At 36.8% G+C, this 70,624-nt stretch overlaps 7 protein-coding genes, 1 long non-coding RNA gene and 2 pseudogenes across 8 annotated transcripts; 6 read left to right on the top strand and 4 right to left on the bottom strand.

Annotated features, from left to right (window-relative positions):
• Positions 1-2,699: 2,699 nt before the first annotated feature.
• Positions 2,700-9,293, bottom strand: LOC120002958 (UV radiation resistance-associated gene protein). The gene is made up of 6 exons (XM_038851830.1): positions 8,804-9,293; positions 7,290-7,496; positions 5,638-5,818; positions 4,548-4,696; positions 3,869-4,096; positions 2,700-3,025 (listed from the first exon to the last, which is right to left on the bottom strand). The coding sequence occupies exons 1-6, from the start codon at positions 8,981-8,983 to the stop codon at positions 2,909-2,911; spliced, it is 1,062 nt and encodes a 353-aa protein (XP_038707758.1). The 5' UTR covers positions 8,984-9,293; the 3' UTR covers positions 2,700-2,908.
• A 2,754-nt stretch (positions 9,294-12,047) lies between these two features.
• LOC119996101 lies at positions 12,048-13,314 on the top strand. The gene is made up of 2 exons (XM_038842622.1): positions 12,048-12,132; positions 12,494-13,314. Exons 1-2 carry the CDS (start codon positions 12,048-12,050, stop codon positions 13,099-13,101), a joined length of 693 nt encoding a protein of 230 aa, XP_038698550.1. The 3' UTR covers positions 13,102-13,314.
• A 115-nt stretch (positions 13,315-13,429) lies between these two features.
• Positions 13,430-18,344, bottom strand: LOC119996108 (annotated as a pseudogene).
• Positions 18,345-21,844: 3,500 nt separating this feature from the next.
• On the top strand, positions 21,845-24,642 carry LOC120012713 (probable aldo-keto reductase 2). The gene is made up of 5 exons (XM_038864191.1): positions 21,845-22,189; positions 22,299-22,499; positions 22,966-23,138; positions 23,263-23,365; positions 24,064-24,642. The coding sequence occupies exons 1-5, from the start codon at positions 21,971-21,973 to the stop codon at positions 24,400-24,402; spliced, it is 1,035 nt and encodes a 344-aa protein (XP_038720119.1). The 5' UTR covers positions 21,845-21,970; the 3' UTR covers positions 24,403-24,642.
• Positions 24,643-27,156: 2,514 nt separating this feature from the next.
• LOC120012857 lies at positions 27,157-30,150 on the bottom strand. The gene is made up of 2 exons (XR_005471301.1): positions 30,002-30,150; positions 27,157-27,212 (listed from the first exon to the last, which is right to left on the bottom strand). It is a non-coding gene; the product is annotated as an uncharacterized LOC120012857 (long non-coding RNA).
• A 4,891-nt stretch (positions 30,151-35,041) lies between these two features.
• LOC120012782 (probable aldo-keto reductase 2) lies at positions 35,042-37,578 on the top strand. The gene is made up of 5 exons (XM_038864323.1): positions 35,042-35,361; positions 35,477-35,668; positions 35,934-36,106; positions 36,231-36,333; positions 37,134-37,578. The coding sequence occupies exons 1-5, from the start codon at positions 35,143-35,145 to the stop codon at positions 37,470-37,472; spliced, it is 1,026 nt and encodes a 341-aa protein (XP_038720251.1). The 5' UTR covers positions 35,042-35,142; the 3' UTR covers positions 37,473-37,578.
• Positions 37,579-40,234: 2,656 nt separating this feature from the next.
• LOC119997685 lies at positions 40,235-42,828 on the bottom strand (annotated as a pseudogene).
• A 1,241-nt stretch (positions 42,829-44,069) lies between these two features.
• Positions 44,070-46,363, top strand: LOC119996123. Its single transcript, XM_038842654.1, has 7 exons — positions 44,070-44,193; positions 44,241-44,589; positions 44,750-44,847; positions 44,995-45,446; positions 45,554-45,627; positions 45,825-45,892; positions 45,990-46,363. The coding sequence occupies exons 1-7, from the start codon at positions 44,070-44,072 to the stop codon at positions 46,361-46,363; spliced, it is 1,539 nt and encodes a 512-aa protein (XP_038698582.1).
• Positions 46,364-50,829: 4,466 nt separating this feature from the next.
• Positions 50,830-53,500, top strand: LOC119997675 (probable aldo-keto reductase 2). Its single transcript, XM_038844841.1, has 5 exons — positions 50,830-51,338; positions 51,439-51,639; positions 52,080-52,252; positions 52,381-52,483; positions 52,982-53,500. Exons 1-5 carry the CDS (start codon positions 51,123-51,125, stop codon positions 53,318-53,320), a joined length of 1,032 nt encoding a protein of 343 aa, XP_038700769.1. The 5' UTR covers positions 50,830-51,122; the 3' UTR covers positions 53,321-53,500.
• Positions 53,501-60,095: 6,595 nt separating this feature from the next.
• LOC119997667 (probable aldo-keto reductase 4) lies at positions 60,096-63,015 on the top strand. Its single transcript, XM_038844830.1, has 5 exons — positions 60,096-60,430; positions 60,545-60,745; positions 61,251-61,423; positions 61,543-61,645; positions 62,479-63,015. Exons 1-5 carry the CDS (start codon positions 60,215-60,217, stop codon positions 62,815-62,817), a joined length of 1,032 nt encoding a protein of 343 aa, XP_038700758.1. The 5' UTR covers positions 60,096-60,214; the 3' UTR covers positions 62,818-63,015.
• The last annotated feature ends 7,609 nt before the right edge of the window (positions 63,016-70,624 follow it).

Below are 70,624 nucleotides of genomic sequence, written 5' to 3' on the forward strand. Positions count from 1 at the left end.
TGGACTGGACAGCTATGAGGTATGAGGTCTCCATCAGTGTGACTGCAACCGTTAGAAGACAATCAGGTCAAGGACTTACATTCAAATTATTCTCCAAACTCATAAACAACAATATCAATTCTTCAAAACCATTTCTGAAGTTTATCAGCAAACGTTATGCTTCTAAGATAACTCAAAATTTCCAATTGGCTCATGGAGATGGATTGCATTACACAATCAGCAGATCAGCCGAATCCCGAAATAACTGCAGTCATGAGCTTTTCTATAAAGAATAATGCTTGAAACCCCCAAAAAGTGACCCCCAAAAGACCCCCATTTAATGTGGAGTGTTGGATGTGAAGTGGATCATACATATGTGTTTTTAATCAATGGTTATTTTAATGCCACATAGATTTGGGGGACTTTTGGGGATGATAGTTTGAGGGTCTTTAGCATTGTCCTTCTATAAAATGGCAGTATATATATCTCTGTCAAGAAGCAATGAAATCCCATTATTAAACCTGAAACTTGGTAGAAGCTTGTTGGAGAAACCATTTCTGTATCTTTAGTGAAACATACTAGGAAAGGTCTTATTGCCATCAAAGCAACCACCATCTAAAACAAGAAAACAAATATCAAAATGAAGGATTTCATAATCCCGTAACACTGACTAATATACCCAAATAACATTTGTGGAAAAGAGATGAAATCTATTGATCAAACGAGTGTAGACGAACAAACTCCCTTGAACAATGATCTGCCATCTTTCTATACAAATTGCATAACATAATACTCAACTGGAAAATTAGAACCTAAAACCAACAAGCATAACATGTTGAAAGATCAAATAAAACTATATATGCACAAATTATATATACGAAAGTAGCAGACATTTTGCAACAAAGAAGTGCACAATCACTCCATTGTCTTTCGCATTCATCTGAATTTTTTGATGGCCCTGCTTTGTTCTCTCTATCTCCCGCATCCGAGCCAGTACAAGATTCAAAGTTTCACTTGGATATTCTTCTTCACTCATTCTTTCCAAAATACCAAGGGCTTGTCTACCATATACCCTCTCGATGCATTTAATGTTCAAAATAGAAATGAAATCCTTCAAGCCCTTCTTTTCCTTCTCTTGATAAACCAACCATTGCTCAATTTGGGTAATCACTGATCTCACACTCTCTGATTTCGAATCCAACTCATGTCTTTTGTCTTCCCACTCAAACTTTTTCTTCTCTGACTTGCTTGGTAGTCGACCCTTGAAATTCAGATTGTTTGGTCTGCATAAAAACCGATTGTTTACCTCGTTCAACTCGGGCTCTTTTTCACTAGCAACAACTCTGTTCTCAGGTGGAGGCACAAGAGTATAGCTTGGACCCCAACGTTTCTTCCCACGTTTACTGTCACAGTATTCAATACAAATCAAGCATAAGCTCTGCATGCATACCTATTTGACTCGTAAGCAGATCAAACAACTGGGTCTTGTCAATTTCTTTTTTACTGTAATGATAAAGACACCTCAGGAAATTTAGGAATTCATCAGAGCTGCTCAGCTTGGACATGACCTTCCTAAACCACACAATTCCACTCTTGAACCAATCTCTGGCCTCCTTTTGTTTGCGGCCGGTCTCAATCTCATCATCATCATCACCAATATCAGATAATGATCCTTTAAACTCAACCCTATCATTAGATAATAATTCTTCTTCTTCGCGATGGGTCTCACTCTCATCATCATCATCAGTATCACTATCATCAGATAATAATCCTTTGAACCCAACCCTATCACTATTCTCCTTCTCTTGTCGATGGGCCTCAGTTTGATTCTCTTCTTGTTGATGGGTCTCATCGTAGGACACTAATTTTCTGAACCCATCCAACAAATCTTGATGATCACGAAACAGAGCAACAACCTCTGGAAATATGTCTCCCACACTTTTGCCTTTTGTTTTGCTTCGCATCAGAACATCAAGGAACTGGGCATACACATGTTCCTCGTCTTGAAACCGGGTTCGTACCTTGTTTACAAAATCCACTGATTCCTGAATGTCGTCACGGTTTGTTCTTCTTCTTTTGGGCGCCAATAGGATATTGAAGGACTCTATCATCTCATCATTGCCGTGAAACAGATCATTAATCTTTTCCACCATTGTTTGGATGTCAAACTTTGTATGTTTGATTTCAGGCATGATCTGTTGATACAATCGTAAATTGTCAATGTTCTTCTCAAATGTTTTTTGTACTTGTTGGACGAAATTTTTGCAGGGAACATGGAGATGTTCTTCAGTTCTCTGGCATTTTGTGGATTATGCCATCACTTGCTCTGCGCTTCTGCTACTACTCGTTTCATGGTCTCTGTAGTTTAGCCAAAATCAACAACAAAATCGACAACGGAGAGTTACTTGTTCTCTTTAATAAGGGTTGGATGGATTCAGATGATCTCCAAATAAAGGATTGACAAGGAAGAACGTGTTTGGACGATTGAGCTGAATAAATACTCCTATAAAACTTATGATGCCACTCCTATAAAAATTATGATCCAAAATTCCAAACTACTTCCATGTTGTTTAATAGTAATTCTGAATTTACACTACTAATTTTAGTATCAATGAACACGAACAAGGAAACCTAATAAAAATATAGAAGCCATTAGCAACATTGGAAGGATAACAAGCCCTATTCTGCCGTAGCACCATAGAAGATGGATTTTATTTAACAAAAAATGAAAAAAAAAATCTATTCATTCTTAAAGGGGATAGCTCAAATTCAAACAATATGCTATAGGAAGAAAATACATTCACGTATCCAAGAGTTGGATTAGTGACAAAAATTTAAGGTAAGATGCTTTTAAAAATTTGCACCCCTGTAAGAATACAAGTAAAAACATATGCTAACTTGTTGAATTACAGCTAAGATTGAAATCAGATCAGATATCTATATATTCTGCAGACTGGATTTTCAGCATAAGCTCCTTCAAGTTACCCAGTACGTTACTTGGTCCTAAACTCTCTTCACCGATGAAATTCAAAAGCTGCTCTAAATCCTGCATACAGACAAATAGCAAGCTCAATTCAGATGCATCATAATATTTTATTTACTCAAAAAGAACTTCCACAAATCACAGAAATGCCACAAATCTTACAGGATATATTAAAATCGATTATGGAAAACGAAAAAACTGATCAACACTAGATGCCAAACGCTGAAAAGGTTATAAAGTAGTTGATAGACAGGGAGACCTTTTCAACGGTTCAAAAGTTCTTGCTCAGGCGGGCACAATCAACTGTTTCCAAGTAAAATTCAGGCTCCTAGAAACTCGTTAATTAGCAACTTGACAGGCCCAGTATTCAAAGTACGGTTTGTTTGAATTTCACATGAATTCTAATTTAGAAACATTCCCAGTATAGCTAATAAATATAAAGACATTTGCTTGGGTGAAAACGGCAAATTGTTAGTTTGTTAGTAGTGTTTGGCCTCCTAGGATCAAGGCTTAGATCAGTCAAGTTCATAGTTATACGAAACACAGTTAACTTATTATAAGTTAAAAATTACCCTTTTATTCCAGAATAGTTAACAAAAACTTGATCTTCCAGTAACAGTTACTCCTGGATCCTTCACACCTATTTTTAAACCCCAAAACAAGCACCCAAAACTAAATTACACAGATGTTCAACACAAAAGGTTCAATTCATTAGCAGCTACAAGAGTCTGGCTTGTTTTGCAATAACAAAGCCAATTACTAATATCACAGTATTCAAAAGAGACTGGTATTTGAACAGAATTGCAAAGATAAACATCTGTAAAACACAGTGCGAATTAACAATTCGCATTTGGAATTTAATAGCACCCATCAACCCCGAAAAGATATATTATAAAGAAATCAAACCTTGTTTAGCAAGAATACAGCATAAGCTGCTCTCGTTGTGTCTTGGCCTTCTAAAAAAAGAGGAAATTCTACGGCCTTTGCATCTGCAGAAACATCTGTATCTGGTGGCAGATCACATGATGTAGCCTCTATTGAAGGCGCATTGACATTGATGTATGAATGGGAGCCACCAAAGCGCACAGGGTATCGCAGAGGAACTCCTAAGTACGAAGCTATAAGTGATACTGCCTGCAAAGTTAAAATCAGAATGTTATATTCGACAAATAAGAAACTAATTAAATTTGAACAAGCAGGTAAATGGCAATAGTTTTGTGCCAAAATAAAAAGGTAAATGGCAATAGAATACCATGACAGAATGAGAAACACTTCTTCTCTTGCCATAAATAAACAAAAAAAAAAAAACACCATACCCCCACACCCACCAAGTCCCGATCAATCCTTAAGACACAGATTCTATAATAATGGACAAAAAAGTGGCAGTGCAGTATTGCACATTATAATCAAGAAGACACTTTCTCAAATAACCTAATTTCCCTGATAAAATATTTAAGAGTACATCCTTCAAACAAGTAGATATCGAAATGCATCCATGAAAAGTTGAGAACAGTATGTAATCCTCCATAACTATGACAGAACAGAAAGCTACCAATAACTATATGTGCAAAGAGAAGTGACACACATGTGCAACATATCCCAGGGCAGTCGCAGACATCCGAACCTCCTTCTTATCAGTGAAAAAAGTCATCTTAGTGAAAGGAACCATGGTCAAACGCAGACCTAAAATTGTCAAGGATCCTTGATTGACAGGTTTAGATACAATAGAATTTCCTGTAGAAGCCAAAACAAAGGACAAAAAAATGGTACAAGTAAGAAAACAATCTCTGGCTAAAGTATTCAGAGTGAACAACAAAGAAGTATATTACACAAACACAGAAACTGATATGCTATTAAGAAGTTGCTAGGAATCTCTTAATAACCATTTGGCTGAATGTCCCCGAAAGCAAAGTTTCTTCAGAAGTAAGAACCAACCATATTAGCTAGAAAATACCCTATAAGATGTCATGGATCTACATTGCGTAGATATTTGAACTTAGACTTTCATGACCTCTTTAGCTCCCGCATCAAGGTCCCCATCCGGCAAAACACTCATGAAAGTACAACTCCTTTTCATTCTTGGTCATGCATTCTTCCCCTGACCTTTCTTAGTCACCAGCAAATGTCTACAAGCAAGGGACACTCTGCATTGCTCCTACGGCCCGGCCATAATTTCACTCTACTCCCATTCCTTGCTTTACATCGACTTCTTTCGGTCAAGGATTCCCTTTCACAAACACCATTAAAACCGGATATAAAGTATAAACATTCCTAGCAACAAACAGCTTCTTCTACATATCATTTTGTTCTATTGCAGACCTCCAAAAACACCTTGTGAGTTGTGAGCATGCCAGATATCGAACTCGAACCAACCCAGCCTACCTTATTTGTGGCAACAGATTTTCAGCCAGAAAAAATTAGAATGCAACACAATCATTTGCCTTACTTCTTTTAAAATAATTTAGCACAAAAAAATTAAAAAAAATCTGAAACAAAAATATGGTAGAACTACTAAATGACATCTGATAATTAATGGCATGGTTACAAGTAATATGAACAAAATGTCAATGAAAGCGTATAGGAAGTGCAAATTTTCAAAATTGCTTAAATTATGGAACCATTGCTCATTTGGGTCATTGTTCAGTTTCTTTTACTGATAACACGCTAGAATATACCTGTTCTACTAGTACTTGGGAATGATTCAAGTTCTTGCTCTTGTGCAGGTCCAACGAAGTTCTTCACAGGATAAAGTAAAGAAACTTGGGATATCATGTATTGTTGCCTCACTCTTAGCATCGTCTGTAAGTTCACGAGATGGGAATAACCCCTTTCCCCATCAATGGACCTGCGTGATTCCTAATAAAAGAATAGTCAAAACATTAATGCAACACCTTCCGAAATCCAGTAAACAAAAAGCACTTTTAAGTTCTATCTATTAAAAGAGATTGAGGCATTGAAGAGGTACATCTCCTGCCGGGAAACAAATTCAAAATTGTAAACATTTAAAATCAATTTTAAAAAAACAGAGGCCCACTGTGGGTTAAGGATTTCTTTAAGGTTCAACTTCTATAAGGTTTATTTTCGTGTTTAAAGGATACAAATGCTAGGTGGTTTGAGATATTTATAGGTCTAGTATCTAAGCATACTAGGCACGAAATCCTCGTAAAAGTTGTTCCTTCATTCACTAAACAATAGGCAAATTTATACATACAGAGTCTACAGACTTTCTAGCACTACCAATCTTTCAGAAAAATGCACTCCTAATAAAAAATGAGAGAGTGAAGACTTAAGATTTGACTAGGATTTTTTCTGAAAAGGAGTCTGACACTCTGACTCAAACATTTGCATAGATAATTGGCTTACTACTGCGAAGTTCAGGTTTCCCAGGCATTGTAACAACTTCCTAGGTCAATTAGCCATGCAAAATTAACCACTGCACTTTGCTTCCGGACTTTTGTTCATTGTAAGAATCTGTCTATAGGCTTCACCATCTTGGTTGTCTCTAAGAAAGTTTCTTTTGCATTCAAAAAGAAAAGCAAAATTTTTTTGCTGGCAAAAAAAACAGAAAAGAAAAGCAAAATAACTACAATTTATTTTGTGAGAACAATATACATATATATACATATACATATATATACATATATATATATACATATATATGTATATGTATATATATATATGAGCCATGGACTACTTAATTCCAGCAACGAAAATAAATGTAAGCATAACTACTTCAATTTTCTAAGGACTATAATACAAACAAACTACAGAACTTTAATGAATATAAAATTAAGACTAAATACTAAATAAAAAGTATCTAGTGAAAGTGAACTTGACCTAGGTCAACTCCAGCACCACAATAGAAAATGTCTTTGATCTCATTTTCCTGGAGCTCTTTGTTTGATTCAAATATAGCTTTTAAGATGTACTTAGAAGAAATTATAATTTAAAGGTTAAATAGGAGGAAGCAAACTATTAGGGATCCTAGGGTAGGTTTCTTCCTTACTTTGTTATACCTATGTGGGATCTAATGTTCAAAGTTCTGACTGTGAAAAATGGCAGATCAATGGATTAACTATGAAAAAGTAAGCGCTCATAGGAATTGGACCATTTACCACAATCAAAACAGGTGCATTTGCATCACAGATGCAGAACATACTGTATCCAAAAAAATACAAACACCTCACAGTTCAACCAAGAAATCAGGATGTTCATATGGATCATCAAGTTCTAAATCATACAATGTAGAGTGCCTGCTGCTCCCCTAGAGCAATCCGGGGGCAATTATATAAATAATAAAGTTATCTTTTCCATTCATCAAGCATACCTGTAAGCACTTGTTAGCTGCAGAAAGAGCTGTCCCAGCAACCAATAATGATCTAACTTCCATACTAAGCCTTTCCTCACTACTTTTAGCATCATCTGCCGCAATCTTGGTATGCATCAACATTTTTTTCACAACTGACTTTTTAGTATCTACTCTTTCATTCATCTCGTCAATAGTATTTATTCTACTCAATGACTCAGCTTTGGCCTGCCCACCATGATAAAGCCCCGCTAATCCGCGGGCAAATAGATTAAGAATTTAAGATCCAATAAATCAAGAAAATAATATCTAAAATATTATGTAAAGAAACTCCAGATTCATATTAAAATCAATATGGGTACAGGAGAGCACTAATGTAATATAACTGGAAAGAAAACCACGACACAGACATGCCTTTCCTCATTAATTTGCACAATAATGTCAACCCTAAACCAAATGAAAGCGTCATGAGTTCATATCCAAACATTTTTTTAGGAAATATTCAAAACCAAACTTAAGCCAACCCCTCTCCAACAGAACCAAGGGTTGCGTACATATCCCAAATAGGTGAACAAAAGAGTGAATTCATTTTTCCTATCCAGATGACAACAGACGAAGCATATACCTAGAGTGCTAAAATCAATCAAGATGAAATTTCTCAGTTCAGCAGACAAAAACAAAGACAAGAATTTTGAGGTTTTCCACGAAATCAGTTATTCAAAACCCCAAAACATGAACAGCCTAGCTCAATTTGTGAAGCTTTAAGCAACTGAGCCTAACAAATGCAATGTTAGCAACCTGACAATACCAAAACAATATATTATCTTCTCCTTTGTTCTTTTTGCTATTTTTGGGGGAACAAAGATATTCTAATATGATACAAGAACTGAAAATCTGATAATGCTGTTTGATGGTTACTTTCACAGAACAAAATCACAGTTTACTCAGACTGCCAGCAAAATGAATATGTAAATTTGAAAGAAACTACAGTATGCCTTTCACACTTATGGACATAATATATTAGATTTAAAGATAATAAACATTTAGAAGGACCAAAGTAATCAATTTATGATCCCGGCACCCTTCCAAAATAAGAAACTGAGACTTCATACTTGTCTGTGACACTCTTTGTAAAAGCGTAAAAGCATGCATCATCAATTATACAACTATCAGATTTAGTTGAGTTGCCCTTTCTCTTTCTCTTCCTTTTTTTTTTTTTTTTTCCCGAGCCAGGATTTGTATCAAAGCAACTCATTTAGCATTAAATTCATTAAATTTGATTTCATCTCATAGGCATCCAAGGCAACAACATAGATAAATACTCTAATACCCAATGATGAATCAATAAATTCATCATGAATTCTAGATGTAATGTAACTGTCATTGGATTAAAGAAAATCAAGAATCATGTATATATTTGTTAGTCCAAGGAGCGAGGCTCCCATCCCTGCGACACCTAGGAACAGTAAAATCTACATAGCCATAATATCTCAGCAAAAGAAACATGTCAATTACTTCAACCAATACAAACCTACCTGAATGAGTGTCTCAACCTTTTCCTCAAGACACCGCTTCTTCTCCTTGGCTTCTCTGACCGCAGAAGAGAGGCTCCACAGTCTTGCAACTTCTTGTTCGTAATCTTCCCATTCGATCACCTTCACATTCTCAGAATCCCTCTTCTTCAGCTCTGCAGACAAAGTGCGGTCTCGATCCATCAACAATCGAGGAGGATAGAGCAAGTCGTGAATTCAAGAAGAGGTCATGGCTCGACCTCATCGTCCTGATGCCAACAATTAGGGTTCCGTGTCACTAAGCCATTACTTCTCCTCGAGTTTGAGTATGGTACTATGAACTGGATTCTCCCCTCTTTCTCTCGGGAAAAAGGAATCTCCTCTCTATGCGGGGTTGGATTTTCTCGGGAAAGCTTGCGGGGATTCCTCTGTCTGTTGATGATGGTTTCGGTAGGCAAACGCGAAAACGAGAACAAGAAGCGGAGACTGGTGCCAACGATGGTCTTGGAAAAAAAAAAAGGAGACTGGTGAAACTCTTGTAGGGGTATTTAGATTATTTGACTTCGTTTTAGATTAAAATATAATATTTATGTGTGACAAAATATAACATTTCCTCACTTAACTATACACATTGTTTCACTTTCATCCGTAAAAATCATCCTTAAACTATTAAAAAATATCTGTTTGTCCCCCAAGTAATTCTGACACCGGAAAGAACATATGTGACAATTCACGTGACATATACTTTACACGTTAACAATTAGGGCTTGACATCGGGCTTGAAGCCTGATGATCCCAAGCCCGATATTGATCAGCGGGCTTCAGGCCGGGCTTGATTGGGAAAATGCAGCCCATAAAACTTGAAACTTAAGGTCGGGCTTAAACTATTAAAAGGTATCCATTTGTCCCTCAAGTGATTTTGACATCGGAAAAAACATATGTAACAATTCACGTGACATATATTTTACACGTTAGCAATTAGGGCTCGACATCGGGTAGGACCAACCAGACCCTTTCAAGCCCAAGCCCAGGCCCGGCCTGGCCTTGGCCTAAGCCCGATATTGATCATCGAGCTTCAGGCTGAGCTTGATTGGGAAAATACAGCCCATAAAAATCGGGCTTTAGGTCCGGGCCCGGGCCTCAATCCTTGACTATTTATTATTTTTTTTGCATATACTCTTTCACTTTTTTTAATTGTTTTAGATATATTGTTAATGCATTACAGATGCCATGAACTATATGTAGATACATAGAGATGTCAAATGGCACATTCAAGAGTCAAACCCAAAATTGTATTTGATGTTTAAGGGTACTGCTAAATTTCAGAGTTGCACGCATAAGTTAGACCATTTCCAATTTACAGGGAGAAAAGATATATGTGAGTGATATGTAGATATGTGTGTGATATGTACATATGCATGCACAACATATATATTCACACCTACAGATACATGCAGAATATATATATATATATATATATATATATATATATAAGAATTCTCTTATGCGGATACCCGCAAGTTATATTAACTTACGCACCTCAATCTCACCATTGATTTGAAATATGTGAGACCCAAAACATTGGGCCCCACTTACCATTATATATCTATATATAAATTCTCTTATGCGAACATCTGCAACTTAATAATTTACGCACTCCATTTTTAAGTGTTTTCAAAGTATAATGGTAAGTGGGGCTCAATGTTTTGGGTCTCACATATTTCAAATCAATGGTGAGATTGAGGTGCGTAAGTTAATATAACTTGCGGGTATCCGCATAAGAGAATTCTTATATATATATATATATATATATATATATATATATATATATATATATACACAAACACACACATATATACATACACATGTAGAACATTAACCGACCTTCGGGCCGGTCCAAAGTTGGCCAGAGGTGTCGGGCTTTGGGCTAAGCTCGACTCCAGAAATGGAGCCCATGCCCGCTCGAGACATAGGGTCGGGCTACCTAGGCCCGATGTAATTTTGGGTCGGGCTTTTGGTCCGTAGGCCAAATGGTGACCTCTATTAACAATACACGTAGACTAATTTAACACACTAACATTCCATGCAGGCATCTAACTCTCCATAAGTTCATTCAAAAAAACAAAAAAAAAACAAAAACCATAGATCATTTACGCCCCCGCAAAACTCCTTTCTCCCTCACACCCTCTGCATTGATCTAAGCTATCTTCATTGCTCCCTTTGCTAAACGATTTAGCAAGTAAATACGATCAACCAGTGGTGGACCCAGGAATTGAAATCACTGGGGGCACAAAAATGATTCGGGTTGGGTTGGGTCAAATGACAAATGACAAATGACAAGATAAAGTTAGGGTTCAAGGCTCCGTTTGGTAGAGCGGAAAGTTTGATTTTCAATGTTAGCGGAAATGTTGCAGAAAAAAAACTGAGTTTAAAGCTGTAAAATATATTGTGAAGTGTTTGGTGAATTAAAAGCTGATACTAATGGAAAACTGTTACTAAAAGTGGACTAGGGGCTCATTTATTTTTGATTGAGGACATTAGGGTGGATTTGTCATATACCTAGTGTACTTAGTATTAAAAAAAAATGACCCCCAATGCTACAAAGGTGAGTCCGCCACTTCGATCAACTGTTAATAAATGGTTTCTCGATTCAAGCTCACCAGATCCTCTTCTAGGTACCGTAATTTCTTTTTTTTTGATAAAACCATAGCCTTCATTGAAAATCAAGGAACAGGGATACTGTCATGAATAACAACAGACAAGATGAAATCGGGACATTCCCCTATCCACCGCATAGGGCAATCAAAGTTGATAGAATTCCTAGCAAGCTTATGTGCCACCCTATTACATAAACGACGAGTATAACGCAAAGAAACACTCCCTATACATGAAATAAGGGATCGTATATCATCCAAAATGTGCCCAAAAGGAGCTCATTCATACGCTTCAGACCTAATAGCATTCACTAGGACCTGAGAATCCGATTCAATAATCAAGTTCGACACACCCATGTGGATGGCTAATTGGGTACCCTTCATTAAAGCATAAGCCTCTGCGACCGGGGGACCAAAAGCACCAGCCATACATTCCGATAAAGCTGCACATACTTCTAGGTACCGCAATTTCAACTTCGGTAACCAGTTCTTAATTTTGACAATTTTGATTTCAACTTTGATTTTGATTTGACCTGCGATTTCTATTTCCAAGCATTTATTGTGGGTTGCTGTTTCGATTTTGATGCATCTACTACTTCGATTTCAAAGTAATCATGTCTAAAAAGTTCTCTCTTTCTCTTGCTCTTTCAAAGGAGTTTTTAGTGAAGATACCTAGACTAGGGCCGAGACTCTATGAATGTAATAGAAGAGCATGGCAGAGTGATAGGCAAAGAATCATTTGAGGTTTTTTCATTCAAGAAATGTTAAGGTGCACCCACTTTCCTTTTTCATTTTTTTTTGTATGTTTGATAGGTGTTTATTAAATGAGTTTATTTAAAATTATTTCGATATGTCAACTAGATATCAAATATGTCTTTTTCGATGTCTCTCTCATTTAAAGGACAGAACAAATGCATTTGAATAGTTTAAGGATGATTTGAAGAAAAGAAAAAATATAAGGACGAAAGTGAAATTAAGAGTATAATTAAAGCACCAAATGTTATATTTTGCTATTTATATTATCCATATATATATATTACAGAACCATTACTTTGACCAGTTGAAGGGTTTTACGGGGTTTCTTCCATTGCAACAACATCAACCGATTCTCCCAGACCCAAGCCGCCACCAGAGCCGTCGAATTCTAACATGTCCTCTCCGGTTCCTAAGTCCGAAACGCTAGAATCCCCAACACCATCGGATTCATCGGTTGACAATAAATCCGAACAAGATTCTCTTGAGTCGAAGAATCTAGAACAAAGTGAGAAGGATCGAGAAGGAGAGGATGGGAAGGGAGAAGGAGGAGGAGAAGAAGAAGAGGAAGGAGAATGTGGATTTTGTTTGTTCATGAAGGCAGGGGGATGTAGAGAGAGCTTCATAGCGTGGGAGAATTGCATTGAAGCGGCGGAGAAGAACAAAGAGGACATTGTGGACAAGTGTTTCGAGGTTACTGGGGCTTTGAAGAAGTGTATGGAGGCTCACGCTGATTACTATGAGCCCATTTTGATGGCAGAGAAGGCAGTGGAGGAGGAGGCCAAGAAGGAATTGGAGAATGAGAAGAAAGCAGAGGGAAATGTGGCAGCGAATGAGAAGAAAGCAGAAGGAAATGTGACTGAGAATGAGAAGACGGAGGAACCCTCGAATTCGCAAGATTCAACTGATAAATGAGATGGTCAGGTTTTTTTTGTTGTTGTTGGAAAATCAAATAATTATTTGCTTAGCCTTTATAGAAATTTATTGATACTGATTAGAGGATCTTAATTAATTAAGAGTTCACCATATTTCGGTTATTTTTTGATGGAATGATGTTATAGCTGACATTGAGAAAAGGTGGAAGCTTTTCTATGACAATGAAGAAATAAAGCCCTTGTATTCTTACCATTGTTCCCTTCTGTTTAAGAACGATCTTGTGTGTCTTTACCTTCTGCATTTGATCAACTTGTTAATCGTGGATCAGCCAGTAGCTTCTGCATTGTTCCCTTTTGCTTAAGAATGAACTTGTGTGCCTGTAGCTGATATTGAGTAATCAGAAGTTGGGATGCTGATCCCAATTGCATATAATGAGATGTAGTGAATGATTGCAATTAGTCTACAAGGTGTATCATTTAAATTAAAATTATAATTTATCCTCACTCATTGGGCTTTTATAAGAAATTGGTTTGTTTGCAATCTTGTTTCAATTTTGATGAAGTCTTGTCCCTATCCCCTATGGTTGATAGAACAAGAGGAACTAAGTGTTGACTCTGCTTAATGTTATTTGGATATTTAGCTATTATATAGTTTTCATATGCTGCTGCTATTATAATTGAACGATATAGTTAACCATGGTTGTTAGTATATTTGTGCAACTAACTAGTAATTCTTTTTTTGTTGGATTTGTTTGTCGAAGCCGCTATTTGTTAATATAGCCCATTAATATCTTCTTGCTACTTGTCATGTTCTCCCAAATGTATTTTTATTCTATGGGTTATTAAGGCGAATTGGTGTAGTACTGCAGATGCTTGATTCTTATGGCACATCTTTTTCAGGATAAGCCTGGGAATTTCCTCTGCAACCTATTCTTCGGGTTTTAAACTTTTAGCAGTTCATGTTGCCTTCATTGATATACATGGGAAAGGTTTGCTTGTTTCCATGGATGTTGGGTTCATATTTTGACAATTGTTGAACTTTTAGGTTGTTAGTGATTCATCTTATAACCGATTTTCATTTCCGTACTGGTAGACTAGTCACTCTTTTCAATATATTTTATGGATCAGATCTGTGGAGTTTGCAATTAGTTTAAACTTCATATCTAGTTGCAGAATTTCAATATTCAATACCTCAAATACGGGAAGAATTAAATTTCTAGTTTTCTACTCTAACTCCCTGCCTTGGATCAGGTTGTTGAAGTGTGACAATCATTCTTAAGTAATCAGAGTTTGAAATGATGTTCCCAGTATACCTGCTGGGAAGGCTTTATGGATTTAATGTTTTGCCTTGTCAATTTGTTGGTTGAGTATATGAGTGAAATTATCCAATATTATGCCCACAATCAAAATGCCAAATTGTCAGTCCTGACTTCATTATTTTGAAACTTTTATTATGCCTTTTATTGCTTCTTGCTTCCCTTGTATTGGAGAGGCTTCAATCCCATCAATTTGGCTTTTCTATTTTCAGAACTACTAAGATATAGTATATCAAATTAGGTTTATGCGACATCTCAAAGTGGCTGGTGCGTTTATAATAAAAGCTATTCTTATTATTGTGATAGTGGATTCGGATCTCTTTAATGTACAGTTGCACCAAACAATCAACATATAATATCATATAGGAAACTTTTGAGTGAGAATGAAGAATCACTTACAGTCCATTTCTTATTTGTTCTTTACTTTGTGTAGGTGCTTTTAAGTGCTTTTCATTGATTGCTTTATTATGCATGCGTGCTACATTTGCACAATGAACACTGTTCATATAGTTTCTTGAAAATATCCACTGTTCTGCACCTGATGGGATAGGATTTGGTTTGAGTGACAAGCAACAGGCAGGATTTGGCTTTGATTGCAAAGTTCTTATTTCCGTTAATCAAGTCCTTTGCTATATGATGTTGGTCTTGCTCTGTGCCGCCCTTGGTTAACTAAAAAAGTCTATTGCCTAAGCTGTTTACTCGGTACATCGGAGAGCTGTGCTTCTTCTTATGGTTCTCTATCAAGCTGCTGAAAAGTATTTGTTTCATATCATTGCATTTTCCACTAGTCCATCATCAATGAAAGTTCTCTTATTTTTTTCTTACTGAAATTTATATATGCATATGACAATCATCCATGAAAGTTATCTTCCTTTTCTCAAACTGTAATCTATATTTGGCTATATACATACATCAATAGTGAAAAGCTGGATATTAGTAGTCACATTCTCTATTTTCTACTCACTCATTGGATTTCATTGCCAGTTTTTTTTTTTTCTTTTTTCTTTTTTTTTCCCCTTTTTGAAGTTTGTGCTACTGCGGAAGGTTTAGTGTTTCACAATATGAACTACTGGGAAATTTTTGCTTCGTTCTTGGAGCTAAATTAGAGGAGAAACTGACTAAAAAGGTGGCTCATCTACTGTGTCAATTTGCCAATGGACCAAACTATGAGATAAATTGTAAGTGGCAGATGCACTTCGTTACCTCTAAGTGGCTTCTTGAGTGTGTTAGGCAGAATGAAGTTGTCGCTCTGGATTTGTATTGTCCAAAAGAAGTTCCTGCTGAAATCAAGAATCAGGGTTCTTACACTTAACCAGATTTCAGTCCAAGCAGTTTGAATAACATCTGGGGAGAGCCTGTCTCACTTTGTATGTCAATTGATGATAAGTTGCGAGTAAATCATTTAAGATGGTATGAACGTGTTCAATGTAGAGATAGCGGTGTAGCGGTGTAGTGGTGAAGAGAATCAAAAGAATTTGTATAAGAGAGTGTAGGAAGTGGAGAGGAAGACCCAAAAAGACTTGACTTGTAGTAGCAAGAAATGATATATATTTAATAGGAGTTATATCTAGATAAAAAATGAAAACGAATACACGTAGTGGATTTCCACTAATTTTCTCATAGATTTATGTAAACTTTTGGGATAAAAGCTCGGATGATGATGATGATGATGATGAATAATCACCCCTAGTATCAAGGGTATTGGAGTTAACCACTTCAAGGGAGTGACAAAACAATCGAGTGCTCAATGGAAAAGAACAAGGATTTTAGAAGAAGATAGCAAGAAGGATATGTTTTTGGGTGAAGAACATGCAAGTGCTTCTATGGCGAACCTTCTACTAATCTTGTTCCTGGTGTAGCTGCAGCTCCGGAGGACTTGCTGGAACTGGCAACTATGATTCACAACCAGAAGTCACCTGCGAGAGAAGTGGGTTCCTCATGTCTGTTCAATCCTTGGCGAAGATAATAGAGATTCTCACCATCAGTGGGCTATCCAAGAACTGGTTAAACAGGCCTGGGGAAAAAATGTTTTCGGCAATTCTTCTGAAGATCCAAAAGATAGATGGTTTTTAGTGAGGTAGAGACTAGAGAGAGAGAGCCTCAGGTTGTTGGTTATGAACAAGATTCTTACGACAGGTTTGGCTGCTGACAGAGTTCTAACTCATAGTAGCATGCATTGAAGTTTTATGATGAGTTGTTCAAATGAAAATTGAGCTTTTAGACCATATCACCATAAGCAGACATCTGGCTGATTGAGGTTCCAGGCATGCCTAATGCTGCTTTTGGCATATACAAGGGCCATTTCTGGCCTTAGTGTGAAGAGGAAAAAAGGAAAGATTAGCCTGGTACTGAGATAGCAACTGCAAACCTTTGAACTTGGTTTGCTTGTAGAACTTTGTATAGTGAATTAATGTCTTTTATTCAAAAAGAGTGTGAAGTGCTCAGATGAAGTCAGTTCAACACTTTAACGTAGTTGGAGAACATTTTCTCAGGGGATTCTCTCTTTCTTTTTTATTCTTGGCTGCGGACTTTGTAACATTGGCACCACATGGATTCAACGGAAGCGGTTTGTCTCATGTCCCTAACAACAAATCTACCCAGTGACGGATACTCAGAGAAGGTCTCAACAACCATGGGCTTGGTAGGAATCATCTTCACCATACCAGCATCACCGTTTTTCAAGAACTTGGGCTCCTTCTCGAGCTCTTTGCCAGACCTTCGGTCAATCTTGATCACATGTTCTGCAAACTTTTAACTGCAATGTGGGGGATTTAGAACGGGGGCATACCCATTTCGATCTGGCCAGTGTGGTTCATGATAATGACGATCGACCTGAGATTTGAAGCTGGCAAGCCTCCTTGGCCGGATCATCCATCCTTGGAGTTGGATGCAACAAAACCACGTTTGAGATCCTTGTGAGGTGAGGTGAGGTGAGGTGTTGTGAGGTAAAAAGTTGTGGTGTTGTGAGGTGAGTTCTGTTGACAAAAAGTGTTTGTCATGTCACAAAAAAAACTATCCTGAGGTGAGTTGATGTGCAGTTTAACGTTTGAATGAACACATCTATGGTGAGGTGAGGTGAGATAATAAATTATGAAATTTGTGTAATTTTAATTATAAATTGTAATAAATGATTTTGTGAACCTAGTTTAGTTAATTACTATTTATTATATAATGATTTATTTCCTAAAAAATACATCATTAATTTATTTTATAACACTAAAATATATTATACAATAATACATCCTAATAATTTAATTAATTGTTTTGTACTTTATAACTAAATAAAGTTTATAAATAAATTTTTATTTAATAAAAAACCAATTCAAAAATTAAGATTCAACTATTATTTAATTAAATATTGTTAAACTGAAAAAAAAAAAAAGGCATGCGTCCTTGTAATAATATGATGCCACGATTACAATAAAAACAAGAATAAAATTTCAAAACTATTGTAAGGATGCCATGTATACAACTATGGGATTAAAAAAAATAAAAGAAAATAAAATCTTCTGTCGTTTACGAAAAGTAGCGTGTAGTAACAGCAATTAGCTGTCATCGTACTGCGGCAAGAGGAAAAGTATCTCTCAGATGCTTCTTGTGTCATCGATAAATGGTGACCGGAGTGCCAAACGGGCCCATTGAACCCGGACATTACCACCACTTGGCCCAAAGGTATCAACGATACCAGGCTTCATAACACCAGTTTCCACACGTTCTACTGGAACAATTCCAATGTCACCAATCTTATAAGTGGGAGAAGTAGAGGCTTGTCTAGGGGTCTCTTGGGCTCCTGAATCATGTGCAGGGCCTCAAGGAGGGTTGGGCCTTTGTACTAGTCAAGATTGTCAGTGTTGGTAAGGTTTTCTTGATAATTAAGTGGGTTGTGATTGTGATTATGACTGGGACTCAGTTGGTTTTACCGTCCTTTATCGGTCAACCATCAACCAACTCACATAGTCGAATCCATAATACCACCCGACCCATGTAGAGATGGGTTGGTTGATGGTTTTTAAAGTACAAACTATTCAATAAATTACAAGCTTATGAACAGACGGCTTCAATGAGACATGAAGAAGTATCTGAAAGCGATTCCAGGCAAAGCAAAAGGACTGGAAGCAAGGGACTTCTTCAAAGGATGGTAAAAAAGCTGGTCAGAACAGAGTAAGGAGAGGTAACGGTGCTAAAGGTTCTGAACAATCTCAAAAGCAAGGGAAATTCCCTACTTGTGATTTGCAACATGATAAATCACTTGAAAAAAGATTGCATATTTAAAGGTAAACATATTTAAAGTCGATCAGAACATGCATTTAAGGGGACACTTGATTATAGATTATTATATGTAAAGGGTGAAGGGAAGACACTGACAAGGTTTGCTGACAATGATTGGGTTGAGAGTGTAGATGACAGTTAGAGCACCTCTGGTTATGTTTTCACTCTTGGCTCAAGTGCTTTCTCATGGTGTTCCAAGAAGCAAGATGTTGTTGCTTAGTCAATAATTGAAGGAGAGTATGTTTCGTGCATCATAACATGCCTTTGTGTTTGCTACTTTTACAAATGTGTGCAATGTTGTGTGTGTTGGATCCAAATTTATACAGGTTTTGAGGGAAGGTGATTTTTTCTAGAATCATAGGAGGAGAATGATTATGAGTTTTGTTGTACATATACTTTTTTGGTGGTATGTTCGTTGGCGTCACAACATTATAAATAGTTTAAATATTCAAACAAATATAATTTTAGCTTGTTGTGTTATTCAAAATTTTCTGATGGGTGTTAATCCGGACTAGAACATTATCAATGAACTTGATAATCAATTAATCCAAGAACATGAAATTCGTGTGCAAGCCAATAATGATGAAGATTCTAGGCAAGAAGTGTTTATAAGGAACCATATAGCAATTACAATGCGGAATGACTATGTTGCAAATAGTTTTTGAAACTTGAATAATGTTCTGTTGAGTTATATTTTATTTTATGTCACAGCTTTGTTACTCTTAATTACAAATTTGGTTTCTGTCATTTATTGTTAATGAAAAAGTATGTGTGATGGTTGATTATCAATTCTGATGTCAGTTCTTTTGGTTGTAATTATTATCCTCCTAGTAATACTGTAATGGTTGAGTCATTTTGGATGAAAGTTGTCGATTTTCAAAGAATGAATTATGTTAGTTGAGATGCTATTGGTGCATTAATTGTGATCTATTGTGACTTAATTGTTATATATTTGCTTTGATCAACAATATACTTGTTTTAATTTCTTATCGTGACAATTTTTGTTAATTTAGAAATGTTTTATTAAAAATTGGATATTTTTGTAAGATCAAAAGATATGGGGGTTAACAATCTAGAAATAAAAAAATGGATCTCATCACATAACGTATAGCTTCAACTTCAGTTCTCACAAATAATTCACTCATAATAAAAGTCACATTGAAGTTGGCTAAAATACTCTCTCAAGAAGCGTATGAGGGCGGAGTAATGTAGTAAAACAACAAATTCCCACATAAAAGTCATAAATAACGGTATGAAGAGAAATAAAATTAGATCTTGTCAATGGATACCACTTATCAAGAATCTTGATGACGGGATTTTGAACAATTTATGGAATATGCATGGTAGAGTTATGGTTAATTAGTTTTTAAGAGTGAAATTAGGGTGCTAGCAAAGCCGAGCCCTAAGGGAGAATATTAATCCATAAGAATAGGTGCCTACCCATTTGCGTTCATCGTAGACCAAGAGGCCCGATGACCTCAATGTAGGAATCGAAGTCTTCATGCCCAATTTCCTTTGCATATACATAGTTAATAGTATTGCACAATGCATTGTGCATAGTTGTGTGTTTGCAATTATACCTTGAGTATGAGAAATGAGTATCCACCAGGAAGGATTAGAGGTTAGAGGTTAGAGCTTTTAGTTAATCGTCTTCATCATTATTGCTTTAGTTTGATGCTTGTTCACATGTTTACCAAACTCTCGGCCCTTTTACTTTTCTGCACTTTATTTGTTATTGTTTACGCTTAGCTATTTAGTTAGTGGTTTGCATTCATCCATCAAAGTTGTATTTGTTTCCCTATGGATTCAACTCCGGACTCTCGGATTTCATTACTTGCCGATTACCCTACACTTGGGGTAAGTACACACACTCACATTTTTGTATTAGTCACTAGCATGACAATTCATTCTTGTCTCATCGCTATGGTTTGAATGAACTCTACCTTTATCTTCTTCACGGACACCATGTTTACAACATACAAATCCCCTTGATGTAACTTGTTCATTTTTGGGGCTTCTATTTAAAAAACTCTTTCTTATCGAGAACCCAACTTGTTTACCATAATGACACCAATGCTCCCAAGCCTCATCAAGTGTATCAAATTCAATGTCTATATAAGGGGTCCAATCTTGATCATTATTGAATGTCATGTTCAGAACTCGTGGTATGAAATTAATTTCTAATCAGAATAAGCATGTATACAACATGCCTTGTTATATAAATGTAAAAACAAAACTATAGTTTTGCAGCACTAAGCATGGTGTACAGTAGATAAAAAAAGTGAACCAGTTTATAAACTTTGCTTTACATCCAACACAGGTAAAAGTATTGTACTTGAGAGTCATCGTCGTCCATGAGGATAGTCTCCGTCGTTGGAGAGTGGTCTCCGTCGTCAGTGAGAGTGTTCGTCGTCGTCGGTCTAGTGGAGAATCGATTTTGAGAGGGAATGGGTAAGAGAGAACCAATTTTGAGGGAGAATGAGGACGAGGGAGAGGAAGGATTTTGGTTTTTGGGAAGTGGGTGATTTGGGCTTTGGTTTAATGATATTAAATCTCATCCGTCAGATTAGATGGATGGCTGAAATTAAATAAATTTTAAATTATTCAAACTCTCTCCCCTTTTCGCTATGAAACTATGTGAACTCTATTAGATTGTGAGTGTTTTATCTTATTTTGAAATATTAGATGATGAGTCTTCAACAAAATTAGTTTGGATGATTAATTTCACAATAAATACTATTTTTCGTGCTCTAAAATATAACGAGCATCTCGAACGGTAAAAAATGATATAGCGCTTAATATGTTTTGATATTAGTGTCAAAAACTAATATCAAAACATATCAAGTGTATACGCTACAATGATAATATATTTCAAGCACTCCATAAATAATTTTTTGTTCATATATTTAGTATAAAAAGTGGAGTCGAGTGGAGAGAAAAAACGAGGGAGTGTCACATGTTGATCAAAAAGTGGTTTTGTAGGTCTAGTTTTTAATCTTAATCAAGAGTCCACTAAATTTAGACATTATAACATCTAGTAATCTTGTTTGACGTACTTTTGACATCCATTACATATGTCCTTGCGCCAGCATCCAATCAATCTTTGGCCATCAAAATTGAAGGTAAAACTTTTTCCCTTCCATTACGTACATTCTTACGCCAGCATTCAATCTTTTGAATTTCCACAAACAGTCTCACAAAATGTTGATCGGACGTCTACACTCCCCTCTCCTATATAAGACACAAGCTTCCATTCCTCTCGTCCCTCTCACTGAGTATTGATTGCACAACTACAGAGTCGGATTACTTGAAAGTGAAGAAGGAATGGCAGAAGCCGTCGTGAAGAGGATAAAGCTGGGCTCACAAGGCCTGGAGGTATCTGCGCAGGGACTAGGCTGTATGGGCATGTCCGCCGCCTATGGCCCTTCTAATCCCGAACCCGACATGATCGCTCTCATCCACCACGCGATTGACTCCGGCGTCACCTTCCTCGACACCTCCGACCTCTACGGTCCCCATACCAACGAGATCCTCCTCGGCAAGGTCTCCTTTTACTTTCTCTACACTCAATTTGTATATGTATGGAGTTCTTCTGTTTGTTTGTTTGTGTGTCTGTGTGAGAGAGAATCTTAATTAGAGACACACTGACCAGGCCTTGAAGGGAGGGGTGCGGAAGAAAGTAGAATTGGCAACAAAGTTCGGCCTTCTGGTAGTGGACGGAAAGATGTCAGTACGTGGTGATCCGGAGTATGTAAGGGCATGTTGCGAGGGGAGCTTGAAGCGACTCGATGTTGATTGCATTGATCTTTATTATCAGCACCGGATTGACACCACTGTTCCCGTTGAAGTCACGGTAATTTCTAAATTATGGATAAGAAATCTTGTGAAATAAAGTGCTATGCATTGATAAATATGAGTCTGTATGTCTCCATGCGTGATTTTGTTGCAGAGGAATTGATTGTGATGAGGAATATATGCCTCGTGCACAAATGAATCTACTTGCACAAAGCTGTATCGTTCGCTCTAACTGTTAGCAGGTTCCACCTGTGAACATCTTTGACTCAGTTCTATGATTTTTAGGGAGTAAGATCTAGAATGAATTTGTTGAAGGCCAATAAATGGTTTAGTATTTAGAATTTTTACATATTGATCTCTCTCTGTTTCAGGTGTCCCTCTTTTTCACACACCAACATACAAACTATTTATATGCGAACAAAATTTCTCTACTTTTTCTTTTGTAGACTACATATGCAGAAATCAGAAGTCGGAACAATGTCATGATTGAACATTCTTTGACACTTTCTTGTGTCTTTTGCTAGATGGGTGAACTGAAAAAACTAGTTGAAGAGGGTAAGATAAAATATATAGGTCTCTCTGAGGCATCTGCTTCAACGATCCGAAGGGCCCATGCTGTTCATCCAATTACAGCTTTGCAGTTGGAGTGGTCCTTGTGGGCAAGAGATGTGGAGAAAGAAATCGTTCCGACCTGTAGGTTAGGCATCAACTAATCCTAGTGAACTTTCAAAGAACCAGAAATTTATTTCGGAAAAAAAAAGTATGAATTGGTCATGGAGTGCTAATTTATAGACCTGACTTCCAAAGTAACTAATTTTCAGGGAACTTGGCATTGGGATTGTTGCCTATAGTCCACTAGGTCGAGGATTTCTTTCTTTGGGGCCGAAGGTGATTGAGACCTCTTCGAAGGATGACTTTCGACAGGTTAGTACAATTATTTCTTAAGTAAACATTTTCAGAATATATTAGGGGTACATTCAGTGTAACAGAACATTGTAGCATCATTCTTCATATGTTTCTGAATTCTGCCTTTTCCATAGATAATTTATCTTATTGAAAGTTTTTGTGACCCTGTTAATGAATTTGATTAGTAGTTGCCATTGTTTGATTGGCTAGGCTACAGCTCTATTAACTAATTCGTTTTGGTCACATAACAGTCTTCTAGGTTTTTTTTAATGAACGTATATTGTTTTTAATGTTTGTTATTTTAGCGTGTTTGAGTTTCGAACCTTCAAATTGTTCCAACACAATGGAGTTTGGAGAGGGCTGATGTACATAGCTTTACCATCCTCTGTTGTCGAGCGATTGTTTTCATGATTAAAACATGTGACATGTACAAAGTAAACTGGCATGCTAAAAATATGGCATGCCAAAATTGCTATCATCGTCAATTCCCGCGTTGGTTACAATTTATCCTCCCCTGCTACCTATTGCTTTACCTTGTTGAAATGTTTCACTTTGGCGTTTGCAATGAGCAAACAAGTAAAACTTTTGCATGTCATTCAAAAAAAGGAAAAATTGATTGGATCATGGGATAAAGTTGGCATCTCTGATTATTCGCTAAATGAAACCTGTGATCAGTTTATGTCAGTTTTAACACAAAAGTGTTTTTGTGGTTGCAGATACTACCTAGGTTTCAACCTGAAAATCTGGAACATAACAAAAATCTTTTTGAGCGTGTTGCTGAAATGGCAGCAAGAAAAGGATGCACCCCATCTCAGCTAGCACTGGCATGGCTCCATCACCAAGGAGAAGACGTTTGTCCCATTCCTGGAACCACTAAGATTGAGAATTTCAACCAGAACATTGGAGCTTTATTTGTGAAACTAACTCCAGAAGATATGTCTGAACTTGAATCTATTGCTACAGCTGATGCTGTGAAGGGCGACAGATATGGAGGATCGGTAACTACATACGAAAACTCTGAAACTCCACCACTGTCTTCGTGGAAAGCTGTATAAATGTGTCTTTGGTTGTGGCTTTGCTGTACCTGCTTTTCGTGTGCTATTGTCAATTTTGTATCTTCGGATACTTGAAAGTTCTGTGGTGTTATATATATATATATAGTTGCTGTAATGCTGGTGAATATGATTTTGTTGTCTAGAAAAGCAAATGATTTCATGCTTATTGAGTAATGAATGTAATCTTTCTGTTTGTTTTGAATAAGAGACTATTATATATCCTATTGTCTATTCTCCTGATTTCGCCTATATAGTTCATGCTGTAAGTCATTTTCTTTTTTCTGTGCAAGGCACACCATTTCTTTTTCTGTTTCTTTCTAACCAAACCTTGAGTTTAGTAGATGTTCTTGGTTGGCTGAAGAAGTCACTTGAGGAAATTCTACCACTGCCTGTTATATATCCTTTTTTCACTGTTTGTTATATATTCTTGGTTGATTCGGAAACTGTACGTGTGGATTAAAACGTTCTACCATTGCTAAATCTTGCACATGTGACACAAGAGCTTCTTTCACAATGTTGGTTGCTTCTTCTTTTTGGGAGAACTTGTGGAATTATATTATGAATTTATTCTGATAACATTTGCTACAGCATGAATTTTTTTTTTATTATGACGACTGAAATAATATGAAGATTAATTATGTATAGGTTGGTAGATAATAATTTTCTTTTACTCGGTTAACTAAAAGTGAGTAGTGGTAGAACTAGTTGTAATATCTGCATTCTGCAACATAAAACAGGCTACTGAAAAAATCAACTCCGATTCCCGACTGCGACCAACTTCAATCATACTTGAAACCCATATTGCGCCACCTCCGATTCCAGAGGATCTGCTACTCTGCCATCTCAAACTCTCAGCGTTCATTGCTTACGGGTCAATCCCCGTCCCAAGTCTGCTCAATTTTGTTTCAATTATGTTCTGTACTTCTGTTTATTAAGAAAAATATGAGTGAAATGTTGATCGATATGCTGAATCATATAAAAATAAATTATAACTAAAATGTTTATCGAAATTAAGGCATTGTCCTTTAATTTCAATTCTGTTTTTTATTCTATTTTCTTTCCTGGTTAATTTCAATTCTGTTTTGTGTTCAAGTGTAATTGTTCAATTCTGTTTCAACTTTCAAGTCTGTTCATCTAATTGGTTCAAGTATGTTCAAGTGTAATTGTCCAATTCTGTTTCAAGTCTATTCCTCTAATTGGTTAGGTAGGCCTTCTATTTGACACATTTGAATCCGAGACTTTGCTTGGGATTGTGGGTTCTTTTTGTGAAGAGGATAACGAAATGGGTGAGAAAAGAGATCCAAAGAAAGACTTTGCTTGGGATTTTGTGATTGTACTGAATTGTTGTCATAAATTCCTCCTTGGTGATTGATTTCTCCTTTTGACCATTGTACATCCTTGTTGGATTGTGCACATTCATAGAATCCCATTCCATCATTCCCGCTGACCGACAAAAATTCGACTCCGTCGAATAGAACACTGACAAATGCAATTGCTTCACTAGACCAACGTGGAGCACTCATGGTTTCTCTTATCACCAAATGGTCACCACCAGGATCAAAAATAAAAGTACTCAGCTTTCCCACAAAATTGGTCTTCATGTCCATACTAGAAGCGAGGTTTGTCACCAAGCAATCACGCCCGAAACTTCTAAAAGCTGCAGCCCTCATGTCTGATAAAACAACACATGCATTCACTGCATGCAAATGGATTGATAAATTGGGATGAGAACCCTGTTGAAACTAATCTTCTCTTGTTGCTTTGTAATAAGTGTCCCTGGAAGATATTTAATACTCCAATTTCCTTCATAAAACTTTGGTTATTTTTTTAACAAGAACTTGATTGTACAAGAAACTTAATACGACAAAGCTTGTGCTCATATACCTCCCAAATGACTTTTTACCATATCCAATTTTCGAATCTTGTAGAAATGACTTCTTACCGCTTAGGTCAAAGATTAACAAGTAGTTCTCCCCACCCCATTCAACTAATTTTTGATGTAGGATATTCACTTCAATACTACCTTTGTCAACTCCCTCACGCACATGCAAAACATAACCCATGCTCTTGTTTTCATCATCCGAGAAGGCTTTTACTAAAGAATTTCCAGCAGTTAATCTTTTTGAAGTAACAAAGGTGCTCCATCTTGTCGTAAGTAAGTGCCTCCGAGATTGACCTCTAAATATATGCTTAAATCGCCAATCATAACCATGAAGGTCCTCGGCAACTAATTCCTCGGTTGGAGTTGCCTGGGTCATGTCTAGAGGAGGAAGGCACTCAACATCGTGTTTATGGAGAACCGAAAATCCACCATGGGTACAGGTACTAGCCTATCTTCAGTAAGAGTTGTGGAGCTGAAAAGGCTGGAAACTGATAATCTGAGCCCTTGGTATTTCTTGTATCTGGTTCGTGCAGGTTCTAGGGCTGCTTTCACGATGAAGATGCAATGCCAAGTTGATGCTTCTCTTAATGGACTCACGCTCAATGGGCCTCTTAGTTCAAGTGGGTTCACTCTTTAATGACTATGGTTGTTAGTTTGGGCCTATTTACTATCTGGGTCATTGTCTTGCAAAGTATGGGCTTAGATTATTATAACATTAAATTTAAATTACATATATTCAAATGTAAGATATGTAAATCTTGTAGTCACATCAAATGACCGTTGTGTCTATCTTCTCTGTATATATCTTACTAAGGTTACTGTTTGTAACTGAGTCAATTGAATAACATTACACGTTCATTGGCTTATCTCTCTATCTCTTCTTCTTCTTCTTCTTCTTTATCTTCATGCTTACTCTTTGATCTGTTACCTGCAATACAATCAAAGTTTCCAAATTATTTTGTGGTATCGGAGCCTTATGGATCCAGAAAATTCAAACACTGTTAGGGTCTGACAAGTATTAGCTAATGGCAGTGATTACATGAGGAACACTGCAATGACAGATATCAACAATGGAGTTAATCTCCACACAGTGACTACAAATGGTAATCCTCTTTTTTTTTCTAACCCACCCATCACCACTACATCTATTTTGCCCACACCATCCATCACACTTCCACCTCTCTTACCTACACCTTCAATTTATTCTGCCCTTCCCACGCCCACCCTTCCCACACATACTCAAACTAATCCCTTTCTTAACCCCTATCATTTTCTTCCAAATGACTTTGGTATCAGCAAATTAATTGTTGTGGAACTTACTGGATCCAATTATCATATTTGGAGTTCCAGCATGATAACAGCCTTGGAAGCAAGGAATAAACTTGTTTTCATAGATGGCACACTTCCTATTCCTAGCCCACAAGATCCTAATCTTCCACTTTGGAAGCAAGGCAACAGCCTCATCAAAAATTGGATTACCAACTGTTTATCTGCACAAATTTTAGCTAGTATCACTAGCTTTAAATCTGCAAGGGATCTTTGGCTTGATCTTAAAAATATGTTTTCAGTTACCAATAAGACTCGTGTATTTGAGATATACAGAGCTTTAGCTAATATCAAACAAGCTACTTTATCAGTCACTGACTACTATGTCAAACTCAAAAGCTATTGGGATGAACTTCAACAACATCAAGCTTTACCACAATGCAAATGTGGACAGTGTGTATGCAACACTCACAAACCTGTAATGCTGCAGAGAGAGACAGAAAAAGTCATCCAATTTCTCATGGGTTTAAATGACTCTTATCACCATGTAAGTAGTCAAATACTCCTTATGTCTCCTTTCCCTGATGTGAATGTAGTGTTCAATTTGATTAGGCAGGAAGAGAATACACAGCAGATGTATTCATCAGAGACAGTGACAGACACTCGAGTTGCTATGGCTTTCACCAAGCCAAATAATTTCTCTTCCAACAAAAATTTCAGACACAACAACACAGACAGACCAAAAAGAAATTCTGATAATATATCCAAGAGTTCTTCATCAAACAGAGAAGGTATGTATTGCAAACATTGCAAAAAGGACAACCACAATACAGGAAAGTATTTCAGACTGTTTGGTTTTCCTTCAAGGAAGAAACCAAATAACAGTGGTAGATCCTACTCAGCTAACCAAGTTTCAACTTCCTCTGTTGAGTCCAGACCTCAAAATATGGATCTCTCCAATGTTCAATGCTTGCAACTAATTGATTTTCTTAAGTCTAAGGTGAATGGAGAAGCTTCTAATACTTCACAACCTCAGCATCACATAGCTTCAGCTTTATCAGGTATAACCAATCCTATTCAACATATTACTAAATGGATAGTTGATTCTGGTGCATCTGATCATGTTGCATGTCATTTATCATTACTTCATAAATATCATGTCATGCATAACGCCTATGTCACCCTGCCTAATGGTCAAAGACATAGCATCAGTCATATAGGTTCTGTCAAACTCACTCCCCAAATTACTCTCACAAATGTTCTTTGTGTTCCTAGTTTTGCCTTCAACTTAATCTCAGTAAGTAAACTTACTAATTTGAGTCATCATACTGTCTTGTTTTCTAAAAACAAGTGTGCACTGCAGGATCCAGTCACCTTGAAGAAAACTGGAATGGGCAGCATGATTAAAGGACTCTACATCTACAATCCTGATGAAGAACATCATGTTTTGTACTCTGCTAGCACAAATTCTGTAATCTCTAATAGGATATGGCATATGAGACTAGGTCATCCATCTCATTCTGTAAGCCAAATGTTGCCAAAATTTTTGTCAAACAATTCACAGGATTGTAATGAATGTTTTTAGGGCAAAATGAAAAGACTCCCTTTTACTATTAGTAACTCTCTGTCCAAATCTTGTTCTGATCTTGTTCATATGGACATATGGGGACCTAACTCTACTACTTCAATTGATGGATATAGGTATTTCCTTACCATTGTAGATGACCATTCTAGGATGGTTTGGCTTTACCTTATGAAATCCAAGGATGAAACCAGGAAATACATTAAAGCCTTCTTTAATTTAATTCAAACTCAGTTTCAAAAGAAAATCAAAGCCATTAGATCTGATAATGGGAAAGAATTCCTCATGACAGATTTCTATTTACAAGAAGGCATCATACATCAAAAATCTTGCCCTTACACTCCCCAACAAAATGGGATAGTAGAAAGGAAACATCAAACTCTCATCAACATGGCCAGAACTCTTAGAATTCAAAGTGGTCTAGATGAACAATTTTGGTCTTTTTGTGTCAAAACAGCAGCCTTTCTGTTTAATAGATTACCTTCAAGAGTTTTAGATCAAAATCTCCTTATCAAATTGTCTATAACAAAGACATTGATTATAATCATCTTAAAGTATTTGGTTGTTTTTGCATTGCTAAAACAAACAAAACACAAATTTCAAAATTCCAACCTAAAGCTATTCCAGGTGTTTTCTTAGGTTACCCTCTGGGAACCAAAGGTTACCTAATTCTCAACATTCAAACTCAGGAAGTCTTCACATCCAGGGATGTACATTTCAAAGAAACAGAATTTCCTTTCCTAAATACTCAAGCTACAACAGCACCAAATTGCACAACACAGCACCCTAGGGAACATGAAATATTACAACCTATTTATTCCAACAATGACTTAGATAGACATTCCAGAGTTAAGAACAAACCCACATACCTGGCAGATTATGTCTGTAATACAACTGAGTCTTCACATCAACTTTCTGTCCATAATAGCATTTTCTCTGATCATTCACATGCATCTTTTATTTCTGCCATTATAAAACAGAAAGAACCAAACAATTTTAAGGAGGCAGCTCAAGATCCAAATTGGATTAAGGCTATGCAGAATGAAATGCAAGCTCTAATTGACAACAAAACATGGAATTTAACTAGTTTACCACCTAATAGAAAGGCAATAGGTTGCAAATGGATTTTTAAAATTAAATATAATGCTGATGGATCTCTAGAGAGATATAAAGCAAGGTTGGTAGCTCAAGGATATAGTCAAAGTGAAGGTTTTGATTATAAAGAAACCTTTGCTCCTGTGGTGAAAATTACCACAGTTAGAATTTCCTTAGCCTTGGCCACCATGAATAAATGGTTCATATCACATCTTGATGTGCATAATGCTTTCCTTAATGGAGAATTGGAGGAAGAGGTCTACATGAGAATCCCTCCTGGTTATTCTCATCAAGGAAAGAACCTAGTATGTAAATTAAATAAATCTATCTATGGCTTAAAACAAGCCTCTAGACAATGGAATGAAAAGTGTAAGCAAGTGCTCATAGCTTTTGGATTCATTCAAAGCAAAGCAGATTATTCTCTTTTCTTTTAGAAAAAGGCTGGCCACCAAGTTTTTCTACTACTTTATGTGGATGACATGGCCATAGGGGGAGATGACTTGAACCTAATCAACAAAGTTAAACACTATATAGGCTCTTGTTTTAAAATAAAGGACTTAGGACCCTTAAAATATTTTTTAGGTCTTGAGATACAAAATACTCATTCTGGCATCACAATCAGTCAAAGAAAATATGCATATGACCTTCTTAAAGATGCTGCTTTATCTGATGCTAATCCTATCAACTCCCCTATTGACACAAACAACAAACTATCACCTAAAGATGGTATTCCTTTAGATGACCCACTTAGATATAGAAGATTGGTAGGTAGGCTAATGTATTTATGCCTAACCAGACCTGATATAACATATACTGTGAATACTCTTAGCCAATTTATGCAACAACCTACTCAAGTTCACATGAACGCTGCAAATAGAGTATTAAAATACATCAAAGGTACATTGGACCATTCTCTTTTCTATCCTACTACTAACATTTTGCAGATCAGAGGGTTCTGTGACTCAGATTGGGCTGCATGCACCCACACACGCAGATCAGTAACGGGTTTCTGCATCAAATTAGGTGATGCTCTCATTGGATGGAAATCGAAGAAACAAAAAACAGTTTCTAGATCCTCTGCTGAAGCAGAGTATAGAGCAATGGCTTCCGCTGTCAGTGAAATGACTTGGATTCACAATTTATTCAAAGAGCTTCAAATCAAGGCTATTTACCCTATGGACCTATACTGTGATAATCAAGCTGCTATTCACATAGCTACAAATCCTGTGTTCCATGAGCGTACAAAGCACATCGAACTGGACTTACATTTTACGCGAGATAAAGTTCAAGAAGGTTTAATCAAATTGGCTCACCTCAAGACTGCAGATCAACCCAGCGATCTTCTCACCAAACCGTTGTCCATTCAACGAATTCACCATCTTTTAGACAAGCTGAACATGCGAAGACCTCCTGATCAGCTTGCGGGAGGGTGATAATCTGAGCCCTTGGTATTTCTTGTATCTGGTTCGTGCAGGTTCTAGGGCTGCTTTCACGATGAAGATGCAATGCCAAGTTGATGCTTCTCTTAATGGACTCACGCTCAATGGGCCTCTTAGTTCAAGTGGGTTCATTCTTTAATGACTATGGTTGTTAGTTTGGGCCTATTTACTATCTGGGTCATTGTCTTGCAAAGTATGGGCTTAGATTATTATAACATTAAATTTAAATTACATATATTCAAATGTAAGATATGTAAATCTTATAGTCACATCAAATGACCTTTGTGTCTATCTTCTCTGTATATATCTTACTAAGGTTACCGTTTGTAACTGAGTCAATTGAATAACATTTTCACGTTCATTGGCTTATCTCTCTTTCTCTTCTTCTTCTTCTTCTTTATCTTCATGCTTACTCTTTGATCTATTACCTGCAATACAATCAAAGTTTCCAAATTATTTTAGAAACACCCAACATCTAAAGGTTAGGGAACAAAAACTGGAGTCCGACTAGCCAATTTGGTTAGGAAGCCTTGAACATCAATACTTTTTGGCAGAGTAGTAGAGGAGTGGTCTTTTTCTTCTTGTTGAGTGTGAGCTATGATGGTGGAGAGTCATAATTAATCTGCAAGGACATCAGACGGAAAATTACTTTCAAGGTTAGTTCTTGCAGAATGACTCATTTAAAACAATAATATACCTTTTCTGGATAAACGAGGATAGTGTACACCTTTGGTGGGCCAATTAATGGAAGGCATGGTTCTCTTAGTCGATCTTAGACGCTGGCCAACTTTAGTTCTCTTGGCGAAGAGTCTACTGACTACAGTATTCCCAAATTTTTGAAGTGTAGCAGGAGTCCCCCGATGTGGCCCGACTATCAATTCCTTTTTAGAAGAGCCAGTGGAGGACCCTGCATTAGAAAAGAAGTGATTAATGCCTACATTAGAGGATCAGAAGATAGAATATCTCGAGAGCTTACCAAAGCCATCGGGTAAATTGTTGATTGATGTACTCTAATCCACCAGAAGATGAAATAAGGAGTTGCCTAATAGCATTCGGTGAAGGGAACATTCTTACATAGGTTAAGATGGAAGCTAACACATTATAAATACTATAGAGCATGTCAGTTGACCACACCCCTTGCATGTACAAAATTTATTCTCTGATAGGTATGGAGGTAGGGGAACCATTTGGACTAAGCCAAACTACTGGGCCAGCTGAGCAGCATTGTAATATTCAACCCCACATTTTTATTGTGTGGGGATTCAGAGATATAGTAGCGCAGATCATGGGAAGACAAGAAATTGGTCCACGACAGGATAATTCTGATGACATCTTGAGCTAAATCAATTTCACTGGGCTCTATGTTGAGCTATTCAACAGCCTGTTTGCAATCGAAAGGGAACCGAGCAAACTCATCTTTGTTAGTGAAGTCTTTATAGAAGAAGATAAAAAAATCCTTGAAGTCGTGATGCAAAGGGGTTAGTCCTTTATATTGTAGGTCGAAAGAGTCAAGGTCAGAGGTACTGAGTTGCGTTCTGGTCAAAATGGCTTGAAGTACGTCCACAACAAGAGTTGCATGATCTGGAGAATACCTGGACAGCTCTCGAAACCATATTCATTAAATGTTTTCATGTCTCTATAAACCAGAGCAAGTACCATGGGACCAAAAGAGTAGACCAGACTGTGAGTCCAACAAAGGGCAAGGTGAGTAAAATCCTGAGTAATTATCGAAGAGCTTGCACAAAAGACAAATTTCTTGAGTTAGAAGATTAGAAAACAAATATGTTCTTCTTCAAAAATATTCTTTGTGCTTTATGCATATGCCTTGCATCAATACGAGTAAGACATATCCTTGACCTTGAGATAAAAAAAGGAAGTCTGGGGCGGAGCTTCAATAGTATTGTTAGCTTAAGGACCATCCATATGCATCCCAAGGATGAAGGCTAGGACTTGAAGGTTTGGACTCATGAATCCATACCTAAAATGGAAAGAGTTGGTGCCCACATCCCAAAATTGGAGGTGAACCGCCTGTAGTAAACTGTCTAATAGCGTGTCTTGTCATTCATTGGCCTATGAAATGGTTTTGAAATTCGAAGAGTTACGAGATAAATGCTGGTTTCAAAAATGAAAATTCAAATCCATCTCTTTAAATAAGAGGGAAGTAGTCATCTACTGACATGTGACAATGTGGGTCCTGCAATTGACAATGCTCAACCAATCTCCAAAAGACACATGGAAAGGGCGAGGACATTTTTAAATTAACGTTTGTTCATTTTATAAGAAATATGGTCCTATTAACTTGAAATCCAAGAGACAATTGTTGGAAATCAGGATTGTTCAATAGGTGATGTCTGGAAAGCTACAAATGGGGATTTGTTGTCATAATTTTTTTAATTTCGATTTAAAATAATTTGTTAAATAGAAATATAATTTTTAGCCGGATAAACGCAACGAAGTTCAAAAGAATCCATAGTTTGTTGCATGTACGTTCCTGAAATATGTCACACACATTTTCAGTAGCTGCACTCAACCAGAGATCCAAAGCACGTTCGTCCTGTACTTTCAATAAGAATAAGTCCTTCCACGTTCAACTATACAAGAGTACTATCAATATGGTAATAATTTGTCATTTTTCCTCAATCATAGACACAAGGCCTATAATCCAGGAGAGTGGGGCAATAAGCATGCCCTAGCACTTCCACATCCGTCATGAGGAAGGAGCACGAATCAGGATGTCCACCATAATGTCCACTACCAAAAGGATGTTGCAGTTATAAAGAGGCCAGATCTAGTAATCCCAGCAACTAACAAGAGAACAATTTTCCATTATCCTTCACATCTGCACATGTCGAGACCGTACCAAGGAAACAGGAGTTGAAGATCACCATCATCACCATAAAGAGTATAAAAGGATGAGGAAGGGAAATCTACAAACACCATGCGTCAAAACACAAACTCCGCATCTACAAACCTTTTATGTTTTCTTAGGCAATGATTCCAATCACTTATATTTTTAATTAACATAGCTCCGGTCAACTAGTTTCTAGCGTAACCCTTTACTTTCCAAGCCTCTGTGGCCATGTTTCTAATTTAACTTGTAAAGCATGCCCTAATACATTATAGGATGTATTCTCATTCATTGAAATTCCTAATGCATTCCAACAATATGTTATTTCTCATTTCATTTTTTAATAGAAGTTCTTTCACTCCGAGATCTCATATTTTTCCATGTCCTTAGCATGGAATCTTTGGTCATCAAATTGAAAGAAGGTAGAAGTTTTCCCTTCCATTACATATGTCCTTACGCCAGCATTCAATCTTTTGACTTGTATAACCCACAACACTCACAAAATGTTGATCAGAAATTTACATTCCCTCTCTTATTTAAGATGCCACAAGCACCGATTCCTCTCGTGCCTCTCACTGAGTATTGATTGCTCAACTACAGAGTCGGATTACTTGAAAGTGAAGAAGGAATGGCAGAAGCCGTCGTGAAGAGGATAAAGCTGGGCTCACAAGGCCTGGAGGTATCTGCGCAGGGACTAGGCTGTATGGGCATGTCCGCCGCCTATGGCTTTGCTAAACCAGAACCCGACATGATCGCTCTGATCCACCACGCGATTGACTCCGGCGTCACCTTCTTCGACACCTCGGACGTCTACGGTCCCCATACCAACGAGATCCTCCTCGGCAAGGTCTCCTTTTACTTTCTCTACGATCAATTTACTCAATTTGTATATGTACGGAGTTCTTCTTGTTGTTTGTTTGCCTGTGTGAGAGAGAATCTTAATTAGAGACAACACTGACCAGGCCTTGAAGGGAGGGATGCGGAAGAAAGTAGAAATTGCAACGAAGTTCGGCCTTGACGGCAAGATGTCGGTACGTGGTGATCCGGAGTATGTTAGGGCATGTTGCGAGGGGAGCTTGAAGCGACTTGATGTTGATTGCATTGATCTTTATTATCAGCACCGGATTGACACCACTGTTCCCGTCGAAGTCACGGTAGTTTCTCAATTATGGATAACAAATCTTGTGAAATAAAGTGGTATGCACAGATAAATATGAATCTGCATACAACTATTAATTATTAGCAGACAAAATTTCTACTACTCTTTTTGTAGACTAAATATTCAGAAATCATAATTGTCGCAGGCAATTGAACAAAATTTCTCTACCTTTTCTTTTGTAGACTACATATTCAGAAATCAGAAGTCGGAACAATGTCATGATTGAACATTCTTTGACACTTTCTTGTGTGTTTTGCTAGATGGGTGAACTGAAAAAACTAGTTGAAGAGGGTAAGATAAAATATATAGGTCTCTCTGAGGCATCTGCTCCAACAATCCGAAGGGCCCATGCTGTTCATCCAATTACAGCTGTGCAGTTGGAGTGGTCCTTGTGGGCAAGAGATGTGGAGGAAGAAATCGTTCCGACCTGTAGGTTAGACATCAACTAATCCTAGTTAACTTTCAAAGAACCAGAAATTTATTTTGCAAAAAAAAGGTATGAATTGGTCATGGATTTCTAGTATAGAGACTGAATGCGAAAGTAACTAATTTTTCAGGGAACTTGGCATTGGGATTGTTGCATATAGTCCACTAGGTCGAGGATTTCTTTCTTCGGGGCCTAAAGTCATTGAGACCTTTTCAAAGGATGACTTTCGACAGGTTAGTACATTTGTTTCGCAAGTAAATATCTTCAGAATATATTACATGTACGTTAGGTGTAGACATTGTAGCATCATTCTTCTACTTAAACGTAGTGGATGCTCTGAATTCTGTCTTTTACATATTAACTTGTCTTATTGAAAGTTTTTGTAACCCTGTTAATGAATTTGATTAGTAGTTGCCATTTTGTTATTGCCTATGTTACAGCTCTAATTCTCTATTGACTAATTCTCCATCTTCCATTTATGGGCCATCGTCTGCAGCTCTTCCACATTGATGGCCTTTCTCCATAAATTAACATAGGATAAATCAGTTTTAACTTTTAAGGGTAACACTATGGCCAAGTGGTAAAACAACAATGTAGAGCTCAGCGGTTCCAATCCTAGCTAGTCTAAAGTAAAGCCTCCATAGTTCTTTTCAGATATTAGGCATCTCACCTTCTTTCTTACCTCTTATAAATTGCTACTGTTTCTCTGAAACTTATGTCATTCCTCCTGGGTTGACATTCTATTTCTTGAAAGTGCTGGGAGGCTGTTCACATATCGGTCTTCTAAGTTTTTTTTTAAAATTTTTTTTATGAACATATGTTGAATTTAATGTTTGTTAATTTAGCATTTACATTGTTGAAATTTTCACTTTGGTGTTGCAATGAGCTAACTACTAAAACTTATTGCATGTCATGCAAAAAAAGAGAAAAATGATTGGATCAGGGATAGAGTTTCCATCACCCATTATTTGCTAAATGAAGCCTGTGACGAGTTTATGTCAGTTTTAACACACAAGTATTTTTGTGGTTGCAGCATCTACCTAGGTTCCAGCCTGAAAATCTGGAACATAACAAAAAACTGTTTGAGCGTGTTAATAAAATGGCAGCAAGAAAAGGATGCACCCCATCTCAGCTTGCTCTGGCATGGGTCCATCACCAAGGAGATGATGTGTGTCCCATTCCTGGAACCACTAAGATGGAGAATTTCAACCAGAACATTGGAGCTTTATCTGTGAAACTAACTCTTGAAGATATGGCTGAACTTGAATCCATTGCTTCAGCAGATGCTGTAAAGGGCGATAGATATGGTGGATTGGTAACTACATACAAAGAATCTGAAACTCCATCACTGTCTTCATGGAAAGCTGTGTAAATGTGTTGGCTGCTTAAAGACATCTAAATAACATGTTCTACAGTCGATTTCTTTTGAGTTGACTGAAATAATATATAGATTAAATATCTATAACATTCGTAGATAATAATTTTCTTTTAATCGCATAACTAATGGGGAGTCGTAGAACTAGTTTATAACAGTGCGAGCGATCATGTGGAGGCCCATAGAAGGGTTAATATAACTTTTGATCACTGAAAAATTTTGAATTTTTCAATTTAGTCACCTAAAGTTCAAATGTTTCAAGTCGGTAACCGAAATATTGAAAGGGCATATATGTATTGTTATTCAAGATCTTGGTACCTTCTAGTCAGATCGAGAAGCTATTGAGATTCACGATCCTGTATCTTCTAGTCAGATCGAGAAGGTGATTGGCAAAGACATGGCGGAGTTGGGATATATTGTCATCGGGGTCACACTTTCTATAATGATAAACAATTACATACCAAAATAACATACTAAGCAGACAAAATAATATTAGTTAAAGTAACCCAAATAGTCATAGTCATAAAAACAAACATATTACAATTTGACAAATAACAAAGAAATTACAGTTCTTCCCTACAAGTCTTCATATTCTGAAATCGCTTCATAATAGTCTCATTATCAATAGTTCAATACAAAGAAATTGCATTCTATATTTCTAATTTTCTATAACAACAATTCAAGTATTCAACAAAAAAGGATAGACCTTTGAAGATAATCGTGATCGAAATTCAAAAGCAAATAAGCTGTGCGCAGTGCGCCTATCCTGACAATGCTGCGGCATAACAGAGAGTCAATGAAGATTGAAGAAGAGAATAGCTATCAACTGTCAAGTGTAAGAGCATACTGAGGTAACTGAGCAGTGAGCAATGTCGTCGTGATGCGCCCATCGCTCGACTGCCCGAGTGCAAAGTGCGTACTGTAGTATCGACAGCTTTTCTTTGAGAGCGAGATCAGAGAAGACTTGATGAGATAGAGATAGTTTGATAGAGTTACTAGGTTATACTTCTCTTCTTCAAAATAAATAAAACGACACAGTATTACATATATTGATTTTTTTTAAAAAAAAATTGAGTGGGGTCAACCCCACTCTACCCTTCTATCTCCACCCCTGGGCAAAGAGGGGATATTGCTGTAAATTTTTGATATAAAAAATTAATTTTATTTTCTAGGTTGGCTATTGTCAGCTCGTGTCAATCCACATGAGCCAAAATTGACTTTTATATGCCATATAAGCACTTTAACTGCCCAAAAGTTGAGAAATCTGATCGAATGACTGTATTCGAACAAATTTCAATTTTTGGTGACCAAGTTGAAACGTTTGAACATTCGGTGATCAAATTGAAATTTGATTAATCTTTCAGTGACCAAAAGTTGTATTAACCCCCATATAAAGCCGGACAAGCGTATACAACCAAGCCCCTCCAGGCCTTGTGAGCCCAACTTAATCCCTCTTCACAACGGCAATCCGAACCATAAACCAAATCGAAAATAATCATTTGGTTTGGTTTCTCGGTTTACGGTCTGGTTTCGGGTTAGAAAATCCAAGTTATCTGGTTTTCGGTTTACGGTCCGATCTCAAAAATTCTAATTAGGTCTCAAACCATAAACCAAATAGTATTTTAGGTTTAATAATACTTTTATAATTTTATATAAGTAATATATATATATATATAATTATAAGTAATAAATAACTTAATAATGCTTTTCAAAAAAAAAACTTAATAATGTAATATACTTTTATATGCTAATTTAATCTAATTAACCATCATTAACATAACAAAGCACTCTTCTAATTTAGACATTTACTAATTTCTAAATCGTAGGTTTAAGGTTTTTCGTAACTCTCTCATACCAGAGAAATAGAAAAAGAACAAAGAGGTTAGAGGCGGTTGATGCCTGAGTGCCTGACTGGCTGAGAATCATCGAAAACAGGCTTAAGAGGGTGGAGCGACGGACCGGGTAGGACCAGTACGAGTTCAGATGTTCAATCTTCATCTTAGTTGAGAGCTGTTGGACACCGGACTACTCAAACAATTTATAGTCTATTGTTTCGGAGAAGAAGGGAGTCACAGTAGACCATCGATTAGCAAATCGAGAACCCTAACAGGCATAGTTGAGATTTTATCTAACCTTAGTGTATCGATTGTCGACATGTACGCGATTTAATCTAACCCTAAATTTTTTGATTTTCCATTGAAGCCTTACAGGACTCTCATAAGCAAAAGAGTCTCTTCTCCATCCATCTATCAAACCCAATGACTCACGATTCTTCAATTTAAATGGTAATGATACTTGACTACTTGTTTATTTGTTCAAAAATCTGAATCTTCTGAATAGTGATTTCTGAAGTTGTATACTTGTGACTTGTCCGGTTTAAAACCGAATTTTTTGGTCCGGTTTAAAACGGGTTGTATAGGTTTAATTGTTTGGTCCGGTTTACAAAAATATCATCCCGAAAATATTCGGTTTGGTGGTTTCCGATTCCAAACCAAACCGAAAAACTGAACTTGCACTCCTGCATTTCATCACTTCTCAAGTGAGCTTTGTAGTTGTGTGCTATAGAGACTGCGTTAAGCGCAAGACTCAATTCCCCCATCAAAATATATATACACAATAGGATGAATCATAGTCTCTCGTTCAAAATCATGTTCACCAACGTGGCAGCAACTCTATATTTATTTATATATATATATATATAACACTATAGAACACACAGAAAGCGTGTGCAGTAAAGCCACAGCCAATGACATACACATTTATACAGCTTTCCATGAAGACGGTGGTGGAGTTTCAGACTCCTTGTAAGTAGAGTCCTCCATATCTGTCGCCCTTCACAGCATCGGCTGTAGCAATAGATTCAAGTTCAGTCATTTCTTCTGGTGTTAGTTTCACAGATAAAGCTCCAATGTTCTGGTTGAAATTCTCAATCTTAGTGATTCCAGGAATGGGACAAACGTCGTCTCCTTGGTGATAGAGCCATGCCAGTGCTAGCTGAGATGAAGTGCATCCTTTTCTTGCTGCCATTTCATTAACACGCTCAAACAGAATTTTGTTATGTTCCAGATTTTCAGGTTGAAACCTAGGTAGTTGCTGCAACCACAGAAACAAAACTTTTTAGTGTTAAAACTGAAATAAACTGATCACATGCTTCATTTAGCGAATAATCGGTGATGGCAACTTTATCCCATGATCCAATCATTTTTTTCCTTGCTTTGAATGACATGCAATAAGTTTAACTTGTTTGCTCATTGCAACACCAAAGTGAAACATTTTAACAAGGTAATGTAATAGGTAGCAGGGGAGGATAATTCAATTTTGGCATTCCATTTGGGGGTTTATTTTTTGCATGCCAGTTTACTTATACATGTCACATGTTTGAATCATGAAACATTCGCTCCACAACAGAGGATGGTAAAGCTAAGTACAGCAGCCCTCTCCAAACTCCATTGTGTTGGAACAATTTGAAGGTTTGAATCCTCCCACACACTAAAATAACAAGCAGTAAAATCAATATATGTTCATAAAAAAAACTTAGAAGACAGTTATGCGAACAGCCTCCCAGCACTTTCAAGAAATTGAGTGTCAATCCAGGAGGAACTACGTAAGTTTCAGTGAAACAGTAAGCAATTTACAAGAGGTAAGAAGCTGAGGTGCCTAATATCTGAAAAGGACTATGGAGCCTTTATTTTAGACTAGCTACGAATTGGAACCACAGAGCTCTAGGTTGTTGTTTTACCACTGGGTCATAGTATTGTCCTTGAATATTAATTTATGGAGAAATGCCAGCAATGTGGAGCTCTGCAGCTGATTGCTGTAAATGGAAGATGGAGAATGTGTGGGAACTAAAGATGGAAAGCGCTATGACCAGAAAGAATTATTTAATAGAGCAGTAAGCCTAGCCAATCACAAAATGGCAACTACTAATAAAATTCATTAACAGGGTCACAAAAAATTTCAATAAGATAAATTATCTATGGAAAAGGCAGAATTCAGAGCATCTACTATGTTTTAAGCAGAAGAATGATGCTACAATGTTCTGTTACACCTAATGTATACCTAATATATTCTGAAAATCTTTACCTGCGAAATGAATGTACTAACCTGTCGATAGTCATCCTTCGAAAAGGTCTCAATCACCTTAGGCCCCAAAGAAAGAAATCCTCGACCTAGTGGACTATATGCAACAATCCCAATGCCAAGTTCCCTGAAAAATTAGTTACTTTGGCATTTAGGTCTCTAAATTAGCACTCCATGACCAATTCATACTTTTTTCCAAACTAAATTTCCGGTTCTTTGAAAGTCCACTAGGAACGATTTCTTCCTCCACATCTCTTGCCCACAAGGACCACTCCAACTGCACAGCTGTAATTGGATGAACAGCATTGGCCCTTCGGGTCGTTGAAGCAGATGCCTCAGAGAGACCTATATATTTTATCTTACCCTCTTCAACTAGTTTTTTCAGTTTACCCATCCAGCAAATGACACAAACAAGTGTCAAAGAATGTTCAATCGCGACATTGTTCTGACTTCTGATGTCTGAATATTCATTCTACAGAAGGAAAAGTAGTAGAAATTTTGTTCGCTTATAAATAGTTTGTATGTTGGTATGTGAAAAAAAGGGACACCTGAAACACAGAGAAATCAATATCTGAAAATTTTTAATGCTAAACCATTCATTTTTATGTGCTATTGGCCTTCAGCAAATTCATACCACTTTATTCCACAAGATTTCTTATCCATAATATAGAAATTACCGTGACTTCGACAGGAACAGTGGTGTCAATCCGATGCTGATAATAAAGATCAATGCAATCAACGTCAAGTCGCTTCAAGCTCCCCTCGCAACATGCCCTAACATAATCCGGATCACCACGAACAGGCATCTTGCCGTCCGCTAGGATAACGCCGAACTTTCTTCCACACTCCTCCCTTCAAGGCCTGCTCAACAGGTGGCTCTAATTAAGATTCTCTCTTACACAGACATACAAACAAACAGAACTCCATACATATACAAATTGAGTGTAGAGAAATTAAAAGGAGACCTTCCCGATGAGGATCTCGTTGGTATGGGGACCGTAGACGTCGGAGGTGTCGAGGAAGGTGACGCCGGAATCAATCGCATGGTGGATGAGAGCGATCATGCCAGGTTCGGGTTTACGAAGGCCATAGGCGGTGGACATGCCCACACAGCCTAGTCCCTGCGCAGATACCTCCAGGCCTTGTGAGCCCAGCTTTATCCTCTTCACTACTAGTGCAACCATTCCTTCTTCACTCTCAAGCAATCAGACTCTGTAGTTGTGCAATTAAGGAAAATGTTAAGGGCGTGTTTCGTTTATTTTCTATTTCTATTTCCCAACAAAAGCCCATTAACCAGTGAATTTTTCAATTAAGACCCAGTGTGGTAAAGCATATTGAAAATAACAAATATGCTAATAAAAATATTGGATAATTTTAGTAGCAGATATGTTGTTTGAATGGTTTTGAATGGTTGATAGTGTTTGGTTTAATTTTATTGATAACATTTATGCTATGTAATATTATGTGATAAATTACATACAGGGATAGTATGCATTTTAGTTGAAACAAATGTAAATAAATAGTAAAATAAATAACAAAAATTTATAAAATAAATATAAATAATTAAAATAATTACACATGTCATATGTCAATGCTATCTCTATCATTATTGTACAAGAAAACGAATAAAAAGAAATTAAAAAATCTTGATTTTTCAAAAAAAATCCTTAAGAGAGCAGCAGCGGGAGTGCTGGTGAGCTACACCGGATGATCCTGACTATGGGCCCGGGGTTGACGGAGTTGCCCAAAAAGGGAGAATTTCTTAAGGATATTGTGGGTATAACATTAAAAGTTTGAGGACAATAATGACATAAATTCGAAAATGCTAGTAAAATTGTCCTAAAATGTAGCATTTCCAGAAAGGCTTTAATATGCTACTAAAATTTCCTCGGTTTTGCTACTCGAAAATTGTCGTTTGACAAGCAACAAGCATTTATGCTATCAAGTAGTAGAAATGCTGGGCAAAATATCTTACTAAACTGGCCCTGAATGCTGTGACTTGTAAACATATGAATAAAAAACCCACGAAAGCCTTTTTCCATGAAGCCCAACAAAAGCCCATATACGCAGCAAGACCAAGGAAAAAAGTGCAGCAGTTGTACACTTATACGCAACCACTTATAAAAATTGACGGAGCAACAATATCGATCGCGTTTTCAATTTGTGGAAAACGTCGTTTAGACGTTTTCTATATTTTCAGAAAATGAGGATTCATTTTCTGAAAAATAAAAATGAACATGATAAACTAAACATAATTTATATATTTTCAGAAAATGAAAATGAAAAATACCCAAACCAAACAGTCTCTAAATATCCCAACATTTTTTTTCCAAAATGTTCCCAAATTTAGGTGGCATTGCCACATAGGCTTGATGATGTGGAAGCATGCTTACATGTACACCACATTTGAAAATAAAATTTGCCCTCCTCTCTCCCAGAACCGGTTATACTGCTTTAAAACTTGATATGAGTAAAGCATATGATCGGGTGGAATGAGATTTTCTGGAGGCAATAATGCTACGGTTGGGGTTTACTGAGAAGTGGTGTGGCCTAATTATGAAATGCGTTAGCTCAATCTCATATTCATTTCTCATTAATAGGGAAGTTGTTGGAAATTTAATCCCTACTCGAGGCATTCGTCAGGGAGATCCTCTATCACCATATTTGTTTGTTTTATATGCACAGGTCTATCTTCGATCCTCTCTCAGGCAAGAAATACTGGACTGCTTAGAGGAATCAAAGTGGCTCGGGCTAGTCCCTCGGTATCCCACCTATTTTTTGCTGATGATAGTTTAATATTCTGTCGTGCTACCGTAGATGACTGCAACAATGTTAAGACTAGTCTAAGACTGTATGAGAAAGTCTTAGGCCAACTGATAAATTATACGAAGAGTGCTCTTTCTTTCAGTCCTAATACATCTAGACATAATGTCAATTTAGTGAAGAATATTTTTGGCATGCCAGTAGTGAATCGACATGATTACTACTTAGGTTTGCCTACGATTACATTGTGGAACAAGAGCATGCACGTTGGGTATATCAAAGATTGAATAATGAGGAAGTCAAATGGGTCGAAAGAAAGCAGATTCTCAATGGGAGGGCGGGAGACGCTGATAAAATCAGTAATCCAATATATTCCTACATATGGTCTATCATGTTTTCAGTTACCAATGAGCTTATGCAATGATATTCAGAGGGCATGTGCGCAATATTGGTGGGGTGGTTCAGAAGATAAGCGGAAGCTTCATTGGAAAAGATGGGAGAAACTTATGTGAGCACAAGAGTAAGGGACGTATGGGGTTTTCGAGATATATTTAGTTTTAATCAAGCCCTTTTGGGGAAACGTATTTGGAGACTAATTCAAAGACCAAATTCTCTGGTGGCAAGAATTTTGAAAGGGAATATTTTCCCCGAGGAAATATTTGGAATGCTGGATTAGGATGTAATCCTTCTTTCACTTGGCGGGGTCTTTTATGGGGACGAGATTTATTGAGCCAGGGTACTCGGTGGGTGGTAGGCAATGGGGAGCGGATCAAACTGTATGACGATAGATGGTTGCCTACTCCACGGTCTTTCGAGGTGGTTTCTCTCAAAAATTTGCATCCTGACAGTTATGTATCTTGCTTATTAGATCAACATGGCCAATGGGATGAGGCTCTTGCACGGTCAAATTTTCTGCAATTCGAGGCAAAGATCATCTTGGGTTTACTACGGCCTGCCCGACGGATTGAAGACAGATTGTCTTGGCACTCCGATAAAAAAAAAAGGACATATTCTATCAGAAGTGCTTATTATCTCTCAATGGATTTGAAACACATGGTTCCTTCCTCTTCAATTGACTGGATGAAAGTTTTGTGGAAGTGGTTATGGGCTCAACAATTGCCTCCAAAGGTTAATATTTTTATCTAGCGGGCGTGCTTGAATATTATTCCCACTACAGGTAATCTTAAAGTTCCTTGTATTCTTTGTTGCCCTCTCTGTGGGTCTGAAAATGATAGTACTATGCATTATCTATTCCATTGTGCTGGTATAAGGCCGGCTTGGAAGAAATGCTGATTTTGGGATGTTCTACGTAATTCATTGGGTGGAAGCTTTCTTGATTGTCTCGTTAGTTTAAAAATGGCTCTAACTGCTGCTGATATGAAGTTTTTCCTCATGGTTGTCTGGGAAGTGTGGAACTTTAGAAATCGCACAATCCATCACTGAAAGGGGAGGCCAATAGAGGGCCTGTTTGAATGGATTCCAGACTTTCTTTTGGACTTTCACGAGCTGCCATCAAACTGGAGTTCAAAGTCTTAAGGTTGATAGGGAGACCCGATGGAAACCTCCACCTCCAGGTATGTTTTTTTGTTAACGTTGATGCTGGGTGCGATCTGTCATCATCGTGGTATGCGGTTGGCTATGTTGTGTGGGACCATGTTGGATGACTGGTAGTGGCTTCTGCAGTCCCAGTAGGTAGGTTGCAGTCTGTGGAGAGTGTTGAACTTTATGCAATTCGCAAAGGGGCCAGGTTGGCTACCAGTTGTGGGTTGATGGATATCACGGTTATTAGTGATGCTAAGGGAGCCATAGACAAGATTAACTCGCTTGAGATTGGCCTTAATGAAGATGGATCACTTGTTCAAGAAATTAGGGATTTCTTTGTCTCTTTGAAGTTTATGTTTAGTCCAAGAAACACCAACAAGGTAGCACATTGTATTGCACAATTTGCTTTGAGTTCTCCAATTCCGTATGAATGGAGATTGTCTTATGACCCTACTTGGCTCAAAGAGGTTGTAACGGCATATCTTCTGTCAAATTCTAGCTAATAAAGTTACCACCTTTCCCTTACCAAAAAAAAAGAAGATATTATATATATAATATATATAATAGAATATAAATTACACATCTTTCTAAAAATACATGTATTCCTCTTCACTAGCTCCTTAAATTTCCAAAAAAATACTTTTATTTCCTAATAAGTATATAATATGTATGGTTAACATAAAAATTATAATTATTAATTTATACACACGATGATAGATGATTTGTACTTAATGAAAAATTATCGAGCAAACCTTAAATGATTGTTTTTTTTTTGGTTATCTTGAACATTTGATGTTTTAACTTGTATGTGCAATTTAATGATTGTATAGATATTTTCTTATTCTCAATCATTTTTCGTAAATAGTCCAAAAAAAATGTCAGGACGTTATTCCTGAACTCCCGTCAAACCTTTTTTTTTTATTTCCGTCACTAACCAACTCCCTCAAATCCATTTCCTAGATCTGTCACTGCAGATTCGGAAAAGTGACTGCCGTCTTTGCCTTCTGTAAGAATAATTTGATGAGATTTTGGACCCATGAGTCCATGGATTTGATGGAGATTTGATTGATCAATGATTGATGAGTCTATACCTTTTCTGCTAATATGATCCTCCAGAATCCACATCAAGAGGAAAATGAGGGTATAATTGACATGTACTCTTTTAATTAAAAAAAATTATTTTTAGTTTCTTAAAACGAATAAGGACACCCATAAAAACAACAAACTTCAATAGTGTGTGCTCTGGACCATCTAATATCATATTTCATCTATTAAATATGAAGAAAATATTTTTGTAACATATCATGATGTTAGGTAATGTGACAATTCAACTTTAAATTTGGTAAATTCAGTTTCAATAGTGGTAGATAGCCCAATCTTGATAGCTCAAGGTAGTCCAAATCTATATGGCATGTTGACTCATGTGATGATTGGGCAAAATTGAAATATGATTCTTGAGAAAAAAATACCCTCATTTCTTTAAAACTACATGCTTCAAATCTTAGTATGACATCATTGTTTTTTAATTTTTCCTTTTCTTAAACGAAATTTAAAACGTTTTAACTTTCAAAATACATGGTAGATTAGGAAAAAAAATTATATATTCGGAATCAACACATAAAACTCTTTCTAACAAGATCCATTATCGATGATTTTACCTGATCGTTCTTAATTCCATTGTTTTTGAAAACGATGAAATTTTAAAAATAATGAATTATGGACTAAAAACAATGGATTCTAGATTGTGTTTTAAAAGAATAGTGAATTTTGGACTAAAAACAATGGATTATGGACTATGCTTTTAGAAAATAATGAATTTCGTCTCAGACTTATGTTTATTCCATGAATTGAAATAGTGGAATAACTAATTCCATTCAATTTCGTCCCAGACCAATGTTTATTTCATTGAATTAAAACATTGGAATGAATAATTTCGTCTTAGTGAAAAAACTATGGATTAAAAGAGTTAAAAAAATAAATTTTGAACTGTGCTTTTAAAAAATAATGGATTCTAGACTGCACTTTTATAAAACTATGAATTTCATCTTAGACCTATGTGTATTCCATTAATTGAAACAGTGGAATAACTAATTCCATTTAATTTCATCTCAGACCAATGATTATTTATTTGTATTAAAACAATGAAAAAACTAAATCATCATTTTTTTACTTGAAATCCATTGAGATTTATTTGAATTACATTGTTTATTCGTTCAATCACCTCGTGTTTTTGTTATTCAACCCGTCAACGACCTCATTCATCCCCCAATGCAATGTCTTCATTATTAACCACCATATCGTGACTGAAATCCATTAAAAAATCATATATCAACACTCAAAATCTATGGAATGAAATTAAAAACAAAAAATAACTAAATCAATATTTTAAATCAATTGAATAACAATCTGTCTAATATTAAAAACAGTGGAATAGCAATCTTTCTGGGATTAAAAACAGTAGAATAACCATAAAAAAAACAATGGAATATCAATCTGTCTGAGATTAAAAACAGTGAAATGACACCAAAATCGATAGATTCTGAAATAAAATCCTCTATAGATTCAGAATATGAAGCCAAAATAAAAAAATACCTAGTAAATGGGGCAAAACTGGGTTACAAATGGATTTTTACTTTCCAGCGGCTATTCCGACCATCCAGGGGCTAAAATATGTATAGCTCATCAAGGCAAGTCCAACAGTGATGGTGATTAGCAGAGGGGTGACCTACGGTGGTCGAATTGGGCTCCAAAATTTTAGTTGGCCACGATTTCAAATCGAGATTCTGGCAAAATAAGTAGTTGTTGGCAGCAAACGAAGGTTGGAGATGAGTCATGATGTTCTGGCGCTTCGGATCAATAGGTAGTGGCCGGATTGTTGACCTTGATTCCGACAATGAGAGGAAAACTGAGGATTGAAAGAGGAGAGAAATAGAGAACGTGAGAGTGAGGTGGAAGGGAGAGAGAGTGGGTATTTGTGTTTAATTTTCAAAATTTAAAAGTTGTCCACATAAAATTACTGACTGGACATGCCACCTAAACTTGAGATGCTTTGGGCTATCAAAAGCTTGGGTTATATGTCATTTTCGATTTAGTTTAGATCACCTATAATTGATAACAATGTTCTTTACCTCCAAAATTGAAGGACTAATTAAATTGACCAATTTAAAGCTTAATACCACTTTTGGTCACTGAAAGATTGGACATTTTTCAATTTGGTCACTCAAAGTTCAAATGTTTCAAAATGATCACCTGAAGTTTTTATTTGTTTCAATATAGTCACTCGGTCAGAATTCTCATATTTTGGTCAGTCAAAGTGCCTACATGGCTGTTGATTGTTAACTGCATTGCTTGTACGGCTTGACAGTTGCCAAATGGAAAATAAGTATTCAAAAAAATCACAAATGCAAAAATAAAAATGAAAATAAAGATGTAAAATTTAACTATTTAAATAAAAAAATTACAAATGAAAAAAGATTATGGATTATCCTTTCAAACCCAGATATCAGTGGCGGACCCAGGAATTTGTATCAGTGGGCTGCCCCCGGAATTTTTTTTTGTTGGGTTTTATATGTTATGGTTATGATTATTGATTACAAATACAAAAACACATTAATAATAGTTCAAAGCAATAAAAAGATACATTGTAATTATCACAATAGCATTCAACATGTCTCCATGTTTTATTTGCAAAACCAATGATAATTCATATGTAATCCCCAACATAGTCAACATTAGTTACAAATTGAAAACAAAATCAAATGATTGCAAGTATCTCAAAAGGCTATGTGCCTGAGCTTTTTTTGTTGAATTTGTAGCGTCACATGAAACAATTTCTAAGATTTATGAGGTTGGGTTAAGTCTAAACTAGTTAGTGGATTGGACAAAAATTAATGGATTGGGGGCATCAATTTTTTTAATTGGGGGCCTTAAAATTTATTTGACATAATTAACTAATTATAGCATATTTAGTATTAAAATTTTTTTTTTCATCACGTGCCCCCAGTCCTTCAACGTAGGTCCGCCTCTGCCAGATATCCATTCATATCCTTCTCAACCCATATACTGAAAACCCTCCACTACCACCACAAGAGTCTTCTTTTACTACTTCAGCCTCAAGAGCTCCAGTCCTTTCAGATATATACAAAGGGAATCAAATCTTCTATAGAACCCCAACCGTTACTCCACAAGCTCTCCCCTCGTCGCTATCCGAAAGGGAATAAGATCTTCGGTACGTACGTCACCAGCTACCCGATTAGAACAAGGAAGAGAGAGAATTGGGAAAGAACAAAAAAGTGTTGTTGTTGCAGATCTGGTTTTATTACTACAAGACAGAGGAAGCGGAGTGTGAAGGATGTCAGCTCCGGTGTTCGACAAAATATCACTGAAGGATGTCGGTTCCTCGTCGAAGCCATCATGCGAGGTGAAGCTGGGTGGTCTTGGATTGTATGAAGCTGAAAACTGAAATCGTGTACTGAAGATACAATTGGGGAAGAAGATGACCTGGCTCTTTTATATTTAATTTATTTTAAATTAATTTCAGATAAATTATTCCACATCAGCACAAAAAATAATTTTACTAGTTTTATATTCCACGTAAGCAAATAAGCTGACCGAAATTCTCAAAATCTACCTGAGTGTGTAGTTTGAAACAAATTTAAACTTTAGGTTAGTTAGTTGAGACGTTTGAACATTAAGTAACTAAATTGGAAAATGCTCAATCTTTCGATAACCAAAGTGGTATTAACCCCCATAATAGTATGTCCTCTCCATGAGTAACAATTTATATTGGTTGGTCCGCCCATAATCGCCCTCACATTACTTAATATCTATTTATATTTTTTTTATAAAACAATTCCTATATATATATAAATTTTTTCTACAAAAAAGATTTATATATATATATATATATATAATTCTATAAAAAAATGTCTTGTATATATTTGTCTAATTGTCTTCTTGTGTCTCGCCGGCTTCTTTATGGAATATGGATATCCGGCTCGATTTAACCATATACATACATATATGGGAGGACCATAGCCGTAGGGAATCTTCTTCCATAGCCGTAGGGAATCTTCTTCGTTCGTTACAGTTGATTGAATCCGCACAGAAACAGAAACAGTTTCTCCATTAACCTCACACCACAGTCCTCACTCGCTCTCTATATAAGAAACCAGCAATCGCTACTTCTTCTCTCACTCACTGAGTTTTTTAGCGAACTCCATTGTACACAACTACAGAGACTGTGTACTTGGAAGTGAAGAAATGGCAGCAGTGGTGAAGAGGATAAGGATGGGCTCACAAGGCCTGGAGGTATCAGCTCAGGGACTAGGCTGTATGGGCATGTCCGCCTTCTATGGCCCTCCTAAACCCGAACCCGACATGATCGCTCTCATCCACCACGCTATTGACTCTGGCGTCACCTTCCTCGACACGTCCGATGTCTACGGTCCCCACATCAACGAGATCCTCCTCGGGAAGGTCCTTTTACTTTCTCTACAAAATTTGTATACGTATGTAGTTCTTCTGTTTGTTTATATGTGTGAGAGAGAATCTTAATTGGAGTCGCATACTGAGCCAGGCCTTGAAGGGAGGGATGCGGGAGAGAGTGGAACTGGCGACGAAGTTCGGAATCAGTATCGGCGACGGCAAGATGGAGATACTTGGCGATCCGGCGTATGTTAGGGCTGCTTGTGAGGGGAGCTTGAAGCGACTCGATGTTGATAGCATTGATCTTTATTATCAACACCGGATTGACACAACTGTTCCCATTGAAGTCACAGTAATTTAGCCTTTTTGCCTTTAATTAATTAATTTTTGTCTTTCCCTTTCTTTATCTCTAAACCTAATCATTTGCTTCAACCGGCATCAGGTCTGGATTAATGTGTATTTTGTTTGTTTCTAACATGAATTCTTGCAAAAACTTGTATGAATTCTCACATGAATTATGTAGTGTTTGCTTATGCATGTGCATACATATTGTACAAATGAATATACTTGCTCAAAGTCAAAGCTGTATTCCTTACTCAACTGGTGATCAGGATCCCACTTCCGACTGTGAACTTCTTTGACTAAATTCTATGGGTTATGATGTAACGTGCTCTTTCTCTGTTTTAGGTGTCCCTCTGTTTCGCTAATTTTCCTTCTGTAGACGAAATATTCAGAGTTCAGAACAATCTCACGATTGAATGTTCTTTGACGCTTTACTGTGTCTATTGCTAGATGGGTGAACTGAAGAAACTTGTTGAAGAGGGTAAGATAAAATATATAGGTCTCTCGGAGGCATCTGCTTCAACAATCAGAAGGGCCCATGCTGTTCATCCAATTACAGCTGTGCAGTTGGAGTGGTCCTTATGGTCGAGAGATGTGGAGGAAGAAATCATTCCTACTTGCAGGTGAGGCATCAATTTTTCCAAGTGAACTTTTCAAAGGACCAGAAAATTATTTTGGAAAAAAAAAAGGTATGAATTCGTCATAGAGTGCTAATTTAGCAATCTGAGTGCTGAAGTAACTAATTGTTCAGGGAACTTGGCATCGGGATTGTTGCATATAGTCCTCTAGGACGAGGATTCTTTTCTTCAGGGCCTAAGTTGCTTGAGAACATTTCCAAGGATGACTATAGACAGGTTAGTTCATTTACCTCACAAATTATAATCTTCTGAATGTATTACATGTGCATTAGCCATTAGGTGTACAAAGCAGTGTAGTACTAGTATCATTCTTCCCCTTTTACATAATAGATGTTCTAAAATATGTTTCTTTCAAATCAATAATCTTTTGAAAGCTTAAAAAATTGATCTTATAAAATATTTCACGGTTCCTGTCGATGAATTTTGCCCAGTAGTTGACCCTTTGTGTAGAATGAGGCTAGAGCACCAGTAAGAAACTAACTCTTTCTAGTCAATCATGAGGCCTTCCGTCTGTGTCTTATACTACTTTTGGTTTTGGTTAGGTGGAAATTTCAATATAGTGACCTATTGCTTGAATTTCCTCTATAATCAGACTTGCAGTGAGTCGGCAAATAGAAATGTGTATGATTTCATCATGGAATAAGATCCACTATTTGCTAAACCAAGCCCGTGATCAGTTTTAACACAAAGTGTTTTTTTTTTTTGTGGTTGCAGTATCTACCTAGGTTCCAGCCTGAAAATCTGGAGCACAACAAAAAACTATTTGAGCGTGTTAGTGAAATGGCAGCAAGTAAAGGATGCACCCCATCTCAGCTAGCATTGGCGTGGGTCCATCACCAAGGGGATGATGTGTGTCCGATTCCTGGTACCACTAAGATTGAAAACTTCAACCAGAACATTGGAGCCTTATCTATCAAATTAACACCTGAAGATATGGCTGAACTTGAAGCTATTGCTGCAGCAGATGCTATAAAAGGTGACAGGTATGGAGCAATTTCTGCTACTCACAAAGACTCTGAAACTCCACCGATATCTTCATGGAAAGCTACATAAATGCCTATGCCTTTCGCTATGGCTTGTCTGTACTTCAATTTGTGGTCCTTGTGGATTTTGCGTCTTCATAGACTTGAAAGTTCTCTACTCTCTGGTGTACTAAAAACCGGCCAAGTCGGGTCATTCCATGCTTATTACTGAGTATTTGCATATTTAAATTTCACTTGTCGTGATTTCTCATATGTTGTTCATGCTTTTAAGTTATTTTCATTTCTAAGCACACCATTTCTCCTATCTTCATGCTGTTAAGGGCTCCTGTGGGAGGCTACCCTGCCTAGCTACAAAGGATAAGGTGTAGTCTGGTTGTCTGGCTACCCTGCCTAGTTCTTTGAAGGACCCGGGTTCAAATTTCCTATGGGAGATTTGGGTTGGGATTTTTCTTTGGAAGGGGTGGGGTTATGGGAGTAACTACCCCTGTGACCCTACAAAAATAAAAATAAAAACAATAGTCTTACGCAGCTCAAAAAGTGATGGCCCTTGAAAGAATTCAAATTTAGGTGGTAGTGTGATTAGGATGCTAACTCGACATGTGAGACAAATTTTGAATTTTGAAAATTTCAAACAAATACACACTCTCTCCCCTCCCCCTCACTCTCACGTTCTCTCTCTTCCACTTTTTTTCTCTATCTTTTCTCTTTCTTTCTCGCTCTTTCTCCTTCACTGTCGGAACCCAAGGTCCACCATCCGACCATCGTAGAGGGCCGGTAACCACCGATCTAAAGTGTTGAAGTGTCATGACTCACCCCCAACCTTCATTTACCCCCAATAGTAGCCTACTTCACCGGAATCTTAGCTTGAAGCCTCTGCCAACCGAAACTTTTAGAGCCCAACCGGCCACCATAGGCCATCTCTCTGCGAACCACCACCACCACCGTTGACTTTGCCTTATTGAGCTCTACAGGTTTCAACCCTTGGATCGCCGGAATAGTTATTCCATTGATTTCCGTGTCATTCTACAGATTTTAGTATAATAATGCATTTGAGTTTCATAGGCATGTAAATGATGTAATAATGGTTTTGCACTTCCAATCCATTCTCATTTCCTCGTCTTACTAAGTTAAATTGTGAGTTTTGGTTGTTTAATTTCATTATATACCTCTTTAGACGATGGATCTAGATTTTGGCTCCATATATGTATCTAGAATTAGTTATTCCATCGTTTTAATTCTAGATTGTGTTTTAAAAAAATAATGGATTATAGACTAAAAACAGTTGATTCTAGATTGTACGTTTAAAAAACAATGGATTCTGCAATGTGCTTGTAAAAAATAATGGATTTTGGATTGTGCTTGTAAAAAACAATGGATTCTGGACCATACTTTTAAAAAATAATGAATTCGTCTCAAACCTATGTTTATTCCATGAGTTAAAATAGTGGAATAACTGAATTACATTGAATTTTGTCTTAGATCTATGGTTATTTTATTGAATTAAAAAGAGGAATAACTAATTTCATTCAATTTTGACTTGACATGCCATGTAGACTTAGGTTACCAAATTTTTGAGCTCTTTGTCATTTTTCAAAAAAAAAAAATGATTAGCTAGAAAGTTAATGAGAAGAGAATAATGAGAAGGGAGATAGCCTGATTGGTCAGGTTGTTTGCCCAAGACCTGGAGGTTTAGGGTTCTATTCTCATCTCCGCTATGGTAGTCTTCATGTCCCTCGGGCATGATTTAGCGTGTGTGTGGTCTGTGGGTCTTTCTAAAAAATAAAATAAAATAAAAAATGAGAAGAGAATAATAACGACAACGCTAGGCATCCCAAAGATAAGTATCACAAAATATCCCATCTCTAGATGGCATGTTTACTAGGACCAATGAGCTGGAAAATTTTAAAATTTAAAATAAGCCCCTTTCCCTGAATAATTTCCGAGAATGTTACCCAACTAAAAAAAAGAATTCTCAATTGAAAGCCCTAAACTGACGATCCTTGCAGAGTGATTTTCGACAATTTGTTATGAGTGACACCGACGATTTATTATTGTTCTTGCGTATTGGAAGTTTATCCCTCTACATTTTGAGCACACGATTTTTTTGCCCGATGCAATCGCACATCAAATAACTCAGTGCATGTTTAAAATCTAGGTTTTTAAAGGAATGTATAAATCTCCAAGAAATTTATTTATAATAAACTGTTTAATTGAGTTTCAATCACCATTTTGGTTAACTAGTTGTAATCTCCAGTGGGCTGTGTTGTTTCAGTAACAACGTATTGAGTTCCAATGGATTAAAAAATAGATTATATTATTTTTTTATAGTTTTATGTTTCTTCCAGGTTGCGTTAAAAGAATCTTAATTTTGTTTAGCCTTATTTAAAGATTATAGTGTATTTTGATGAAAAAAGGGATTTTCTGTATGCAAAACATAATTTCATTGTGTTTATTAAACAATGGATTTCAATTTTATTTGAGTGAGAGTATGTATTTACCATGGGAAATCATAATCTTCATTATTAGCATAATTGTTATTCGTGTATAAAACAAATACATCATCTAAAAATGTTGACCAGTACTATGGTACGCAAGTGTTGAATAAAATTTACACCGAATAGATTGTTGCTCATTTACTAAATACATTTATCGCTTGTTTTTTTGTTGAAAACATTGATGATATTTTAAGTTATTGTAAAGGGTGCGTTTGGTAAAGCATGTTGAAAGTAGTACATATGCTAGCATAAATGGTAATAATAAAAATGTTGGACAATTTTAGTAGTAAATATGCTGCATGAATGGTTAGCAGTATTTGGTTCGACTTTTGTTGATGTAACATTTTGTGACAAATTATATACATGTTGGGATATTATGCATTTTAGTTGAAGTAGAAGCATATAAATGTAAAAATAAATAGAAATTAATTTATAAAATAAAGATAATTAATTTATAAATAAAGGTAATTTATTAATTTATAAAAATAAAGATAATTTATTAATTTATAAAATAAAAAATATTTATTAATTAATTTATAAAATATAGATAACTTGTTATTAATGGGGTGAAGGGTATAATGGGAATAATAATGAAATATTATGAACATAAAAGGAATATAAATGGAAATGCTTCAAAAATTGTTCAAATTGGTAGCATTTTGAAAGTAGTATAAAATGCTACAAAAAATGTCTCGGATTTTGTACCGTGAAATTGTCGTTTGGGTGTGTCTTAACATTTATGCTAAATGCTTAGCCAAACGCACCCAAAATCACTTTGAGCACTTAGAGTCGATTCGGGCAGATTCAAGATAGTACAAAAATTTTCACAAGTAGAATCAACCAAGGTATGAGCAGATTATTGCAGTGTGAAGCAAATAATTAAAGCAATAAATGAAAGGTATAAAAGAGTAGGGTTTAGAGAGATATAAAGCTCACAAAGTAGGAAATATAAAGCTCTTCTTCTACTTTGATGAAACAGTTAGACTTGGCATCATAGATTCCTTGTTTCCTTCTTAATGACCGCCAACTTTTGCTGCAACAAAAGACTAGAATCAAAGCTTTATCACAAACACAAGATGTCACATTTTATTGTCTAAATCACATCCCTTGATTTTAGGTCAAAACTCCTCCTTTTGTGCTGCAGAAATTAATAATATCAAGACTATAAATCGACTAGTCATATAGGAAAGTCTCCTGATTTTGTTTCTTTCAATAGCCAACTTTGAATCTCTTCATTTATATGTATATGTATATGTATGGAAGCTTAAATGTTATCTTCATATGTCAGTGTCCTTCATTGAAGTTGAATTTTGAACTCCTCAATTTCAAACCACATAAGGAAAGTTGAGCTTCACATTTATCTCCATAATATTTTTCAAGTCACATGAATCGTTGAATCATATATCGAAAGTATGATTTAAACAAGAATTGATGCACAAGCAAGTCGGAACATTCAACATGTATTTTGGCCTAAGAACATTTCTTAACATTGGCAACAACTGCTGACAATAGACATTTTAATTTCACGTGGAAATAAGCATTTTAACAGAAAAATAAAAATTCCCACTAATAATATTAGGCGCCAAACATCATTATAATATAGGTGTAATCAATCTCTATCTATATGGAAATAGCTAACACACTAAGTTAATTTGATGACATTTTCATGTCAGTGTAAGTCCTTTTTTAATTGACATACTTAGGTATGATTGCATAGATTAAGGTCTATGGTGTAAATATTTATTCATGTGCTTTGGGGAGCGATATTCTCTTGTGATGGGTTGGAACCAATGGGATGTTGGGAAACCAAGACGTTTGGGGTTTCATTGCAATATGAAGGCATTAACTTATCGATGGACGTGGTAGCTGACCTGATGGACGTGCTAAACTAAGGAGTGGACGTTGCTTGCAGTTTAGTTTCAATATTGTCCCTGCCTTTGTTCTCAATTGAAACAGAACAGACAGTCCATTATTTTATTTCTTTTGGAGTTCACTTCGAAAAGAAACAGAGTTCACTTCCATTGGAGAAAGGGATTCTTATAACCAGAGACGAACCCTGCATCTACATTGAATGATGATGACCTCACGAGGATACGACGAATATATGATTTCCCTCACAATGCTGAGACTCTTCGTACTAAGAACATCGAAAAGGTCGATTAGGATGTATACGGATTAACACCTTGCCAGGCTAGTTTTAGGTTTCATGTTCTAGAATTGATATGGAGTTGCTTAGATTCCATGAAATTGCTCCCAGGCAGTTGATGTCGAACACAGTGAGGTTAATTTTGGAGCTTCAGTGCCAAGCGAAAACACGCGGTATGAAATTTTCTTTGCATTACTTGTTAGCTCATTATGTGTTGAGGGAGCATGCCATAGAGAAGGGTAGGTACGAGCTTGTTTGCAAGGGAGAAGCACCTTTGATAATTGGGCTCCCGGTGGAGGATGATGGTTGGAAAAGTGCATACTTCTTCGCACGAGAGAAATTAGTTTTCGACCCTCATGTCACAGTTCCGAATGAGTGGAGGGAAGCAAGTAATTCATTTTTTATTTCTTTCTTTTGTATTATATGGGTTGATGTATTCATTTGGTTACACAGGTCATCTTTTTGTTTTGGATGGACAAGTCAGTGACGTGTCGTACTTGAGGATAGCTGACATCTTGAGGATTCTTTTAGGGGAGAGAAATTGGAGGGTGATCCTGACACCGGAGAATCTTAGGCAGACCAGTCTATGGATAGATGTCCATGAGTCAACTAGAGGTAATATTCCTTCCATTGGATTCTTTTCATAATGGGTCATGTTTTGCTAATGTTGCTTCTTGTTTTTGGTAGACGGTTGTCCATCGTTGGCCGCTGTCACTAGGACTTGTCCAAACAGTATGACACTATCGGTATCGAGAGGAAAACAAGTGGCTGGCTCTACCAGCGTGGGGCGTGATGATGTTCACCCAAAAGAAGTACGTGTGGCAGGCAAGAGGTTGTGGGACGTGGCTGAGATGATCTAGAGTGCCAAGAAGGGACAGTTAGGGACTGCAGCCAGCATTAGCAATGTTACTTCTTCTGTCACTTCTCCTGACGTGTATGAGATAATTATTACTCAGTTTCGTGTCGAACGGGGAGATGACTTATGCTTTTAATGAGGTCACTGCGCGAGTGGAAAGGCTCAAAGAGATGCTCTTTGGGAAGAGGGATGACCCCACCGAGTCATCTTGAGATCAGACGGGGCGTTTGGGAGGGTGGACAATCTAGAGACATGTTTATTTATTTATCCGTCCTGTATATACAGATAATTAAATAATTTTTTTTGGTTATTACGAGGACAAACTTTCTATTATTTTCCTTTCTCTTCATAATTGCAGTTGAGAGTATGGTGGTGGGTTGGGGGATTTCGACACCGACGATTGAGTTTATATAAAGGTAATTTCAATATTGTGAAATTATTAATCCACAAATTTATAGTATTACTAAACAATTAGTTAACTTATATCAAATGAAATAAACATTAATTAAATAATAGTCCCTAATATAACTAAATCCTGATCTTGTGCCAACACAAACGATTTATTTAACGAACCACAAACATATTGTGTAATCCGTGCTTTTATAGAGTTGCCTAGTAGATGCCACACATTTGAGCACCAAAACGATTTAATCAACATCAAACACTATACAAGGACTTCCTTTAAACAAAATAATTCTTACAAATATTGACAACTAAAACTAACTATCTGGGTGAGGAAGTAAAGGCTCTTAAAATATGGGTTGTAAAAGTGTTGTTGATATTTACTACAAAAAACTGTGTATTCTTAATAAATGGGCCAAATTTCTTCTGATTTTATTTGGGCTTTCGAATATATGGGGCAATTTAAATGATTTTATTTGGCTTCTTAAAATATGGGTCGTTAAATTATTGCTTATCGCGAGAACATGATATCTCATGCTATTATGCGCTAATGCCGTTATTTTTTTTTTTTTTCTGTATGTCCATATTTGTCATTTCATTTACTGAATATACACTCTATAAGAAGCCGATTACAGACTAAGTTCATGGGTTAATTTACTTTCCCAACCTTAATTAAACACGTGTCAGAATTTTGGCTGGGTGGGATTAGAACCGACCTTTTGCGGGGTGAGATATATAGAAAATTTTTGAGAAAAGGAACAGCTAGGATTGAGTTTTTTGTTTTTTTTTTTAAAGGAGTTAGAATTGAGCTTTATATTAAGTTGTTTATTATTAATTATTATTTATGCTAGATTAAAACAAAATATTTTTTTATTATTATCCTAATTTTCAATTGTCACTTGTCAGAAAGTAAAAATAAATTGAAAAGGCGACTACCACCATTGACGTCTGCCGTTACGTCATCCAACCAACCACCTACCATACAAAATCAAGCCCTGCCATCTTTGCAAAACTTCATTTGGGCACTCTGCAATCTGCATTGAAGCTTTCTGATTGAAGAAGAAGATGGCAACGACAGTGAAGAGGGTCAAGCTTGGTTCACAGGGCCTCGAAGTCTCTGCTCAGGGACTTGGTTGTATGGGCATGTCCGCCTTCTACGGCCCTCCCAAGCCCGAACCCGACATGATCGCTCTCATCCACCATGCCATTGACTCCGGGATCACCTTCCTAGACACCTCCGACATCTACGGCCCCCACACCAACGAGATTCTCCTCGGCAAGGTCATCAATCTCTTCACCATTTCTTCAATTTCGCTATTTATAATTATCCATGTATGTACACACAGCGTGATGTGAGTATAGATTTCTTAAGAAATTTCTTTGGTGTGGTTTTAGGCCTTGAAGGAAGGGATGCGTGAGAGAGTTGAATTGGCGACCAAATTCGGCATCAGCGTTGCCGACGGCAAGAGGGAGCTTCGCGGGGATCCGGCATACGTTAGGGCTGCTTGCGAGGCCAGCTTGAAGCGCCTCGATGTTGATCATATCGATCTTTATTACCAGCATCGCATTGACACTCGCATTCCGATCGAAGTCACAGTAATTTTTTTTACCCTTTTCTTTATATATTATTTTTTTGTTCTTGTAAAATTTGTAAATTGTAATTAATTCTTCAATCCTAGCATGAACTTTTAAAACTCAGTCAGAGGGAGTGTGGAATTCGGGATCCGTGGAGCTTTTGTTTAGTTGGTTGAGCTTATTTAGATCACAAACTTAATTAGAACAAGCTATCATGGAAGGGGGATTTGAGTGAATAAGTATTTGATATAAAGTTCGAGACCAATCAATAGTACTGAATGCTCGGTCACATTGTTCGTACAATTGAAATCAAACTTAATCTATTATGAAAAAACTTCCCCTTCTGAAGACTTAAAAACCATACCAACACCAGGTTTTTAGAATACTCGGGCAGATATTTGATTAAATGATGAAATAAAAATTCAGTTACATTTTTAACTACATATTACATATGTTTCTTATATCTTGATGCTGTGTGTCAGAAGTTTCCACGGACGTCTAATTAAATTTTTCTGTATTTTGTAAGATGGGGGAACTCAAAAAACTAGTGGAGGAGGGCAAGATAAAATATGTAGGTTTATCTGAGGCATCTGCTTCGACAATCAGAAGGGCTCATGCTGTCCAACCGATAACAGCTGTACAGTTGGAGTGGTCCTTATGGACAAGAGATGTGGAGGAAGACATTGTTCCAACTTGCAGGTGATGCATAAAATAATCCAAGTGAACTTTTCAAAGAACAAGAAATTTATTAAAGAAGCTTGAACTGGTCATTGAGTGCTCATTTAGTAATACCAGTACTGAAATATTTAATTTTTCAGGGAACTTGGCATTGGGATTGTTGCATATAGTCCCCTGGGACGAGGATTTTTTTCTTCAGGGCCTAAGCTTGTTGAGAACCTTTCTAAGGATGACTTTCGTCAGGTTAGTAGCTTTACTTCACAAGTAAAGATCTTCGAAGTGTATATTACATGTGGAGTTGTGGTGACAGGTAGTTGTAGTATCATTCTTCTGGCTTTAACACGGTAAATTTTTTTTCCCTTTTGTTGTTAAAAAGAGCAAGACTCTGTAAGTGAGGTTAGGGATAGACGGTATGTACGTAAATCTTACACCCACATAATATGTGGAGAGTGTTTCCATGATTTGAACATGTGATCTTTATGTTGCATCCCTATAACTCTACCACTGGGTCACATGTTCGTCTAAAAAAAATGTCAAGAGTAAATATTATAAATGCTTTTATATTAATCGATCTAATTGAGAGCTTTCATCAACTTGTTGATGAATTTTCTTGGCAGAATGGCATTTTGTGAAGATCTAGGCTAGGGTGCTAGGAGCCAATTCTTCCCAGTCATAATGCTCTTCTTTACTAGTTCTCTCACATTCTCTTATCTTCCAACAATGGCTCCATCGCAAATAGGCAATTTCGCTATAAATTCTTATGAAAAATCTAATTGTAATGGCGAATCGATAGCTCAGTGGTGAGCTTGTCTCACAACAACCTAGAGGTTGCAGGTCCCAATACTGGCCAATTTTTCCAAAGCATGCTAAATTTGCTGCCATCATAAATATCTTGTTGAACAAACTCTATTCTCTCCGCCAGCTATAACATTAACAAATTGAAATGTTGGGGTTTGGTGTTGAAGTGAAATCGTGGGATATGATTGCCTACAAATTTAATGCCCCCTTATTTGCTGAAGGAAGAACATTATCAGTTTATTTCCGTTTTAATACTAATTGTATTCTTGTGGATGCAGTATCTGCCCAGGTTCCAACCTGAAAATCTGGAACATAACAAAAGTCTATTTGAGCGTGTTAATGAAATGGCAGCAAAAAAAGGATGCACCCCATCTCAGCTAGCGCTGGCGTGGGTCCATCACCAGGGAGATGATGTGTGTCCCATTCCTGGAACCACTAAGATTGAGAATTTCAACCAGAACATTGGAGCTTTATCTGTGAAACTAACACCAGAAGAAATTACTGAACTTGAATCTCTTGCTACTGCCGATGCTGTGAAGGGCGATAGATATGGAGGACTCACTACTACTTACAAGGAGTCTGAAACTCCACCACTGTCTTCATGGAAAGCTGTATAAATGCGTATGTCTTTGGCCATGGCTTGAGTATTGTACCACTAGTTTTGTTCCATCGTGGATTTTGTGTGTTGAAAGTTATTATGTTGTAAAATAATTTCATACTCTTTACTCTTTAGCACAATGCATCCCATTGTCGCTCGTCGTGATTGCACTTGTGTACTTCATGCTTAAGCAATAGAAATGACTCCATTTCTCTTCCTTGTCGTCCTTTTACAGAATGCATACTTTTTTCTTGCAAGACAAACCTTTATTTGAGTTGTTTAGATGTTCCAGTGCTTTTTTTTTCCTGTTTTTTTGTATATAGGTGTTCCACAGTTGATTTGGGAGGAACTCCCTTAGGGCAAATCGTTCACTCCGCTACGCTCTGGTTTGTATTGAGTATATGGATGTAACCACGGGTAAAACAGGTAACAAAACATGCGTAGTTTTGAGTAATTTGGAACATATTGAAAGATAATTTGAAAGGGTGATTTTTCCTTAAGGATAGGTGTAGGAAGTTGTTAATAAAATAGACAGTGGTAGCAAAGGCATATGGATACAATGATAGTAGAAGTGATGCATGATGGAGTGTGAGGCTTGTTTCTATAACGTGACGATGATGTTGTTCTGCAGATGCTACATATTGGGAAGTGTAGGGTGGTGAGATGAGATGTTAGATGCCATATGTTTCGAGAAATGATTTTAGACCATGATATTCAGTGCCACCGTCTGAATAAATGGTGTTGATAGTCGTCTTGAAATATTTTTCAATCATGGATTTGAATTTTGAAAACATGGAGAACACATCAGATTTATGAAACATATGAAAAAATCATATATATTTGGAGAAGTGATCAACGAAATAACATAATAAGACATGCCATTAATTGAACAAATTGGAGAAGGGTCACAAACATCTATACAGATTAGATCTAGGGGTCGTCTACTAACCAATAGTGTACACAAAGGACATTTGAAAGTTTGAAGGATTTAAGAGGTGAAAATAGTGTAGACAATCTTGTGTGAGTAATGTCTGAACCAGTACCATCGTCAATGACAATATCATCTAGACCTTCATATGGTTCTTGTATATAGATAAGTTATTCAGATCTGTAGTCATATGGTGAGAAGCGTCAAAGTCCAATAGTCAATAATACATAAATCCATGAAAGATCAACTTCTCTTATCATTTCCAAAAGATAAATTCTGGGTTTGAGAAACTCTTTTTACTTACTATAATTTTAGTGGGTGGACTCTTTTTGGAGTCATCAACAAAGTCTATCAAATCATAGCCAAACAATAAGGCACCAAATTGTGTTTTTTAAGAAGGGTAATTTGATGAGGTAAGTTTCACTGTTAGTTAGTTTGCAATGAAAAAAATAAGGGTTGGTTGGTTGGTTGTGTTTGATGTGTTTGTGTGTACAATATGAGAGGTTGAAGAACTCTCGGGATCTATGGTGAATTTCGAATCAAGAACTCTTTTGAGTGAAAAGGCTCCGATACCATGAAAGTGTTGTGTTTCTTGTATTACTTTGACAAAGGGTACAACTATATCTAGGTACATTGTTGAACTGATTCAACAGAAAGACAAAAACAAAGAAACTGATTCTATATTTCTTATCGTGTAACATGATTTGTTGCTACTCTAACAATATCTCTATCATGGTTTACAGATGCTCCAGCATTATCTCTATCAATTGCTCTAGCGTTATCTTTATCACTTGGATGTCCACAATGCTTTCTTAAATGGTGACTTACATGAAGATGTTTACATGAAATGCCACTTGGTTTTGAAATATACAAATATGATTATGTATGTAAACTTAACAAGTCTCTTTATGGCTTAAAAAAAGCCTTGAGATAATGGAATAAAAAAAGTAAAAGAGTCTTACTCAATTTTGGTTTCATTCGATCTCATTATGACTATTCTTTATTTACATATACTATTCTTTATTTACCTTTGAATTGTGGTATCCTCTCATGTACTGAGTTCAAACAGTGATGATTGTAGTGTTGAGAAAGGAGAAGAAGAAGAAATCATTACTACAAGAGAGAGTGAAGAATTTTGACAGAGGATGGAAGTTTGTGACTCCTATGCAGGAAAGTGACGAAGATCAAGAATATGTTGATGTTAAAGAGAATGTTGGAGATGCAGGGGTTGGTGGTAGTGTTGAGGTTAGTGAGAATGTTGAGGTTAGTAAGGATGATGAACCTAGTGGTGAGTCAGATGGACCATTTAGTGAATATTTATATTCTTCTGATCTTGATAGCTATGGAAGTAGCATTGATGATGACCTTGAGTTTAAAGATGATGCAGTTATAAAGAAGAGTAGATATCCACGTTTAAAAAACAATAAAGGTATACCTTTTCTGAGCTTGGTATGTTGTTTGATAGTAATGACGAATTTAAAGAAACAATCACAATTTATGCAATAATGAGTAGGAAAGACATAAGATTGACAAAAAGTGAGCCCAAAAGATGCAAAGCTAAATGTAAATGGCCAATTGATTGCAAATGGTTTATTTTTACATCCTTAAACAAAGTTATTGACAGTTTTCAAGTGAAAATTTTTGTGTTTGGACACTCACGTAAACCAAAAAGGGTACTGAAGAGTCTGACCACTAAGTTTTTGGAGTCTAAGTTGTATGATGTAGTAGCTACACATCCAAACATCAAGATTAGGTACTTGAAGCCTTTTATGGGGAGAACATTGCAGTTAGATGTTAACCTAATTCAACACAAAATGGTTAGAAAAAGGATATTAGTTGAGTTGACAGATAATTGTGTAAAAGAGTATGTTGTATGCTTAACTCAGGGATTATGATAAGGAGATGTTAGTATCTAACCCTAAGGCTACTGTCTCCTTGCTCACTAGTAGAGAAAATAAAAATGATCCAGCATCATTTAAAGCATTTTACTGTTTTTTAAAAGTTACAAAATTGGTTTTCTAAATGGATGCAAACCAATTATAGGAGTAGATGGTTGTTTTCTTAAAGGTTGGGTTAATGGAAACTATTGACAGCTATTGCTAGGGATGGGAACAACCAAATATTCCCAGTGGCTTGGGCTGTTGTTCTAGTGGAGGATACTGAAACATAGACATGCTCCTAACTTGTTGAGGCATGATCTCGAGACATGAGCGTGCTGGACAATAATAAGTGACAAACAAAAGGTATGTTTGATTTACTTATTTACTTATGTACTCATTTGTCGGACATTATGTGCATCTAATTCACTGCTATTATATATAGGGATTGGTTGGGGCTGTTGCAAAAACTGATGGACCTAGGCCACACGAGAGAGGGTGAATTATGTCTCCAAATCCCAAATAGGAATCCTTTTTTCAAAAACGTCACACAAAATACAAAGCACACAAGATTGGGTCTCTAACCTTGCATTCTAACTGGATTCAAGCACGTTCAAATCTAAGATTGTAACGGAAGTCACTAAATACAAAGGAAATTTAACTAGTTTTAATATAAATCACAAATCAAGTAGTTGATCTCACGACAATATATATAAAAGAACAAGCAAGTATGAATAAAGATAGTCAATTGGACCAAATTATATCAAGTAAGCAAATAAATAATTAATCTTAATGATGTATAACAAATAAGAATCAATGCAAATATAAATATATGGACAGAGAACATAAATAGAAATAATGGTACCAATCTGGTCACTCTTAAGACAAAATAGTGTTCAGTAATCAATCCCTAGTAACAAGTATATTTATAGTATACAATTTAATTTGAACAAATATGAAGAAAAAAATAAGTCAATCAATCACAGCTTTATCACACCAGTATATATGCGCAGTTCAACTAAACAATAAGACAAACAAAGCAAATATGTAAAGCTATAAAAGAGTGAAGGAAAGAGATATGTAAATAGTGTTTAGAGTGGTTCGAATACTTCCCTAAGTCCTCCTACTCCACTACCCGAACAACACCTGTCTAGGCTTTCAAGTCCACTATATCATGTGGCTTTCCAAACTCGTCACAAACTTATAGACAAAGGGTGTTACCCAAATACGGTTACAATTTTAGGCTCAAAGGTTCCACTCAAGTGTATAGACCACTTGCATCATCTGTATATTTACATATCACCATTCCGTTTAAACATCCTATCATGTAGATAAATATATATGTATATATGTATATAAGCTTACCCCACATAATTTATTTCCATCTGCATTTGGTACCAAAAGTCCATGCATAAGTTGTGTGTATGTGTGTGTATATATATATATATATATATATATGAAAATTCTCAAGTGAGGGATCCCTCACTTTATTTAAAATGAGGGATCCATCTAACACCATTCATTATGTGTAAGTGTGGCCCCCACATGTGATGGGACCCGCGAGTGAATGGTGTTAGATGGATCCCGCACTTTATTTAAAGTGCGGGATCCCTCACCTGAGAAGCCCTCTATATATATATATATATATATATATATATGTATGTATGTGTATTTAGTTGTCATGACATCAATAAATGATCTATTTGTATTGGTTTTCACGTATGCATTAATACTACATCTTATTTTCTTCTAAAGTCTTCAACTCTTCATCAATACTGTAAAATATGGCACTGAAAGGACCCATGTGAAGACTATCTATCTCACCAATTTATTTTCACTTCTATAAATTTAGACACTGAGACAATTTGAGAGAAGATTTTTTCTAGAAAAACAAAGAGTAGAGAGAGGTAGAAAGTGAGGAAGTTGTTCTTAGGCAACTGAGAGGAAGTTAGATTTACTATGCAAAGGGGTGTTCTTATGAGTATGTTATATTATTTGTGTAAGCCTAGCTTGAGGAACTAATCCTCTTACTAGGGTGACGATGAATCCACTCTATTGTGTTTAAATAAATTTGGTTTGATTAATTGTTAATTTATTTATGCTATGTCAAGTGTTAATTTGTTATGCTTTATTGATAATTAAATCCTGATGTTTAGCTACCACTAGGTTTGATTATCATGATGCAAATTGAGGTATATGTCCATGTCCAATTTGAGACCAACTTCTTGTAGTTAACACTAGAGTTACCTATACATAGATGTCATACGCTAGGATCTTTGTGATCGCTACATAAGTTATCATAAATCCTAATGCGTTCTTGATTGTTCTAGCCAATCCAGATGCCCATGAATGAGTGCGATTTAGGATAGACGTGGTAAATTAGAAACTCATGACTATTACATAAATTAGGGGGCTTGATCTTTGACATGCATGAATGAAATGATAATTGTTGGCTAAATAAATTAAATATAATAGAGTTGGTGAAATCGGATCCTTGGTGTTTGTCTACTTGTATTAATTATTATTCATTTTGTTTTCACTGATAATTACGAAGAGTTGGAATTGCAGATATTTAATAGTAAGTCTTTGTGGATACGACACTCGTATTTGTCACTTCTATACTACAATTGATTCGTGCACTTGAGAGTATAATTTGGGTTTGAAAACGCTATATTTTTAGCGGGTCTTAAATCATACTTCACCTAGCTAAGTCCACAACAAGTTTGACTTTGATAAGAATTACAAAGATCTTGAGAAGGGGCACCCAGTTGCTGTTAAGGATTTGATGTTGTGCGATCCTAAGCATTGGTGCCAAGCATTCTTCTCAGCATGGCCCAAATGGGACTCAAATGATAATAATTTGTGTGAAGCATTTAGTGGAACAATAGTTGTGGTAAAAAGTGTTAATAGAGAGAAATTGTGTGTGTATATTCCAAAGGAGTGTACAAGAGTATATATACAATGACATATGAGAAGACGAAACTACCCTTCAAGACTAAAATTATACACATTGCTAACACCCCCCCTCAAACTCAAGGTGGGTCAAACACCGATAGTTTGCCAATGAGAAGCTGATGACGAGAAATAGTGTGAGACTTCGTGAAGAAATCTGCCAACTGTGTAGCAGAATAAGTGAAAGGTAGGGAGAGAACATCTGACAAAAACTGCTCACGAACAAAGTGACAATCAATCTCAATATGTTTCGTCCTCTCGTGAAAAACAGGATTGCAGGCAATATGAATAGCACTCCTGTTGTCACAATGCATCGGTGTTGGTCCAGAAATATGGACACCCAAGTGACTAAGGAGACGACGAAGATGAACAATCTCCTTAGCTGTAGTGGCCATAGCACGATATTCTGCCTCAGTGCTCGAAAGAGATACCACATTCTGTTTCTTGCTGCGCCAAGATATAAGAGAGTCACCAAGAAACACACAGTAGCCTGTAATAGAGCGACGAGAAGTAGGATCACCTGCCCAATCAGCATCTGAGTAGGCCTGAAGAGTGAGGGACGAAGATGATGATAAGAACAGGGACCGAGTCATAGTCCCATTGAGATACCTGAGAATCCGGAGAAGAGCGCCATAGTGAATGGAGCTGGGAGCAGACATAAACTGACTCACAATACTCACAGCATGAGCAATATCTGGACGAGTGATGCATAGGTACACAAGCTGACCAACAATCTGCCTATAGCGAGTCGGATCAGGAAGAGGCTGACCATCAGTAGGACGGAGCTTCACATTAAGCTCAAGAGGAGTGTCAACACTGTGAGTATCTGAGAGAGCAGCCCGACTAAGAATGTCGGAGAGATACTTCTGCTGGGACAACAGAATGCCATGATCAGAACGAGTAATCTCAATGCCAAGAAAATATCGGAGAGATCCAAGATCTTTCATTCGGAACTGAGACTGAAGATGTCGCTGAAGATACTGAATGGCAGCGGTATCATCACCTGTAATGATCATATCATCCACATACAACAACAGAATCGCCCGCCTCTGAGGGGATGATCAAACAAAGAGAGAGTGATCCTGAGAGCTCTCAATAAATCCAGCCTGAGTCACCACCTGACGAAACCGTTCAAACCAAGCCCGAGGGGCTTGTTTGAGACCATAGATAGCCCGACGAAGGCGACAAACATGCTGAGGAGGAGCTCGAAGTCCAGGAGGGGGCTGCATGTAGACAATCTCTGAAAGATCACCATTGAGACAGGCATTCTTCACATCCATCTGAAGAAGAGGCCACTGACTAACAGCAGCAACTGCCAATAACGTGCGAACCGTAGTCATCTGAGCAACAGGAGCAAATGTCTCATCATAATCAATACCATGCACCTGAGAAAAACCTCTAGCAACAAGACGAGCCTTATAGCGCTCAATAGATCCATCAGGGCGACGTTTAACCCGATAAATCCATTTGCAGCCAATAGGCCTAACACCAGCAGGAAGAGGAACCACATCCCAAGTCCGAGTCTCCTTAAAAGCCTCAAACTCCTCTGCCATAGCCTGCTGCCACTGAACTAACTGAGAGGCCTCACTATATGAGGTAGGCTCAGACTCTGAATGAAGAGCGGTAAGAAAAGCAGTAAACTGTGGAGCATAAGTAGAAACAAAACTATAACCATACCTCTCCACAGGGCGTCGCTCACGCTGAGGATAGCGAGGAGCAGGAGGATCCATACTAGCAGGGGATGTATAGGTGGCCGAGGAGGATGAGGTAGGATCAGGACTAGCAGATGGAACATAGTCAAGATCACGGGTGTAGTGAAGAGGATAAGGAGTAATACCAGATGAAAGAGGAGGAGATGAGGGATCAGGTGCAGTGGGAACGGGATCAGGTGCAGAGGAGGAGGAGGATGGAGGATTAGGCTCAGTGGGAGCAGAATCCGAGGGAGTGGAAGAAATGGGAATATCTAGAATGGATGTAGATGAAATAGGAGGAGGGGGAAGAGAAATGTCAGGAGTGGGTAAGGGCGGAAGCGTAAGAAAGGTAAGATCCTGAGATGTCGAGGAGAAATA

The sequence above is a fragment of the Tripterygium wilfordii genome, chromosome 1, assembly GCF_013401445.1.
Source record: "Tripterygium wilfordii isolate XIE 37 chromosome 1, ASM1340144v1, whole genome shotgun sequence".
Taxonomy (NCBI): domain Eukaryota; kingdom Viridiplantae; phylum Streptophyta; class Magnoliopsida; order Celastrales; family Celastraceae; genus Tripterygium; species Tripterygium wilfordii.

Bases quoted from the DNA above. Each gene is read 5' to 3' on its own strand.
- LOC119996101 (XM_038842622.1), top strand. From the start codon at position 12,048: ATGTCTAAAAAGTTCTCTCTTTCTCTTGCTCTTTCAAAGGAGTTTTTA. The intron at 12,133-12,493 runs GTAATAGAAGAG...TACTTTGACCAG, and splicing joins AGGGCCGAGACTCTATGAAT to TTGAAGGGTTTTACGGGGTT.
- LOC119996123 (XM_038842654.1), top strand. From the start codon at position 44,070: ATGCTACGGTTGGGGTTTACTGAGAAGTGGTGTGGCCTAATTATGAAA. The intron at 44,848-44,994 runs GTATGGGGTTTT...ATGCTGGATTAG, and splicing joins TGAGCACAAGAGTAAGGGAC to GATGTAATCCTTCTTTCACT. The intron at 45,628-45,824 runs GTAATTCATTGG...GACTTTCACGAG, and splicing joins CTGATTTTGGGATGTTCTAC to CTGCCATCAAACTGGAGTTC.
- LOC120012782 (XM_038864323.1), top strand. From the start codon at position 35,143: ATGGCAGAAGCCGTCGTGAAGAGGATAAAGCTGGGCTCACAAGGCCTG. The intron at 35,362-35,476 runs GTCTCCTTTTAC...AACACTGACCAG, and splicing joins ACGAGATCCTCCTCGGCAAG to GCCTTGAAGGGAGGGATGCG. The intron at 36,334-37,133 runs GTTAGTACATTT...TTGTGGTTGCAG, and splicing joins CAAAGGATGACTTTCGACAG to CATCTACCTAGGTTCCAGCC.
- LOC119997667 (XM_038844830.1), top strand. From the start codon at position 60,215: ATGGCAACGACAGTGAAGAGGGTCAAGCTTGGTTCACAGGGCCTCGAA. The intron at 60,746-61,250 runs GTAATTTTTTTT...GTATTTTGTAAG, and splicing joins GCATTCCGATCGAAGTCACA to ATGGGGGAACTCAAAAAACT. The intron at 61,424-61,542 runs GTGATGCATAAA...TTAATTTTTCAG, and splicing joins GACATTGTTCCAACTTGCAG to GGAACTTGGCATTGGGATTG.
- LOC120002958 (XM_038851830.1), bottom strand. From the start codon at position 8,983: ATGGATCGAGACCGCACTTTGTCTGCAGAGCTGAAGAAGAGGGATTCT. The intron at 7,497-8,803 runs GTAGGTTTGTAT...CATGGTGGGCAG, and splicing joins AGGTTGAGACACTCATTCAG to GCCAAAGCTGAGTCATTGAG. The intron at 4,697-5,637 runs GTATATTCTAGC...TGGCTTCTACAG, and splicing joins CCCAAGTACTAGTAGAACAG to GAAATTCTATTGTATCTAAA.
- LOC119997675 (XM_038844841.1), top strand. From the start codon at position 51,123: ATGGCAGCAGTGGTGAAGAGGATAAGGATGGGCTCACAAGGCCTGGAG. The intron at 51,640-52,079 runs GTAATTTAGCCT...GTCTATTGCTAG, and splicing joins CTGTTCCCATTGAAGTCACA to ATGGGTGAACTGAAGAAACT. The intron at 52,253-52,380 runs GTGAGGCATCAA...CTAATTGTTCAG, and splicing joins GAAATCATTCCTACTTGCAG to GGAACTTGGCATCGGGATTG.
- LOC120012713 (XM_038864191.1), top strand. From the start codon at position 21,971: ATGGCAGAAGCCGTCGTGAAGAGGATAAAGCTGGGCTCACAAGGCCTG. The intron at 22,500-22,965 runs GTAATTTCTAAA...GTCTTTTGCTAG, and splicing joins CTGTTCCCGTTGAAGTCACG to ATGGGTGAACTGAAAAAACT. The intron at 23,139-23,262 runs GTTAGGCATCAA...ACTAATTTTCAG, and splicing joins GAAATCGTTCCGACCTGTAG to GGAACTTGGCATTGGGATTG.